The sequence below is a fragment of the Berghia stephanieae genome, chromosome 2, assembly GCF_034508935.2.
Source record: "Berghia stephanieae isolate SIO BIC M18660-M18661 chromosome 2, UCSD_Bste_1.3, whole genome shotgun sequence".
Taxonomy (NCBI): domain Eukaryota; kingdom Metazoa; phylum Mollusca; class Gastropoda; order Nudibranchia; family Aeolidiidae; genus Berghia; species Berghia stephanieae.
Window position 1 is genome coordinate 123158297 of NC_088361.1, and position 72089 is coordinate 123230385.

The 72089-nt window shown below is 34.2% G+C and overlaps 2 protein-coding genes and 1 long non-coding RNA gene across 6 annotated transcripts; 1 reads left to right on the plus strand and 2 right to left on the minus strand.

Moving 5' to 3' along the window:
- Window positions 1-2069: 2069 nt before the first annotated feature.
- LOC144966480 (nucleolar MIF4G domain-containing protein 1-like) lies at window positions 2070-22337 on the minus strand. Of its 3 annotated transcripts, none has more exons than XM_078903070.1 (15): window positions 22235-22337; window positions 21230-21363; window positions 20350-20472; window positions 19229-19409; window positions 17142-17258; window positions 14798-15341; window positions 13960-14159; window positions 13090-13211; window positions 12535-12628; window positions 9497-9730; window positions 7906-8034; window positions 6881-7011; window positions 3858-4022; window positions 3138-3269; window positions 2070-2427 (listed from the first exon to the last, which is right to left on the minus strand). In XM_078903070.1, exons 2-15 carry the CDS (start codon window positions 21356-21358, stop codon window positions 2152-2154), a joined length of 2577 nt encoding a protein of 858 aa, XP_078759196.1. In that variant the 5' UTR covers window positions 21359-21363; window positions 22235-22337; the 3' UTR covers window positions 2070-2151. The 3 variants fall into 3 exon arrangements, with proteins under 3 accessions (XP_078759196.1, XP_078759198.1, XP_078759199.1); XM_078903072.1 differs by having other exon boundaries at window positions 22193-22337; XM_078903073.1 differs by having other exon boundaries at window positions 22209-22271.
- Window positions 22338-22608: 271 nt separating this feature from the next.
- Window positions 22609-52736, plus strand: LOC144966481 (nucleolar protein 14-like). Of its 2 annotated transcripts, none has more exons than XM_078903074.1 (22): window positions 22609-22732; window positions 31849-32063; window positions 32495-32629; window positions 32872-33019; window positions 33151-33245; window positions 33579-33668; window positions 33929-34012; window positions 35057-35125; window positions 35524-35606; window positions 36676-36988; window positions 38091-38151; window positions 38736-38866; window positions 39689-39913; window positions 40864-40965; window positions 41800-41862; window positions 42293-42383; window positions 48174-48243; window positions 48829-48915; window positions 49914-50058; window positions 50433-50554; window positions 51061-51219; window positions 52583-52736. In XM_078903074.1, the coding sequence occupies exons 2-22, from the start codon at window positions 31878-31880 to the stop codon at window positions 52683-52685; spliced, it is 2562 nt and encodes an 853-aa protein (XP_078759200.1). In that variant the 5' UTR covers window positions 22609-22732; window positions 31849-31877; the 3' UTR covers window positions 52686-52736. The 2 variants fall into 2 exon arrangements, with proteins under 2 accessions (XP_078759200.1, XP_078759201.1); XM_078903075.1 differs by having other exon boundaries at window positions 22613-22739.
- A 25-nt stretch (window positions 52737-52761) lies between these two features.
- On the minus strand, window positions 52762-53376 carry LOC144966482 (uncharacterized). The gene is made up of 2 exons (XR_013644226.1): window positions 53243-53376; window positions 52762-52880 (listed from the first exon to the last, which is right to left on the minus strand). It is a non-coding gene; the product is annotated as an uncharacterized LOC144966482 (long non-coding RNA).
- Between the last annotated feature and the right edge of the window lie 18713 nt (window positions 53377-72089).

A 72089-nucleotide genomic window follows, 5' to 3' on the forward strand; every position in this document is an offset into this window, starting at 1 on the left:
AAGTATTATTATATTTATTTTGAATGTATAATGTAATTTTTTTCCTTGTAAATCATCTCTCTGTTATGTATTATTATATTTATTTTGAATGTATAATGTAAGCATTTGAGTGCATTCCTCTTTGTTGGATCTTCTGCTTGTGTCCGGATGGGACTTTTAGGTGATCTCAAACTAAGTACATTGGTGGTATGCTCTGGGACTCTACATCTGATCCCTATTTGTTCCTAGTTCCCCTTTGTCTTGCTTTCTCTTGGGTGCTTTAACTGTAATTCTAGAACTTTTTACTATCCCATTTTCTTCCTTTTACTGGCACTGATATAACCTAAATGTGTTGCAAGCACCGTAAACAAACATGTCTTCTTGGAATGAAAGGTTTTGTCCTGGTCCTTACCAGAGTCCTTAGCTGAGAGGGAAACAGTCAAATGTTTAGTAGTAGTTTTGAGAGATATTTATTTTCCTTGTCAATCATCTCTCTATGTTATGTATTCTGTTTTGGACATATTTTGTAAACATTTGAGTGTATTCCTCTTGGTGGAATCCTGTGTTGGAGTCTGGATGAGACTTATAGGTGATCTCAAACTAAGTACATTGATGGTCTGCTCTTGGAATCTACATCTATTCCCTATTTGAACCATTCCCCTTGGTCCTACTTTTTCTCATGTCCTTTTAATTGAATTCTAGAACTTTTTACTATCACAGGAAGAAACCCTTAAAAACAAACATAAATGTAGAGAATTGGATATTTTCAAACTTTGATATCCTCTCATAGCGGGCAGGGAGGTACATACTGTGTCTTCTATCCCCTTATATCTGTTTTCCAACATGCTTTCTGTCTTTGTCTTGGAATGAGATTACTTGGTTTTGTCCTGGCTCTGGCCGGAGTCCTAGCTGGGAGGGAAACAGTCAAATGCATAGTTATTGTTTTGGGAGATGATATTTTTTTCCTTGTAAATCATCTCTCTGTTATGTATTATTATTTTTATTTTGAATGTATAATGTAAGCATTTGAGTGTATTCCTCTTTGTTGGATTTTGTGCTTGTGTCTGGATGAGACTTGTAGGTGATTTCAAACTAAGTACATTGGTGGTATGCTCTTGGAATCTACATCTGATCCATATTTGTTCTCAGTTCCCCTTTGTCTTACTTTTTCTTGGTGCTTTAATTGTAATTCTAGAACTTTTAACTATCCCATTTTCTTCCTTTTTACTGGCGCTGATATAACCTAAATGTGTTGCAAGCGCCGTAAAACCCTTAAAAACAAAACAAACAAACAAACAAACTTTGATATACCCACTTTCTTTTAAAGTGACTAATTTAAACCATTGCCATTAGTGTTGATGCGCTATATTAAAAAAATATAATTAAGTGCTTAGCTGAATATTGATTAATAACTGAAAGTAGCCAGTTAGTTGTACAATGAATAGAAAGAGTCGTGTATTGGACTGAGGAGTGGCTCTCTTTGATGACAATCTGAAAAGGTGTGTATGATGTTATATATGTATTTTTTTTTTAATGTTGTTATTAATTTGATTATCATTTATGCATTTTATTGCAGTATGAAAAATGTAAATAAATTTTTATGATATCATAATTATTGTTCAGTCTGATTATTTTAAAAAACATTACTCCCAGCTTTATGTCATTTTATTGATATGGAAAATTAAAGCTGATTCCTTTTAACTTGATCTCCCTGTGTCTGACGATCCCTTGGATATAGAGGAAAGTTTACTCTCATGGGCTAATTTTTGTAAACTTTCTTTTTCATCTCGGTGTGGGAGACTTTTCTTGATCTGCAGTCCACAACTCTGGGTCTTGTGGAATTAGCTCAGGCACATTGAGATTAATGGGAGACCATTACCTCTTAGGCTTCTTCCCTTTCAAGTGACTCTCCGTCCATGTTCAAGAAAATTTGCCAACCGGTCATGATTTTGTATTTAAATGTTTCATTTTTTCCCCTAATAATAATATTAAACCTAAGACTTTTTGAAAAAGGGTGTTTTGCTTAGGCAAATATGTATTTATGTAAAATATATTAATTCAGAGGAGAAAAAAAAAAGACAAACACAGCCTAACAATTCATCTTTTATTTCATTGATTGTAAAATCATTTCAACATTTCTACACATATATATAACACAAAAGTCTCTTCCCATCACATCAATGTGGACTGATGACTAAACATTGCAGCCTCTGCTTTATCAACCTTTTCTTGTAACTCCGTACTGGACAAACCTTTGACAGTTATCCCATTTAAGTGGACTCTCATGAACACTTGCAGGCCTGTCCGTAATGACTTCAAGGTGGGATTTGGCGCAACTTTTTGGAATATTTCAGTCAAGGTTCCAATATTATGGGTACAGAGAATTTCACTCAATACTTGAACCAGGAAACGAATCATTTTCTTGCTTTCCATTCCAAATTCAACAGCCTGAGTAAAACAAAACAAACAACAACAAAAATAGAAACAATTAATAAATCAACAAAACAAAATTTATCAATAAAAAAGAAAACCAAGGTCAATGTTATTTGTTAACAACAGTGAATTAGTGAGCCAAATTAGCATAAATGAAAGTCTTGTTACTCACCCATTCTATATCACATGTATAGGACAGGAGGGATGTAAGTAATTACATATATCTGATTTCAATCTTTGCAGCCATTTTCCTCCCATAAGTGTCATTATTCGACTAAAAGTTACAATTTAAGTCATTTACCTTATCTGGCTTGACTTATGCTGACCACATTATAGAGAAGAGAGGTCCAAGATAATAACGTTTGTAAAGCTACCTTTTTTGTGACAACCATCCAGAAGGCAATATAACAATAATATCCTAGATGTGACTCCCACTCACCACAGTTTTCTATTTCTTTTTTTTCTGACATATTCGAAGTGGAGAAATGTTCTAAAAAATCATTGTATCTACCTATTGAGCTAGAACAAAATGCACAAATTAGCAGGTCTGATAACCAAATGCGATTATGAACTTGATTTAACACTGTTGTAATGGATGATATTTTGCGTCGGGTTTGAGAGTATTTCCATTACAACAATGAGACCATAACAATCTGGGTTATCAGACCTTCAAATAAGTACACACCGAGCTAGAGCAATCCAAATATTGAAATTTAATATCTTACCTTGAAGACAGACAATGAAAGCGCTTTACTGAGAAGAAGGTGGGAGAGTAAATGACCTAGCTTGGTCCTGCATTCTTTTGTCATGGAGTTCACTTCTTTGAATTTATCCCACATTGTGTGAAGGACAGTTATCTGGAAATTTGCATGATTATAAAATATAAATGTAATTTGAAAAGCAAATTTGTTAAATAATTTTCATTTTCACTTTGTCATTACCAACTCTCAACAACATTTGATGGGCTAATTGGCAACCTACAATCCACTTAGTGAGGGTGAAAAATTCTAGACTGACAATTGCTCTAATCTATGAATAAGTAAGCGATATCATCTATGGACAGGTTTATATCAATTAGTTCCACCAACAACATACACTAGGAGAGACAATTTACTGTCTTTATTTCAATGTGGCACCTGATTAAAAAATATACATCTCTAAAAATAATGTAAATATTTTTAAAGTATTTTTTTTGGTTAAAATCTGTTTTGAGAGTAAAATCAAACTGTTCACTTAGGATATCAATCTGTGAAAATTTCACAAAAGGTCACCCACGACTATGCCTATTGCAATCCTCCTTATCATTGGGGAGAAAATATGTGATAGATTTTTTTTATCACTTTCACACAATTAACTAAAAACTGTATGCCATCAACCAAATAAAACTTTACATAAAATACCAAAAAAACAAATTATCTCAACTCAATATTTTGTTCTATACTTACCATGAACCGACGATCAAATGAACAGAATTTTTCCATGAGAAAGGCGTAAAATGGATTGTAAGTTTTCTCATTGACACAACAATGGAATACAACATGGATGATATCCCTTTCCTGTGTTTTGTTCAGGCCAAGGCACAGCAGTCTGGAGAAGGCATCTTCAAAATCCTTGAGTGATGAAAAAAAGAGCACAAATTTTCTTATTTTTATAAGTCTTGATGTAAGAGACAAATATATTTTTACTAATATCAAATTGGGGTTCCAGTAACTCAATCTGTAGAGCATCCAACTACATGCAGACCAGGCTAGTGTTCTATCCATATGGTAGCAAGCAATGGTTACCTTCCAGTTTAACAATTAAAAAAAAAAGACTGTAGAAAGCAGGATAAAGCATACAAAGGGCTAAAATTTTATCTTTGGTAAAATCAAATCTCAGCTATTTTTGACTTGGTCATTTTGAATGAATCAGCACTGGTAACTATAAAAACTGATCCACTGTTTTATGTGCTAATAACAGCGAATATAACATCATTAAAAACAGACAATACCAAAGTGTAAATAAAATATCTTTGGAGATTATTATCAGACCTGCCAACCTTCCCAGGATGAAAAGTGTATTCCATGACCCTAAAAAGTGTATTTTTTAGCAAAAAAGTGTATTTTGTTCGCACATGTGGAAAAAAAGTGCGCACTATACACAAATTTATATAAAAGTTAACACCAAACCCAAATCAAAATAAACTCTGATCTTCATCATTCAAGCAATCTCTAGTGATTACAAAATTATCGATTTATCAAGAAACTAAAACTTAATGGCCATTTAAAATTAGCATAAGGCTCAGAAATTGTAATATCAAAGGAAATTGCTTTCGAAACACTCAAAGAAATGACCAAAAGACCCTTAACATGTTGGTAGTATTGATGCTAGTGTCAGTGGAAGAAGTGTTGGTTGTTGTAGCGATGGTGCTCTAGTGGTGGTGGTGGTGGTGATGATGATGAAGCTGTGGTGGTGGTGGTGGTAGAAGTGATGTGGTGGTGGTAGTGGCAGTGACAATGCTGTGATGGCAGTTGTAGAAGAGATGATGTCATGATGTTGATGGTAAGAGATGGTGATATCTGCTAGCCCAGTACATCAGTTATGAGAGAGTTTTGAGATAAAATATCTGGGAGAGTAGTCTTCAATTCAATAGATGACAATTTGCAACAGTAGCAAGATATTTTCCATATATGTTATCTAATGATCCATATCTCTCTCTCACTCTTTTTTTTTTTTTTGAGAATTCACTACTACTACTACTCCTACTACTACTACTACTATTACTTCTATATACTACTAATACTATTACTTTGGTCAAATGATGGGAAATTCGCAAAGTATGTAATATACAGAGACAAGTTAAATACTTCTAAAATGGTTCTAAAAAATTCATTTTGAACCAAATACCGTTCTTAAAGCTGCCCACTTTGTAATTCAAGACTCGTACAAAATAATAAAGAAAAAAAAAGATTATTATAAATTTTATAAATCAAAATATAGTAATTTAGTTATTATAAAGGGAAATAACCCATTTATGTTTAAGTTAATTAGCAATACAGTTTTTAATCTGTCCCTGCGGAAAGTTGCCATTTAAAACCCCAAAAGTTGCAAAAAGTTGCCATAAAAAAGGGCAAAAGTTGCCATAAAAAAGGGCAAAAGTTGCCATAAAAATTGCCAAAAGTTGCCAAATTTTGCGGAACATTAGCTGACAAGGGGGGGGGAGAGAAAAAATTGCGATTCGTAAACGCACAAACAAAGGCCAAAGTTTCAATTTAAACCACATCTGTTTATTACCTCAGCAGCAGTAATAATGATAATGATAATAATACAGTATACTGGCGTTATACTGGCACGGTCAGTCATCACCAAAAAGTGTGCTAGTATCCGATCGTGCCGGAATCCGATAAAGGCCTTTAAGGCCCTTGGACCAAGAGATTCTTTGTATCTCCTGATTTCTGTAGCAGGCACCTCTTTCATTCCAGGCAGAGATGAAAGATCAGTGTCATCAAACATAATAAGTCTGCTAGGATAAAAAAAAAGGCAACTGTTTAATAAATTGAATCCCTGGTTGGCCTTCTGTGGACATATACTTGTCCAACTTTTGACTGGCACCAGAAAAGGCCTGGCAGAACTTGTCCTGCATCTCCAGTTTTTCACGCTGGTCCATGCCTTCAGGGAAAAACCGCTCTGCCTCAGGCAATGACATGCCACACGCATCAATTTAACTTTCAAGTCCTCCAGTCTTGACCATGCCTACAAATACACACACATAGAGTTATCGAACTCAAAGCCCAGTCTCCAAGGGTTGTGCGGTCAAAAAAAAGCTCAGTATCCAGTTAGTTAAGGGAAAAGTCCACCAAAAAAAAAAATATTCAGGAAAATCGCAAAAATCGCGGACAGTTGCGGGTAACAGCTAAAATCGCGGCCGTGAAAAACGACGGGGACAGTTTAATTGAAGGCTTCATAGTCAAAGATGTTGGTTCAATTAAATTTTCACTTAGAATTTTCTATCTAATAAGTGGCAAAAGTTTAAATGGGGTCTGAGACTATTTAAAGTATAAAACAAGCTTATATGCATAATTCTATGCAAATCCTCAAAAATGTATGAGAAAAATATTGGTGAAAACCGGCATCATATAAGCAACTGAAATGATAACTATAGTATTGAATGTGATGCATCATTCATTCAGAAACACGGTCAACAGTTGGTGTACGACACGTGTGTATCAATGCATCAAATGTATCATCAATATCATTCACATCACACATCTTTTTAAAAAATCGTATTAAATCCCCTAAAATCGTAAATCGCGTATTCTGGGTCCAAATATCGTACTAAAATACGATTAATCGTACTGGTTGGCAGGTCTGTATTATTATTAAGTGAGCATGTCAAAGTTTTGACTCTAAATTCCATTTTCCGGGTCCAACTCATCCCAACAAAACCATCTTGAGACCATGGGACATAAATACGTTAAAAATATCTTACCTCACTAGTTCCTATCACACAGAAGATATGTCTTCGCACATCTGTGTTCATTCCTTGCTTTTTTGCCAATTTCAGTAACTTCTTGTTCATCCCTGTTAATTCTAAAGTTGCCGCAGTCTTTGCAGTAGCCTCTGTTCAAGTAAATAATAATAAGGATATAAAGGTATAACTTTATTACAATGTTTTTAGTGATGGGCCCTATATCAGAAGCTTTCCCTTTGAATAAGTATGAAGTACAGTCTGATAACTTGGTGTTTAGAGTACTTGACTAACTCTTTCAGCGCATTTCCATCACAAAATGGCTGACACCTGATTGAGGCAACATTAGAATGACAAGCAAAGACAAAGCAATATTCGAATTCAGCGCAAAATCTCAATTAAAATACCTCCCTAGGGCCAAATGATTGTTCTGATGAAAGAAATGATACCATTGGTTCAATTTATAGTACTTTTTGTAGAAAGTAGAATTGGATTACATTATTATTTTTGCCTTTCAAGACCGGCCGCACTGTGCGGCCATTGGCCAATAGAACAGATTCTTCTCTGGCCGCACAGTGCGGTCAATGGCACTGAACGAGCTAACAAAACAGACCTGTTCGATTATGCACAAGGTAAGGAATTTTCTCTAATTTTAATTTGCCACCCAGTAGTAATTGGGTAGTTGGGGCTAAATTAGATCTGGCAGAAAAGACTTTACAATAAAAGTATCCAATCCAAAGGATTACAAGCAACTATAAATATATATATACTGTTCAAAATATGCCTTTTGCTAAAATTTAAAAAAGTCTGAAATTTTTTTTTGTAAAGGGCATGTATGAAAATGTTTCGTACAAAGCTTCATCAAATGATATCATCCTTAATTCATAGAAAAGGATGAATATCCATCTAGCTTCCCCTTAACCACTGCCTTTAAACAACCAATAGTTTCATCTTTAAAAAATATTTCACCAACACTGACCAAGATCAAAAGGAAAATTTTTAAAAAGTCAGTCTTCCAACTTTAGATGATAGCAATCACAACTAACCTTTTTGACTGTCCGTCTTTGTTTTCCTGCCATCCCAGGCTGATCCCACTATCCACCACTTTCCACTGCTGTCTGCCTTCAGCAAGTCCTCGAGACTGATCGTCAACTTGTTATCACCAAGGGCTTGACCTGTATAAAGGAGATAAGCAGTACAGTAAATCACTCACTTTCGTTTTTTTTTCAATCAAATGCTTGTGGGTTTGAAGTCAAGAGGTAGCACTTTTATTTTCCTCAGGACTACTAGGTGTTCCTTATATTCCTAATTCAAAATTCAAAACAAAACTGCTGTTTTGCGATTTATCACAAACTGCAAATCCACATCAAACAAGCTCTAACTACCAACATTAGAACATAATGAAAAACTTTGATGGTCACAGTAATTTACAAAACAATCAATAGCCATAATACAACACTCACGATTCCTAAACTGTAGATCAAATCCACTTTGAACATAGATCAAACAGATAAACAAAAAGAAAAGTCCACACATTAAAATTCTTTAACTTTCACATTAGGACTGAAATTCATTAAAACAAGTTTCTTCCCGAGAACTATAAAAAAATGGAATTCATTGCCAGGAATTGTCATCAACAGCCATCACCATTATTTTGTTTTGTCTTGCTATTGTTACTACATATTTGCCCCCAGGCCTTTTCCATCTTTTGATTCAGATATACATTCATATTATACATTATAATTTCCTTTATATTAGAAGGCTTAAACTTGGCAACCTTTTCCCTTATATATAAGACTGTGATTAAAGTCTCCTTTAGGAAACTTGATGCATGATAACAAAAATATTTAAGACTATAGAAACAATCTATTTTTCATCGGTTTCCTAGTTTGAATATTGACAAACGATTAAGAAACTGAAAGATTGGCACAATAATAGTAGCAGGTAATCTGGACACACATACTTTTTGAATAACAAATATATATATATATATATAGAGAGAGAGATAGATATGAGAGAGAGAGAGAGAGAGAGAGAGAGAGAGAGAGAGAGAGAGAGAGATAGAAGAGAGAGAGAGAGAGAGAGAGAGAGAGAGAGAGATAGATAGATAGAGAGAGAGAGAGAGAGAGAGAGAAGAGAGAGAGAGATGAGAGAGATGAGAGAGAGAGAGAGAGTAGAGAGAGAGCAGAAAGAGGAGAGGAAAGAGAGGATAGGGGGAGAGAGGAGGTAAAGAGGAGAGAGACAGGAGAGAGAGAGAGAGAGTAGAGAGAGAGAGGGGAGAGAGAGAGAGAGAGAGAGGAGAGAGGGGAGAGAGAGAGAGAGAGAGAGGGAGAGAGAGATGAGGGGGGGGGGGGGGGAAGGTTGATTTCCTCTATGTAGCATTCATATGTATCAATTTATTGCTTTCTCTGGAAAGCTTCACTTAATTTGTGACCTTTATTGAAAAAAAGAGGTCAGTGAATTTTTTCTCAAGACCATATTTTGACAAACAAAAAGTCAACATATCTTCAAGCTTCGAACTGCATTTTACAACACAGTGTTTCATATAGCTGCCCTAGTGATTTACATTTCTATTTTGGGCTTCTCATTGGCTAATCTTAGTTCCATCTATCACAGTTTTATCAGATATTTACTTACCACGAAGAAACGACTTTGTTATCTTTCTCAAATGTGCCAGATGTGTGGGATCATACCCAGGAATCATTCGCATATTATTGTTACGAACTGCAGTTAAAATGTCAAGCATGAATTTGACTCGAGTGTCCATCCCTTCCTCAGAAGCGACTTCTGCCTCCCTAGCTTTAATCTGGATATCCAAAATGATGATTTTAAGTTGGGCTGGATCGTCTTTACGTAATGTAAAACCAAGAGCTGAAATATAGAGTAGATATGGAATCATTATTCAGACTTGCTGCCTTGAAATTTTAAAATTTGGTAGGAGTCAGGGGGAAAATGAATCAAAAGTTTTAGTCATTATAACTACTCATGTTGAGATTAACAATTTGCCCATGGCATAATTAAGTAATGCTTCAAAATTATAAACCAATCTCTCCACATTTAACAAGTTTAATTGAACCAAAGATGCTTATGTAGTTATTAAGTTAGAGAGAAGAAAAAAATCCCATTTAAACGAATTTAGTGTAGTAGAAGGAAGATGCGATAAATCAAGCACTGTCAACACTGAATCTGCTGTTCAATTATTTGGGAATATGAATGACTTGTTTTATAGCAATGATCATATATGCTTATTAATTAAATGCTTGAGAATTTGACTAAACCATTTACCATCATGCCAAAACATTAAATTTTATTTCATCATCAATTTTTGCTTTTAATTGAATGTTAGTTTTATCACGTTGAATAATTGATACTCGCTATATATTTCTTTAACTCAAAAAAATTTATGGAATTTGTTATCAAATTCACAATCTATCTTCAAGGTTAATTTTGTCTCTAATAAAGTAGTGACACACTACTGTAGCATTCAATCCCGCTCACTCTCGATTTTTCAACCTGCCACGATTTTTTCCATGATGAAATTAAATCACATTTTGTTAGACTGATTTCTTGAATTAATCAATTTTTGAGGGCAAAGATTGCTTGCGATTTGAAGTTTGTTGCAATTAACCAGTGACTTTTATATAGAACTAATTTTGTATCTTGGGAAATATTGCGATAGCCGATTTGCGATTATCTGGAGTGGACTGTATATATATATATAATATATATATATATATATATATATATATATATATATATATATATATTATATATATATATATTATATATATATAGTGATCAAAAGAAAGTATACACTTATTTTACCTACAGAATTGGTATGGAATATTGTTCTGGTTTATTTAAAACCTATGTGTAATCATAGTACTATCATTTATCTTTCATTTTGTTAGAATTTGTAACGTTTATGGTTGATCTTGTATGCAACATAGACTTTTAAAAACATGACCTTCAAAAAGGGAAGTATCAAGTCAAAACATACACTATGATTTTGACAAACAATGGCATTTTAATAAAATTACTTGCGTTCATTTCATTTGAAGTGAAGGTGAATCTAATTCAATCAATAACAAGTATGTCCCCCGTTCGCTCCAATCACAGCATTGCATTTCCTACGCATGGAATTGGTCAATGTGGTCAGCTGGTGTTGAGGAATGTTATCCAAAGTTGTTCTTATGGCGTGGAACAGTTGCTCATTTGGTGGGTCTAATGAACGAACTTGGCGGCCGATTATGTTCCACATATGTTCTATCGGATTTAGATCGGGGGATATTGCAGGCCACAGGCTGATAATGTTCACATTATTTTTATAATATATTTTAATTTTTAACATTTTAATATTTTAATATTATTTTTATATTATAAAATCCCTTGTTACAATAGCTCAGTGGGATGGTGCATTGTCGTGTTTAAGTGGAAATTTAGGATGTTCGTGTAAAAATGGAATAATATGGGGTTGTAAAGTGTGCAGGATGTACCTTGCACCGGTTAGGGATACATTTACTTGAACTAGAGGTGTCCTACAGTCTCTGCTTATTCCACCCCACACCATCACTTGTCCATATCCTCTGTTTGGGGATTCCAAGACACAAGAATGGTGAAATCACTCATGTGATCTTCGGTAACAATGTAATCTACCGTCATTTCTTCAAATCACAAAGCGTGATTCATCTGAGAAGAAAACAAATGACCACGCATGCATTGTCCAGCGCATATGAGCACGGGCCCTGGGAAGACGGACCAGCCAGAAGAAAACAAACGACCACGCATGCGCTGTCCAGCGCAGATGAGTATGGACCCACTGAAGACGGGCCAACAGGTGATGTGCTCTTAGAAGTTGTCGCATCAACGGACGTTTGCGATAATGTCATGCTCTCTAAGTCTGCAACGAACAGTGTGTCGACTAATTCGTGTACCTGGGAACTCTAGCGCAGTTTCAGTCGCTGTCCTAAAACAATCCCGTGCGTATAAAACGGTCCTCACCTTGTGTTGTTACTCGTCGTCTGCCAGTTCGATTTCGGTCCCTTACTGTTTGTGTTATTTCAAATCGATCCACTAAGGAATATACAGTTCTCCTTGTGATATTAAACATTCTTGCGACATTGGTCACAGACTATCCAGCTTGAAGATGACCAATGGCACGTGCACGTTGTTCTAAACTAAGACGTGGCATCGCATAGATTAATTGATGGTATTTGGTATTGTGTTTTCCTGACTTGAAAATAGTTCAAGAAGACACGGATGACAAAAAAATTAATCTACACACTTCCTGTCCATGGTAAGGGGCTAAAAGGTTATTTTAGCATGTGCGGCACGTGGTGAGCGAATTTCAGGTCAAAAACAAAAACATTGACTATCGGTACACAGAAAGGCTAGTGATAAACAACTCAGTGGAAAATCATTATCCTACATGAATGGATAAAAAAGTAACGACGATTTTAAATGTGTATACTTTCTTTTGATCGCAAGTATATATATATATATATATATATATATATATATATATATATATATATATATATATATATATATATATATATATATATATATATATATATATATATATATTTATAATAGGTTTCTTAACTTGAACATCGGACATGAAACATTCAAATGAATAATCAGATGAGATACAATTTTATTGATTTTAAACTTACTCTTAAAAAGCAGTAGTAAAAGTTCAATATCCCTAGCATTGAAACGACCAATAAGTTTGTGGATGATGTCTGTTATGAAGGCAGCACTGACAATCTGAATTAAAATTAAATGGTACAAGCACAAAAGATAAGAGAAAATATAATCTTCAAACATCGCAATGAATTAATCAAATTAAGAAATGTAAGACATGCATATTGGTTTATAAAGTTTTAAAATGTCAATTAACTTAGCAGCAGCCGAGCATTAGCCCTGACTTTTATCCAATAGAAATTTTAATGCAATGATAGCATGCAGAAAGAAGAAAAAGGAAAAAAATATCATTGCGAAAATTAAAAAAAAAAAATTAAAAAAAAATAACAAACCAAAAAACCTAGAAAGAAACGATTATCATCATCACTGAGAAGTAAAAAATATGACATGTTTCTCCTTCATTTCAGGAGTTGTTTTTCTCCGGCTATAGGAAAATTTCATAGATAAAATAACAATATTTATATTATCATGTCACAAATTCTGTTTTATTCTATGCAAATTAAATAAATTCTTTAAATCCTTGCCTGAAAATTGTACATGTTTGAAAGGAGCATTAATATATTGTCAGCTTGCTTTCCACTCCCATAATCTGGTACATCAAATAGTTCCTGAAATTTGACTGCCAACTTCTGAAGGAAAAAAGCTCCTGGAATTTAAAACATAATATATAAGTTTAAAATATGAGATAAAAACGCAATATTTGCCACACCATCCATGAAGTGCTATTATTATGTACAGAATCTTGATAGCTAAAACAAAATGATGAAAAAAAAAAAAAAAAAAAAAAAACAATAACAAGTTTGACATGTAAACATCCGTCTTTGAACAACCAAAGAATTATTTTTCAATCTTAAATTTTCATTAATTCATTCATCATTTATTTATAAATTCATTTGAGATGTAAAGTTAATAGAGAGTACTAATAAGTACAAAATAAGTACTAGTTCATATAAATGCACTGATCATAAACTGATTGTATACACTTCAGAAGAGGTCAGTATTGACACAGGATATTTCTTTTTAAAAAAGAGTTTAGGATTATTGACAAAGATAACAATCGTGCTAATGAATAATTCTGAACATTATAACTTTAAGCTGTATGCAAAGAAAATCGAGACAGATGCCAATATCAGGTAAGTTTTACGTATAAACTAAGTCTGGGTTATCAAAAGGAATAAAATAACAAAAGTTGGTCAAAACCAATATAATTTCAAATAAGTTACTAAATATCAACTTTCTTTTATAAAATTATTGTTAGCTAACCCTGAACTTATTTCGACTTATTATTTGTTTTTGTTTTTGACTACCAACAAATTAAAAAAGAATATAGAAAAATCAATGTTTCAAATTCAAATAATATGAAAAAGTTTTTAAAATATATATATATCACCTACCCACTTCAGATCCAACATTTCCATGAAGAATGGCAAGAAGCATGGCAATTTCAGCAACCAAACGTTCAGATGTCAATGCAGGCATGACCACAGCCTCTATGATAAGGGCACACAGGGTCTCATTGACAGCAGCTCGGCTGTTCTCCAAGTAAAACGATTCCACTTTGTTGCTGAGAAACTGCATGGTTGCTTCACTAATTCTATAAACAGTGGAAGAAAATGATGACTTATTGCATTCATTACTTTATAACATAAAGCTCTAGATAAATCAAAATTATCGTAAAATCAAATAACAATAAAACAAATGAAAAGAAATGAAGAAAATAATATATATTTTATCCCTATCATAGGAAGGAAAAAACTTGACCCTAGTCATTGCTCACTTTGTGGTCAATATTCGGTTATCTATTATGCTCTTTTGATCTTACCTCAAAATAGGCTCTAAAAATTACCGCCCCCCCCCCCCCTCCTCTCCCCAACATGACATTGATAAAGGAAATAGTTTTATAAGTCTAATTACATTTTTATATATTTGCCATACACCATTATGTAAATGACACCTTTGAACTGCCAGCGTTACACTTTTTTTTATGGTTTTAAAAAGATGACTTCTTAGATGTTTCTTTTTGAAAATGAACTAAATCATTGCTGTTTCATGATACACAAAATATGATATATTTGTCTTAAGAATTTCTTTAGCATTGTTTATCAATGACTAACTAATAACCACTGATTTTCAGCAACCATTATGCTAAAATTTAAAACATCCTTGTCTATTGCCAACAGGTTATCATCACATTATTAATCAAACAAAAACAACATCATAATCTTAACTTACTTATTGACCAATCCTTTCAGACTCTTCTGCAAGGCTTCATTTGGCTGCCCACCTGCCATCATGGCCCTTTTGGCAGGAGGCACATAGGCAGATGATACAATGTTACCGTCTTTGTCCCTCAAACGACCATAAATGTCTTCTTTCAATTCTACTTCCTCCTCTTCGAGCTTTCTCTTTTTAGAAGGAAGTTCACTGTCATTGTTTTCATCAGCACCCTCTCCATCATTTGATAATTGATCCTGATCCTCTTCATCATTATCATCAATTTCACCCAAATCCTCGTCTTCATAATCATCTTCGTCATCATCATCATCATTGCCACTATTCACATCTGAATCCTCATTCTGATCTTCTCCCTCGAAGAATTCATCAGATCTCATACTTTCATCATCATTAACAACATCATTATCATCTTGGGACAGAGAGAACTTGACACTTTTCTTTTCTTTCATGTTACTTTTCTTTTCTTTCTTGGCTTTCTTCTTTTTCAAAATAGATTTTCCTACTTGTGAGTCAGGGTCCCAATTTGATGTTGTCTCTGTGTCTATTCGAAAAAGAGAGAGATGGGAATGGGGTAGAGAGGGAGAGACATAGACAGATGGTGAGGGAAAATTTTTAATGAAATCCTAAAGATACGTGATATCAGTAGTACAAAATATATTAAAATTTGATAAGTATTATCTAAATCAGATTTAATACTTCACATTTTACAATAAAATAGTTCCTAATTCCTTATACACAACTACTGCAAAAGTATGGTAATTAAGCAGAATATGACAATATTTCTAATCACTTCATTAGAGACGAGGACAGAAATGAATTGCACATTAAGTAGTGTGAGACTACGGAGATGCATCTGGCTCATTTTGAGCCTCAGCCAAAGTTCAGGTCCTTTGGGAAAGACCTTCTCCATAAAATTCTCCTTGTCATATAAGTTTAATAATATTTGGAAGCCTCCCTGGTGCAAACTATTGTTGTCTTGATCTATAAGTATTGTCCAAGTAAATATGTGATGTCAATCAAAAGGAATAAATAGGATAAAGTGCTTGAGACATGACAATTCACTATAGTAAAAGCAACATTTATTTGTTTATGCATTACTATTATTATTATTATTACTACCATTATTATTGTTATTATTATTATTATTATTATTATTATTATTATTATTATTATTATTACCATTATTATTGTTATTATTATTATTATTATTATTATTATTATTATTATTATTATTATTATTATTATTATTATTATTATTATTATCATTATTATTATCATCATCATCATCATCATCATCATTATAATACAAATGATAACAATTATTACTATCATCATCATCATTTGGAGTGAAAACACCTTATTAAGTCATGAAGTCATGATGAATTTCTTTTTCAGCTCATTGTTTTGTTAGTAAATTGTCACATTTTTCAGTAAAAATACAGAATATCTCCTTGGTCATTCAATGGAAGTAAATATCATGCTGCTTAATAGCAGTTGCTTTAATCAAAAAGAAGGAAAGGGATATGAGTCTGAAGCATTCTTCACGATTCATTTCAATGTATCCACATATTAGTTAATCTTCTATTCTCTCACTTTCTTTCTTTTTTTTCTTTTCCTTGCAAAGGTGAAAGAGTTGGAGAAATTTATTTTTTTTCCGCAACACAAGAATAAACAGAATTATGATATTAGTTACTGTGGTTGTTTAGTTTCATGGTATCAATGATTGTACTTTTAAAGTTTTCTAGAATGTTGCATCACAGTGACAATGGCGTTTGATAAAAAATAGGCATCAAAATTATGAATTACAAAGTTATTAATCTTAAAAACATTTGATTTGCTTTTTAAAAAATGGGTACACATATACTGTATTCAAAACTGTACCCGCAAGCAATTTATTTATTTTTTTGATCAGCAGGAAAAACGTTTTTAATGCTGACATGATTCTTTATTTCATAAATTGTTCCTCAAACAAGAGAACGATTTCAGACAAAAAACAGACAACAAGGCAATGATAATTACTATGATTCTCATCTCGATCATGCCAGATCACCTAAAATAATCTTAATAATTATCTTGTCAAACATGCAATCTTTCACACAAATCACACTTGATTAGTTAAGTTGAAGGCACTTATCTGGTACTTGATAAATCAACATTAACATATTGGGAATGAAAGCTAACTGTATTTCATACAAGTAACTCACTTATCAAACCTTTAAAAAAAACAAAAAAACAATGGACAGTGTAAGATAATAGTGAAGAGAAACTTTACATGGAATAAGATGACTGATACAAAAAAAAAGTAATTATCTCAAAGTACATGGTGAAAATTACGAATTACCTGACCCAATACTGTCATCAAAATTCATTTCATCTGATTCAGACTCAGAATCCTCCATGTCTGGTCCTAAATCTTCAAAATCTTTTATTTTGTCAGATTCTGTTGCGTCTAGAATATCTTGAAAGAGCTAAGGAAATTATATGATACATCTAGGAAGATAATAAAATTAAATAGCAAATACTTTACGATACAACTGTTTTTCAGTATGTATAGTTTTTATAACAACAGTCAAAGTTGGTAATAGAACGCACTTTATTGGAACAGTTGCTTCATCGGAACGATTTTTGGGGCCTAATTTTTTATATATAATTTCTACAGGTTACTCCAAAATTTATGGTGGTACCAGAGTGAAGTGATTGCAGTATAATGTCATCAACATCAGAGTTGAAGAGAAAATTAAGATAATTAATAAAATCTCTCCAACTCTGATGTTGATCACAATAAACTGCAATCACCTCACTCTTGGTACCATATTTGGCAGTTCAGAAAAGCTGTCAACTTTATGAGTTGAAAAACAAGAGATAAAATGAAAACAATAAGAGCAGTAAATTATGTCTCTAAGCAAAAGCTAGCATATGTGAAACTGGCTGAGAAAACCCAGAAGGTTGCGACAAGCTTTGATTTGACTTATGAGCCAAAATCAAAGATAAAGTGCATTTCTAACATAATTTAATTTTTTTTTTGTACATTATCATTCTTAAACCTTTCAAGAATCGATTCATGATTGTTATAAAACTTGAAAATAAAAGTAAATGTGTTTATCTTTTGATTTTGTAAGACATGTCAATCACAAAATTCAGATTAAAAAGCTAGATTTTGTGGCTAAACATCTATCTGTTTCAGATTCTACCACCGCCACGCTTATACACCCAATCCGTTCATGTTATACGTCAGACAAAAAGATTTTCACACAGCTTTCCATTCACTACCAATGCGCATGTACACAACACAGCATAAACAAACAAGAGCGTCTGTGCATGTCTAGATTCCAGGAATTTGGACAGGCGGTTTAATCGTGTCTTGTTTTCATTGCAATTTCTAATTTCTACTTTCCTCACAATCCTACCTACCTATCTCAATGTCTTTACAATCTTATTGAAAATAACGTTTTTATATTGTTTACAGTATTCATTTATCACACCAGAAGATCTACATCTCTAAGGACAAGTTGTTTAAAATGGAGACTGATAAAGTTATGGCCCACCTCAATCGGCTTGGTTCATTCGATCTCGAGAATCTTGCTCATTCTATCACAATATAATTGAAATTATCTGCATTTGTCTCTTAAATGTAAGTCTTAATATTAAGCAATGCTTCAAATATTTTGGGGTTCCCGATAGCTCAATTGGTAAAGCACTCACTTCACACAAAAAAGGACCAAGATCGATCCCTGGTGCAGCCTAGATGTTCACCCAGCATGAAATGGGTAGCTGGGTCTGTTAGATCTGGCAGAAAGTATTTTGCAATAGACTAGCATCCTAACCAAAGGGAAGCAAGCAATTGCTATTTCCATTTCACATTAGAGAAACTGGGATAAACTCCGGCTCCTATGGGTCTAAAGGCTCTGGCGGACTACTTTTTCAAATATAATTTTAAATACTCTGACACAATGTTTTAATTACTTTGACAGGAGTCAATGATGGTCTATGTGTTCAATTGTTTTAGGTTGCCGTACTTTTCATTAATTTTTTGTCAAGGATTAATAACATAACTATGCTTATATCTGGGTAAACATGATATAAAAGAGTTGCTTATTAGCACATCACAATGTTATATCAGTAAGAAATAAAAATAAAAAAGTTTTAAACTCAATTTTCTCTGTTTTCAGTGTCTCCCATAACGTCAAATTTTATCCAGAAAAAAAATTGTAACTTGGGTTCGAATAAACATAGAAAGAAATTTTAAAGTGGTAAATGATCTGGAAGATGTGATCTACACTACTGCATACATAACTCTATTTATGAAATTTGGTCATCCTTCCAGGTTTTCGAGTCAGCCACATACATGTATAACTGAAAAAAATGTTTGACCATTTCTCTGAAATTGCCACGAAATATTATTTATTATTTAAATTTAATGAAGGATACAATCCCAGCCTTCATCTATAAAAGACTGCGGGAGTTTTGACTTGACTTTCCTCTTGTTGAGTTTCAACTTTTTCTCCCATTTCTTGATTTCAATGTCATCTTCATTTAGTTCTTCTTCTTCATGTAATTTCTCTTCCTCAATAGCTTTCTGTTGTAATTCTTGTGCTTTTTCTTGTGCGATCTGAAACAAAAGCATGTGAACAGAATGAAAATATCATTAGGGAGACACTTAGAATAAATATTATATTACTTCTATATCTGATATTTATTTATTTATTTGTTTGTCTGTTTATTCATTCTTTTAGATATTGAACTTATTGAAAATGTAAATTTAAAGTATTATTAAGGATGTTTTAGGTTGAATCTCAGTATTCAAGCTTGAGTTTTCACAGTTTCTCTTGTTAAAAAAATGATTTTTATCGTTAACTATTTTATTCCTTTGAGGGGAATTTTTAAAATTTTTTTATTTATTTTTTTTTTTTTGTGTGGTAAGAGCCACTCTTAATCACTGTAAGAACAATGATTCATGAGCTTGTGCCAGGTGACTTGTTCAAGGTCACACATCACAGTAGGTGAGTGTCAAAATAATTACATCAATCACAAGTAATTTTGGCAATGTAAAGCCTACATTGCACATGCAAAATATAAAATTTAACAACAAAACTTCTATTGTTTTACTAAGTTTATTGAAATGTCATGAACAGAAGAGATCTAGTAACCATTAGAAAAATATGATGGCAAAAGTCTATAAAACGACTTTAAAAGCCACGAGTCAAAATTAAAGCGTGACAAGTTTGTAACCTAAACAAAACACTTTAACTTATGAAATTGAAAAAAACAAACAACATATATATATTTTCCGACTGATGAAATGAAGGACATAGAAACGTTCGTTTTGGCTTAAAAATACGTGAGTGAATTCATTTATTTTTATATGCTCTAACCTAAATTATCGAGCACTCTCGTACCTACACCAACAAGTACCCACTAACACTCATAAATATATATATATATCAAACAGCAAGAAAATAGAAATTATACTATTTTTAAAAACATATTACACATCAAAGAAATGGTTTGAAAAACAGACAGGGTGAGCATAAACTCATCATCATACCAACCTGTGCTTTCTGTTTCTTCTCAGATTTTGTCTTTTTCTTGTTTTCTTTTGCTTTCTGTTTCATCTTTTCATCCCTTTGGATTTTGCGGTATGTATTTAAATCCTTCATTTGTTCTACCAAATCCTATTATAATAAACAAAGTAGTGTGAGCTGTTTAAAAACTATCAAAATCAAATGACAATTAATAGAAATATGCCAATATATAATCTGACCAACATAATCAAGTTGCCATTTGAAAAACACACATTACATGACAATGAAACAATGAAAGCTGTAGTTAAATTCACTCACCCAAAATAACAAACAAAAGCAAATAATAATATATCAGCCATTAAAAAAAACCAAAAAAAAACATGAGCATCGGGGTCCCAAGCCAACAGCAACACTTATAATTTTAGACATGACACTAGACCTGTAAGTAATGTGTTGGTAGAATTCTTTTTTTTTTTTAAAAGGAGACAACACTGTTCTGGCGAGGTACTCATTTTACACTGAGTGTGGAAAGAGTATGTGAGTAAAGAGCCTTTTCTAAGGACTAAACCTTGAACTTCCCAGAGCAGGACTTGAACAACGGACTTAACAGGTTGAAGATGAGAGTCATGTCACAAAACACCACTAATTATCCGTTAGTGTGTGACACTTTAGTCATGTTTTTAACATAAAACAAATGGATGCACTGTGCTCATCTCCACATTGATGTCCAAAATTTTTGTACCATTCTTCACATAAAAGCAGTGTGGAAATATATCAACAATGAATGCACTGTAACCTGGCCCTAATACATATCTTTTTCAATATATATGTGTAAATTAAGCCTGCTCATAACCCATATTTTGCAGATGTTCGTCATAAAATACATAAATATTATAGATATACTTACATATTTCCTTTCAGAAAATGCAAGCTTTCTTGCTTTCTTCAATTTTCTCTCAGCCTTCCTTTTTTCTTTACGACTCAAGGACTTAAGAGGGGGTCCCCGAACCCTGTGTTTAGCTTTGCTAGCTTTCATTGCACCTTAGTTGAAAAGATAGAATATAATATTTATTGATAGAAATAAAGGAAAGTTTTTATCATCTACGTCTGTTGGATATTTCAAAGATGGGAGGCAGCCTGATCCCTCCAACAAAGCAATAATATATATATATATATATATATATATATATATATATATATATATATATATATATATATATATATATATATATATATATTTTTTTTTTTTTTAATTAATTTATTTATTTATATATTTATTTATTATTATTATTAAAATCATTATTAATTTTTTTAATATTCATTTTAAAACAAATGTATACTGACAAAAAAAATACAACGTCTGGTGACTCAGTCAGATTTTTGTGAGGAAAAGAAGAAGAAGAAGAAGAAGAAGAAGAAGAAGAAGAAGAAGAAGAAGAAGAAGAAGAAGAAGAAGAAGAAGAGAAAGAAATAGAAAAATAAGAAAATGAAGTGTCATCAACGTCCTTTCTCAATTTTTGAAGGATTTCTGGACTTGTTCTGCTCTTGCAAACATTTTATTAATTTTATTATTGAACCTCCACGCATTTGGAAAAAATAAAAAATCAGTAAACAAAAGCGAAACATCTTCATTTATGAAAGATAGTTAATCTACTGTAAACAGATGGCACTAACTACTTAGAATACTTAGAAGTAAAGTTGCTTATTGCATCTAGTTCGCCAGCCTTGGCCTTAGCCTTATTCACTTATTAAGCCTTAGGCTTAGTAGGCAACCCTCTCCCACTATCTGCACATCCATGATTATATTAAGTATTACTACTACTAGGAAATTTAAGACATTAAATATGTGAAGAACTTGGGAAAAGCTTACAGCGTGAGGTTATTACCAATATAGTATTCTATACGCCTTTACCTTTGGACTTTAAAATAAAAAAAGTTATAAAAGTAAAAGCAACATTTTTATACGCGAGGAAAATGAAACCGAAAATGAAAGTAGGTGTCCACTTTCCCTTGTACCTATATGAAGTAAAAGAGTGAATGTGAGTAGGTCGAAGACCCGTATCTCTAATCGCAGACATAAGATCAAAGTATGTTTTTAAAATGTTATAGAAAGAAAAAGAAAATTCTTTATCTTATGCCATATCTATGAAGATTTTCATGATCTAAAGGTGTATGAATGGTTTAGCGAATGTCTTAAGACACAATTTAGATTAGATGATGAAGATAAATTCCTTTTTAACAGCAAAACGGTATTGATTATTTTCATATGCAAGGGAAGCAACTCGCAATCATAAACAAAATCAACACAATATCAAGACGACAAACTGCGGCATGCATGTCAAAATTTAGACAAATGTGTGGAGACCTTTTAACCTTTTTGGATAACCAGATCTAGAAAACACTGTTACGAGTTACGAGTAATTTAATTTTCCCAGATTCAGTCTTTACTTGATATTATTTTATCAGACCTTTGTTTAGGCACTTTCACCGATACGATTTTCACTGCCGTCGTTGACGCCGCTATCGCCTCGAGAAGCTGTGACCGGTTTTTACGGTCCTGCGGAGGGGGCCTACGGATATCTACGTATTTTTGTGTTTTTTGATAAAGGAACGGGGTCATGTTCGGCATCATTGTTTTCTGGAGATCGCGCATTTTTCAACAGTCTTTGTTTCATCGAGATCCATTCATTGGTTCAGAAGATACAGCAGAGTGAAGAAAGGCAAGTTTTTACTGATTTACAATTTTATTTGTTGAAAATATAATGTTTTCAAACTTTATTGCAGTTAAAGCTTAACATTTTAATGTGTTGTATTCCAAATTTCATCTCATTTCATCCACCGGCAATGTGTTTTTTAGAACCGTAAAGAAAGGCGGTCTGATACCACCAGACCCGAAGTCGAGCGGAAATCTATCGATAATAGGTTTTTTCTTCTTTGTGTCTATTAAGCTACTTTCGTTTTAAAATTTACCGTAGTAGACGGGGATCTTGTTCATTTTAAATGAAACTTGGTCTCGTTTTTATTTATGATTATTATATTTTTCCACTACGTTAATTTAATTTGACTTCTATTGAAGTGAAAACAATGTGTTTTTAGAATTTTAATTTTAGTTTAGAATGGGTCTTCGTCTACAACTTTTGTCTTTTTTTTTCATCATCTCTTCCAACTTTCCAACATCATAATCGTCCATCATTATTATCACCATCTTCATATCATCACCATTTATTACTTTGTTATTAATAATTGTTAATTAATGACAATATAATAGTTCTGGCTCTTGTCTCAATTATTTTTTGTGGTTGTATTTTCCCCCTTCCCTCTCAGATTCAGCATTCCAATACAGCTTTTGAAAACTTCAACCTGACAAAGAAATCAAAATGGACCCTGTGTCTACCTTAATTGATGTATTAAAAACATTTCAGTATCTCCCTTCAGATCCTGATAATATTTGTCATGGACATATTATTTTCATTTCCTACTTGAGAAAAAAAAAAAAACTTTAAAGACTGCTTTGACATGATTTCAAGTTCTATCAATAGTGCTGGTAAACAATTGGCTAATGTTAAGTCAAGCAGAGTATATATACAGATAACGTCATTAGAACCTTTAAGAAAAAGAGGAATTCAAATTTAAAACGGAATTTTAAAAATGTTGAATTTTTGAATATTAAGACTGTTTTGCCTGTTTAACCAATAAACAATGAGCCCCCACACATCAATACCTCACATACTGCATCAACACCTCTTCGCACCCATGATACTTCATCGCCTCGAAATACTCCATCACTCATTGACGACCACACTTATTCCGTAACCAACACCACTCACACTCATATTACTTCTCCAAATACCTCCAGTACCCAACCTTTAACTCCAAGCTCCCCCATTGTTAAAAGGACTCGTAATACTTGTGACAATTGTTCTGTTGTAAAAAAACGCATTGCTGGCTCTGCTATAGATGCACAAGATAAACTGAAAGTGATGCGATTGGAAAATAAGTTTTTGAAAAAGAAGTATGCCACAAAGCGTATAAACCAGGACAAACAAAGAAAATCCTCAAGGATTCTAGCTCTGAAAGCTGAAGTTAAGGCCCTAAGAAATGAGAACACAGCTCTCCAACAAAAAAATCTGTATCAGGATCATTCTATACAGATTCTTAAAGACACCAACTTGGCCTTGACCAATGAGAACAAACAGTTAGTAAAAGAAAATAAAAAATTACATCTGATCTGAATCAACTGTTTTCCTTGAACAGAGATTTAAAAACAGAGCTGAAGGATTGCCATATTCAAATTGATTATTATATCGCTCTATTAGAAGAGACTTCAGCGCCATCTTGCTCTATCATCCAAAATAAAACTGGCATCAGTTACTCCTGCTCCATAAGAAAGGTCATATACAAATGTCTGTCAAATGAGGTACCAGCAGCTACCACTGGCACAGTTGTAAAATATGCAGTTCAGTGTCTCACTGGTTCTTCCTTATTGTCAGTCCCAAACATATCGACAGCTACCAGAATGGCACGTGAGATGGGAGTAATTGCTGACATTCAGTCTGCTGAAACAATTCTGTCATCTGATGCAATGACCTTATCATGGGATGCCACAACGGTTGATGGACAACACATCAATGAAATACATATTTCAACAAAGTCATCAATACTCACCCTTAATGCAGCTCAATTGCCTGGTGGATGTGCAGAGGATTATGTACATCATATTTCAGACACTTTGGACAACATTGGGATGGTTTATGCTTCTTACAAAGGTATCCCACATATTGATGTGTGTGATGCCATAAAAGGAAAAATTTTATGTACTTTAACAGATCGGGCTGCTGCCGTGGTGCTGCTGGAGGAGAAATTGAACAAAAGCTTGTTGGATCTCAAGTGCAACCTCCACCCTTTGGATGGTCTGGCAAAGTCGGAGGATTTAAAACCAGGAACGTTCTTGAGGTATGTTGGGAATCGTCTCCATGTTCTTTTTCATCTGGCTGGAACTATTTATCGTTATCGCCACCAATTGGTCACCTATCTGAGGACACTGTGCAGTGCAACAACTCTTGCAAATTGCCTCGCCACTGATCTATCGAATCCGAAAATTCTCAATGACCTGCAACTTTTGGGGATGGTGGGTAAATCGATCACAGCACCATGGATGGCTCTTTGCTACACTTCGTCCTCTGTTAGGAACCATGCAAGAATAGCTCATTCTTTGATCAACATCATTCCTAAGATTCAGACACTCGCCCATGCCCCGGATCAACTGTACTCCGCAACCGAGGATGTGTTCGGTCGACACTTTATGGAGGAAGACACAGTTCTTCAGTCTTTAAAAATAGTTGATAGAGATGAGGCTGATTTGTATTTGTCTACAGAATGGAGTTTGTGTCTATTCTGACACAACAACTGAAAGAGTACATGCCTGAGGGTGCAAATTCTGCAGCTGTCATGGCTGGAAGAGTTGACACCGCCCCAGCACACAACATATAATAATAATAATAATAATAAATGGCATTTATATAGCGCTTTACCCCGTTGTCACAGGCTCTAAGCGCTTTACAGTGATATAAAACAAAACATATTACAGTGAGACAAGTGTGAAGGAAACGTGATACGAATTCAATTTAACAACAACAAAATATGAAAATAATATTGCAACATTATGACGTAAAAAGATAAAACTTTAAGCGAGATTTGAACGTTGTCAACGAATCCGAGCATCTCACGTGTGACGGGAGAGAGTTCCAAAAATGGGGGGCCGAAAATTGAAAAGACTGTTCACCTATTTTACGCAATGGCTTAGGTTTGACAAGGATTGATTGGTCATTGCTTGACCTCAAGTTTCTATTGGGGACATATATGTTTAGAAGGTCTTTAATATAGGAGGGACTGTTCGTGCTCAGGGATTTGTAGACAACAGTACAAATCTTATAGGCAACTCTTTTTTCAACAGGAAGCCAATGTAACTCACGGAGAAGAAGAGTTGCTGACGGGTAATTTTTGTTATTGCGTACAATGAGCCTGGCTGCGTTATTTTGAGCAACCTGAAGTTTGCTAATTTTGTCTTTAGTTAAATTCGCCCAAAGGGAGTTACAATAGTCCAATTTAGATAAAACCAAGGAATTAATTAAAAGTTCTGTTATATGCTTCGGTATTAAATTACGAATTTTGCTTATTTTTTTTTCATTTCTATGTACATAGATTGTATGGTGTTATTCACGTGGCTTGTCATGGAAAGATCTTTATCAATGATGACGCCAAGGTTTTTTGCTTTATTTGAAAATTCTATTGTGCTATTTCCGAGAGTAATTAGTGATTTATTTGCCTGTTTAAGGATACTCGGTCTTCCACACATTAAAATCTCAGTTTTACTATCATTTAATTTTAACTTATTGTGGTACATCCAAGATTTAATCTCATTAAAACAGCTCGTAATTCGTTGTATTAAGAACTGTAAATTACTAAGGGGTGCTGAATCATATATTTGCGTATCATCTGCATAAAAATGATAACTCAGATTGAATCTGGATATCACACTAGAAAGGGGTTGCATATATACAGTAAAAAGGACAGGGCCAAGAACAGAGCCTTGTGGCACTCCAAAATTTAGTAAAACTTGTTCTGACTGAACACCATTCACCACGACAGTCTGCCATCGATCCTGTAAATATGATGTAAACCATTTAAGGGCAATTCCTTTTATGCCGAACGTATTTTCTAGTCTTCTTAACAAAATGTCATGGTCAATGGTGTCAAAGGCAGCTGAAAGATCTAAAAGGCATAATACATTGATATTGTTAGCATCAGCATTACATAACAAGTCATTAAAGATTTTAAGAAGCGCCGTTTCAGTACTGTGTTGATGTTTGTAGGCTGACTGAAAGGGTTGTTCCAAACTGTTGTTCTTAAGATGAGATGTTAATTGTGTAAGAACTACCTTCTCCAAAAGTTTTGACAAAAAAGGTAAATTTGATACAGGACGATAATTGTTTAATATATTGTGGACTAGTGATGGTTTCTTCAGAAGTGGTTTGACAAGGGCACTTTTAAAGCACGATGGAACTTCGCCAGTCAGTATGGATGTATTTATGATTGATGTAATGGATGGTAATAATGTATCGATGGAGCTGGCCAAAAGCTGTGCTGGTAGGGGATCAAGGTCGCAGGATTTAATGGGGGCTTTTTTTATCAACTCGTTTATGAAACTAGGTGAAACTGGTTGGAACTTGTCTAAAGGGGTACCACAGAATGTATTTGTATCTATAAATGGTTCATGCCGATCTAGTTCTGAACGAATGTTATGGATTTTGTCTTTAAAAAAGTTGACAAATGTGTCTGGCAAGTCTCTTTGATTGGTTGTAGATGGTAATGAAGTGCATCTTTCACGTCCAAGTTGATCATTGCAGATGTTAAATAATTGTTTACAAGATTTAGAAGTTTCAAATTTTGAAAGAAAATACGTGGTCTTTGCCTTTTTTATTGTTGTCTTCCAGGCACGAAATGCGCTCTTGAATATTTCACGATGAATCATGAGGCCTGATGTTTTCAGCAGTCTTTCTGCTCTCCGACACTTCGTTTTAGCTTCTTTAACGTCCGACGTATACCACGGAGCATACTTGCGGTTGGTGACGGTCCTTGTTTGGAATGGCGCATGTTTGTCAAGCGTTTCAATGAGACAACTATTCCACTGGTCTGGAGAAATAATTGAATTTTTAGTAAGTTTTGTTTCTAAATCGCCTCTGAAATTGTCCAAATTAATGCCTTTAATGTTTCTGGTTGATGTGGTGGTGGTTTCTTGGCATGGTTTTGAAACGTCAAGATTGAAAGAAATGAGGGAGTGGTCCGAAAAGGGGAGATAATCAACGGTGGCGTTGGTTTTTTGGAACTCTGAATTTTCTACAATTACCCAATCTAAAATATGACCAGCAGAGTGGGTTGGCGTTGTTACGATCTGGCACATGTTGTTCTCTGATAATGACTCGTGCAATTTGGCGGTGTCTGTGACGTTGTCGAAGTGAAAATTAAAGTCGCCGAGTATAATTGAATGGCCAGGACGCGTGTGTTGCAAAGTTAGCATCTCGTTGATTTCCTTCCTAACATCAGGTAATTTTTAATATGGGCAGAGAGAACCCTGGGCATTCTTGACAAACAGATGAGGCGAGCCCCAAATGCTGCTCTAGATTATATCGATGCCAAAGTCAAGGTGAAGACCAACGGAACACTTGATTGGCTAGACAGCAAGTCCATTGAAGAGCAATCAAAAATCATCCTGTTTGCAAGGTGCCAGGGCATAAAGAATAAGTCCAGCTTTAATCTACGCCAGTCTGCATTGCAAATGGAGCTGGTGAAACGGCAAAGGGTAAAGCAACAAAAGAAGGACAGAGTGCGAAGAGCCAAAATTGCAAATGATGTCACCGGTGCGCTTCAGGACTCATCTGGATTGTCAAATCCTATCTTCAGAAATGTAAAAGGGCCTCTTCTTGGATATTTAACTCAAATTTTCGATCAGCCGAAAGAGGTCATCGGATGCTATATTATTCACACCTGGAATGTTGAGGGAGAAGATATTCTTTACAATGGTCGAATTGTCAAATTGTCCAAGAGGGATATTTTTACCATATCTTACTGGCGGGAGGATGAGTCTACAGAGTTCAGAGTAAAAGTTGTAGACATCATCACTGATATCGTGACAGAGGATCTTTACTTCCTTTGACTCTGATATTGTCTTCTTGAAGAATTGTTGCTGCCTTGCTGTGGATCCAGGTATGTTAATTTGCTGTCATTTTAATTTGGTTTACCTTTTGTTTCCTCAGTGACCCCGAACTTTAAAAAAATATCAGCCGATAATTTTGAAACAAAATATTTTTATAGACTTCGGTTACATGGTACAAAGGGAAATTAACTATTACCTTTTCATATTTCTGGATAGAGCTTGAAAAGACCTTTAAAATGATATATCATTTGTCAATATCTGTTAAATAGGACAGTTTTTATAGTCCGATTTGTAAATCGGGTTTTCGCATACGGTACAGCGCCATTGCTCAATCACACGTAATGTTACATAATCATTACATAACAATGTTGCGTGATTAATTTCTTGCATTATTTCCTTTGGTCTAGTACCTCTATTGATTATATTAGGTGAAACATGTAATAATATGCTCTTTTTTTAACATAGTTGCTCTCTAAAAGGGAGAAACCCTAAATTCATCAATTTTTCGGTCACAATTTTCAAGAATATTTTCTTATATAGCTATATAAGGAGAAATTGTCGATATAAAAATCCATAACTTTTGAACCAATTGAGCTACAGTGTTGTATCATATATCATTTTAAATGGTTTTTTTCAAGCTCTATCCAAATAACATGGTTTTATTTCCTTTAGTCCCCTTTGAAAAATTCATGAAAGTGCCTCCTTTGTTTATAGCGACAGCGAGACGGCATGCCGTGCAGCCGCAGCGTGTGTGAAGAATCCTGCCTGATACTGATGAAGAATGAGAATATGAATTGAGTTTGTTTCTCTCTCTCTCTCTCTCTCTCTCTCTCTCTCTCTCTCTCTCTCTCTCTCTCTCTCTCTCTCTCTCTCTCTCTCTCTCTCTCTCTCTTGCATCCCCCTTCCCGTCATTTTGCTTGCGGTGTTATTTCTCAAGAACACGGTGGCAACTCAGCAGTCTCTCTCTCTCTCTGGGTAAGCAAAGCAAGATGGCGGCAGGGACCTCGCTCCTTAACCAGTGCCCCCTCTCTCCCTCCCTTCCTCTCCCTGATTTCTGTTTTTGTCTCTTCTCTATTACTATTATTATAATTATTATAGAGTTATAAAAAAAAATAGAAGAGTAGCAAGTGACGTTTTGCGGCCTGCCATGGGCCATGGGTTTATGGATATAGGTATATAACCATGGTGAGGAGTATTCATATAACGACTGAGAGGCGTTGTCAACACAAGATAGCATAGCAACGGGTTTGAAAAATAACAACTCATGGTTGCCTATAGCTAATATCCCATTGAGACTTAAGCTCGTTCTACAGTAATGTGACAATTAGCATAGCCTTTATTTATATGTAGTGTTTTTATACACCTCCGTTGACGCAGTATCTTAACGGATCGTTTTTATACACCTCCGTCACGCATGCGCATCCCACCCAAATTCATCAGCAATATTGTGTTTCTGTATTTGGACATGGCGAAAGTTATATCGTGACATCTGTAGGATGTTTTTGTTAATAAATTTACAAAAAAATAATAATTTAAAAAGTCGAAATATGAAACCAGAAAATAGAAGTTGCATTGAAGGTAAAATAATGTTTTAGAAAGACATTATTAAATGTGATGAACAGTCAGGTGGCTCCGCAGCGCAGTGGACAAGCTGTCAGACTCTAACCTTGAAAGTAATGGGTTCAATTCCCATTGTAGACATATTTTTCTTTTTTTTTTTTGTTAATTTACTTTATTTTTGTTTGCTTTTTTTCTTTTTTTTTTTTTTCAAAAAACTTTTTATCATGTTCTTAAAAAACTTCGATTTCATTTTCTAAATTATTTATTTATTTGAGATCAGTATTTGTGTGCCATGTTTCTTTTTTACTTTTGAGTTTTTCATTATTGTTATTATTCTTTAATTTATTATCATTGTATAAACGTACATCGTAATCACTAAGCAGCGTGCTATACTACAATTAAAACTATTAAACTCATGACGTTTGCAGCAACATTTTCATTAATTTACCATCACCGCCAATGGAGGTGCATAAAACGGTGTTTTTGTACACCTCCAACGAGTGGCATAAATCGCCACCTTATTATATTATTAATTAGTATTCTCAGTCTGTCTAACCTTTATTACTTTAGTCCACCCTGTGTTCCTGTCTCCCTTTTAATTTATTCTTTTTACATTCCACTTCCTCCCTCATTTCCTGCCTTAATTTTTTTCTCTTTATAGCTCTCTTACCCCCCCCCCCCCCCCCCCTCAACCCCCATATTCTTTAATTTATTATCATTGTATAAACGTACATCGGTAATCACTAAGCAGCGTGCTATACTACAATCTAAAACTATTTAAACCTCATGGACGTTTGCAGCAACATTTTCATTAATTTACCATCACCGCCAACGGAGGTGCATAAAAACGGTGCGTTTTTGTACACCTCCAATGGAGGTGCATAAAAACGGTGCGTTTTTGTACACCTCCAACGGAGGTGCATAAAATCGCCACCTTATTTATATTATTAATTATTATTCTCAGTCTGTCTAACCTTTATTACTTTAGTCCACCCTGTGTTCCTGTCTCCCTTTTAATTTATTCTTTTTTTCATTCCACTTCCTCCCCTCATTTCCTGCCTTAATTTTTTTCTCTTTATAGCTCTCTTACCCCCCCTCAACCCCCATATTATTCTCTCTCTCTCTCTCTCTCTCTCTCTCTCTCTCTCTCTCTCTCTCTCGCTCTCTCTCTCTCTCTCTCTCACTCTCATGAACCGATAAGTTTTACTCCTTTTTGATGAATAGTCATCCTCACGGCTTTAATCTTTTTGCAGGTTGATGAAAAAAAAAGGGATATTTAACCATGGGGAAAAGCAAGAAAGGTCTGTCTGATATCGTTCGTAGCAAGCGCAACAGCAAAGCCAAATCTTCTTCAGTTAATCCCTTTGAAGTCCAGATCAACAGAGTAAAGCATGTTGTAGTAAATAAGAGAGTAGAGAGGTGGGAGAAGGGTCGGCCTGGTGTATCACGATCTAAAGCCATCCAAAAAGTAAGGACAACTTTGACACTCACTGATTAGTCTATGTAAACTGCATCATCCATTCTGAGAGCTAAAAATGCAGTGAAATTTATTTTAAATGATATTATAAAAACAAAATTCTTAGTGCTTTATATTTGATTTTTATGCTATTGTACTGAAAAGCAAGTGAAACGGAAGTTTTATTGATTGTTGTCCCATAAATTAAGGCCACGGTATAAATAGTTTTGATAGAAATCTCATATGATGGGTTGGAGGTGCCACATGGCATACATATGACTCTGTAGCCTCAGAATATTATTTGCATAAACTAGTTTTTCACAATCAAATTATTATTTTTGTGAAGGAAGAAATATAAAAGGACTTGTGAAGTAGAGCTCACCCATTACTTGATGTTGATTTAGAATAATTTCTAATCCATTTTGTACCTTTTTTTTTTTCAGAGAAAAGATACGATTCTGAATGAATTACGACAACTAAAGAAAACAAATGTCTTTCATGACAAAAGAATTGGTGAAAAAGACTCTAGTCTCACTGCTGAAGAGAAGATGGTCAAGCGGTATGCTATGGAGAGGAAGGTTTGAATCTTTTTCAATTATCAATGCTGTATTTTATAAATGTATTTCTTCTCCTCTATCTTGAATATTTGACAACTTGTGGTCATTTTATTTTAATATAAAGTAGATTTATCTGAACTAGATTGTAAATCATCCAGTTTTTACTTTAATTACATTTTTAAATTAATATTTCATTTGATCTTTTATTCTCCTGATAAATTCTGAAACTTTTTTATAAGTATTTATATAAATTTTTTTTTCAGGTTCAGTCAGACAAACATAGCATTTTCAACTTGAATGAGGATGAAGTAGAGCTCACCCATTATGGTCAATCTTTGGCTGAAAATCTTAAAGATAAACCTGGAAGTGATTCTGAAGATGATGACCTTTATGCTGACAAAGGAAATACAGGTGGGTTGTTAATAAATATATTTGTATCTGCTTTTTATGAACAAGTCTTACTTATTGATTAAAATATTTTTTGTGTTTGTAAATTATTGAATGTTTCAAGCTGTTTACATTATCTTTTTTTTTATTTTCAGGCAAATATCAATTTGGAGGTTTAAATTCGGAGGGTGATGAAGTGACATGGAAAGAAAAAATGCAAGAAGTCATCATTGATTCAAAGAAACATAAGGTTTGTGGACTATGTCATTGCTAGAGAATAAGCAAGTGTTTTTGTGAAGTTCAAGCCTCTTTCATTTTTATATATGCAAACTTTTGGGAGATACAAATGTAGCAAGATGAAGTTGTATGTTTAATGAAAGTCTTGGAATCCCTGATGCACTTATAATTACATTAATTTTTTTTTTTCTTGTGAAAGCTTTTGATGAGGATTGTTGTTTTGTATATTTGCTTTTTGGCCAAATGGTTATATCTTTCTTCGTTATTTTTATGGGCTTTGCATGTTTAAGTCTTAGTAAATTTTCTGATATGGCGCTTTTTTTTTTTTCTTCAATTTTTCCAATAGTATGAAAGACAAATGGAAAGGGAGAAAACACTTGAGACGACAAAAGAGTTAGATGACATTTGGAAGGCAATAAAAGACAAAATGAAACCGGTGAGTGTTTTGACTCAGTATCAACTTTATACTGATTTATTTAAAGCATTTCATTTTTACCTTCATTTCATGATTATGAATTATCCACCACATCATAAAAGCTATAAATAATGTAAACATTTCACATTTCTACATTGAAATAAGTTCTAGTCAATTAGACTTTCAAATTTGGTGATTAATTTGTTAATTCATAATTCAAATTCGTTTCATTTGTTCTTTCAATATTTTGAATAATGTATTGTCAATCGTCAAAATTTCAGCGAACAAATGACGGACCCAGCAAGAACACCAGCAGTTTTATGATGTTGTCAAAGTCGTTGATCCTGGAAAGAACAACAGGACAGGTAAGTATTAAACATGGAAATCTTTTATCAATTGGTTGGTTTATATTTTAATATTTCCAGAGTGTATTTTACAGCAACTTATGTGTTAAGAAATTGCATATTATGACAAATTTGTTGGAAATATAGAGACTCGTAATACTTTGGAGGCCTTTGTTTATATATTTTTTCTGAATAAAAACCTAATTTCATCACCATGCAAGATATAACACTTTTATATTCACACTCTATACTGTTTAAATGAATCGAAAACATTATAAGAGATATTATTAAATATTAATTGGTACAAGATTTATGGAGTTTGTATTGCCATGTTGTGAGTGTATTTATTTCTTCTGATGGGTTATGCAGATTTAGTATATACCACAATACACTCAACCTTTTGTGTGATTTCTCAATATTTTTGGACAAAATCATTATTGTATGACGAAAATTATGTGTAAAAAAACACCTTTTGTTTATTTATTTATATATTTTAATTATTATTATTATTTTATTTTTTTTTGTCTTCTTTATTTTATCCTTTCACAAAATATACAAAGGGCTTAGGTGCTGAGACAAGGGTTCAATCTTTGGGGACTTTGTATCATGTTAATGTGACCCGGAGAGGTTGTCATTGTTAAAGAAATTAATAATTATTACTATTATTATTATTATTATTATTATTATTATTATTATTGCTGTTATTATTACTGTTATTATCATTGTTTGCCTTGCTTTATTATTGATTTTACTTATTTGATTTGTTGATGAAAATATATTCTTGCATGAGTTACATTGGCAATTGCCTAAAATAAACGTTTTTTAATCTTTATCTTTATCTGTAATAAAGTTTATTTATAAAGGGCCCTATTTCTGTCATATGGCAGTCCACTGGGCACTTCATGCAAACTCAACTTTTGTAGGATAGAATTTTATACAGCTCATGTTTGTATGACGTGAATTATTAATTGAAATCTTAAGAGGGATTGCCTGTATGCTGATTTTTTATTTTTTTTTAATCCCTCCCTGATGTATGAATTCCTGAAAACCTATATTTTCTCTCAGGCTTCAGATAAGTTAAAAACAGAAGAGGAGGCTGCAAGAGAGGCATCAGAAAGACTTAAAAAGTTGGAGGTAAGGTCTTATTTTTCATAAATACTTATTTCGGTTGTCAATTTTAATTTTTGTGGAGTATTGTACAATAAATCACATTGTCAAGTTTGTCTTTTTAAAATTTTTAAATTATTCTATTTTTTCTCATGCTGTCCCGTATAACCTTCATTTGTTCCTTGTCTTATAATCACCTTATTTAGCCAGTAAGATTTAATGTTTGATAAGCTGATCTTTATCAATTCAAAAATGTTAATTCATTTTATAAATTGTTCAAAATAAATTGTCTGTCCTGTATCAACTTAATCAATGCTCAATGCAGCAGAACTTGAGCATTTATATAATGCAATGCCCCCCTCCCCTCTCTCTTCTCCCTCCCCCCCTTCCTACACCACTTTCATCATTTTTTTTTCATCCCTCAGGCCCAACGTTTAGAGAGAATGAGAGGAGTGGTGGGGAAGAAAAAGATGGCTGACCACGTATCTGCTGATAGTCTGTCGAGTGGGTAAGTTTACTTATGGCTTTTAGAAATGAGATTTAATCAAGCTGTATTGAGTCCAGTGTGTTCATTACCTTTATTACTATATACGACATCACACGTGATAAATAATGAATTTATATAGCGGCTAACCATCCTCATTAATCATGCTCTGCGGCGCTTTACTTTTTTTTGTTTTTGAAAGAAAAAGAGAAAAAAATCACGACACTACATAATAAGCATGAATACAGAAACTAAATCTAAGCAACATCTATTTCATTTATAAAAATTAGCCTTACAATAAAACTCAGTCTTCAGACATTTCCTGAAAGATGATAAATTTTCACAGGACTTTGTCCAGGGACTGAGTGTGTTCCATAGGCGTGGAGCAATGGATGAAAAGGCTTTTTTACCAAAGTGGATTTTGAGGTGGTCACCTTTAAAAGTTGGGACTGAGGTGATCTTCAATTTCGAATGGGTTCATAATTAGTTCCTGCAAATATTCAGGTGCCAATCCATCCAGACATAAAAAAACATAGCACAATATCTAAAATTCTATCCCCAAATTCACAGGAAGCCAGTGCAATTCCTGGAGAACTGGTGTTATGTGATCTCTTTTTTTTTGGTTAATTTTATAAGTCTAACCGTAATATCGTCATCAATATAATGTCTGATTCTTCCACTTTAAATAAAAGTAACGTGTCATAATCTTGAAATTATGTATGTTTCATTTGACTGAAATACTACTATTGTTTGATTTGATCGTTGAACTTTTTTTTATTTATTTTTTTTTCACTTATATGGCCTTCCCATCACTCCCCCCCCTCCCCTCTCATCTGATGTGGCTTTCTGTGGCGATTTATTAGGAATTGTTGCATTAGTGTGCTGTCTTTTTTTGAGACAGCAATCATTAATCAATTTCAAATGGCAGATAGTTGAGTAGTCTTGAACCTCGTGGGCTTCAAGGCTCATTGTATTGATTGAAATAACAGTTCATTGGACACTATGTATTGACAATTTACTATGATTTGATGAATAGTCTTTATTTACATTTAATCATTTGAATCTGTTCAAAGTTACAACTTTATCTTTACAGGAATGCCTATGACAGAAAGGGTAAAATGAAAGTGTCTTTTGCGGATTCTGATGAAGAGGACGAGGATGCTGATGATGACACAAAGGATGTTGCTGATGATGAAATACAAGATGATGAAGATGGAGATGAAAGCGATGATGGTGACGATGAGGATAGTGATAATGATTCTGGATCTGATGAAGACAACTACTCAGATTTGGATGATGACGAAGACGATGATGATGACAGTAGTGAGGAGAGTGATAATGAAAATGCTCTAAATACAGAGAAAACGCCTGAAAAAAAAACCAAATCTATTTTGAAGAAATCAAAGGTTTGTGTCATGATTTTGTAAATTTAACAATCTTATAATCCATTTGATATTTTTTTTTTTTCAAATTGTGTTCTATTCACTGTAGCTAGTCTGTTCACAGAAGAGAGAGTCATTGCCTCTCTGTTTTGCACACTGTTGGAGGAATGAGAGAATAAATATATGGGCAGAGAAAAGCTATTAAACAAAATTGAATACAACTTGAAGACAGCTAAAATAATGGAGTAATTAGAAATAGATTTTGTAAAAAGGAATGATTCAAGGCCATCTCTTCAAAAAATTTTTTTTTAAAATTGAGCTTTTATATAGCGTAATATCCGCTAAATGTGCTCAAAGCGCTTTACAAGGGGTCCCTGGTCAACAGCAACATTTAACATGTAGGACGGGACATAACGCCTATTAGGCGATATTACCTTTTTTCAGACAAAGACAATGCTGTTAACAGCCAGGTACTCATTTTACACCTGAGTACAGTGAGAGAATGTGAGTAAAGAGTCTTATCCAAGGACTAAACTATTCGCCGAGCCTGAGGCTCGAACCCAGGACCTTCCGATCCGAAAGCGAGTGTCATACCACTAGACCATATAGCCGTCTTCAGTCAACAACTAAAGCTCAAAAACCATATTAATTGCCTGTCACAATGGACGAGATTAGGCACATGTTTTTTTTTCTTCATTGAACAAGAGATTTAGTTCCAATTGGTCACTTAGCGTTGCTGTATAGAGGCTGAAGAAAAACATTCCCTGAGGATAAGTGAAGGAAATTTTTATTATATAATTTATTTTTTTTTCACTAGTGAATTAGTCGGTCATAAAATAAAAGTGGGTGAAAAATATATATTGTTTATTCTTAATATCTGAATTTTAAAAACCTTTACTTCTTGTTAAGGTATATGACTTTTGGTGGAGAAATTTTTTTTCATCCTTTCTTTAATATTTGTTTTTTAAGAAGCAATTATAAAATTTGTCATGTGATTTGATGCTAGAGTCTTACATGGACGGAATCAAATTTCTTTCTTTTTTTTTCTTTTTTTATTCCTTGAATATCTGTGTTTTCAGTTTCAGCCTTACACATAGCAATCGTCTGTTTTTATTACCCCTTTCAGGTTTTGCCTCCAGAAAGAAATGGGAACTCGGTTGAGACAGAACTCCCTTATGTTTTTGAAGGTCAGATGAATTTTTTTTTTTTTTGTTAAGTAATATAATTTAAATACATTTTTCAATAGACTATATTGTTTAAAATAAGGTGTTTAAGTTTAAACTTAAGATACTCCAGTAAGTAAATAGATGTATTGACAGACCATCCATATATTCGGAATATACTTTTTTCAAAGGAAGGCTTGGATGGGTTTGGGTTTTTTTTTCCCTTTTGGGCCAAATTTGATCCAATTGATTGGGGCTGTTTCCTTCAAATTTTAAATAATATATAAAAAATTATTTATTATATTAAACCTGAGTGTTCTCGAAATGAGGTACAATTCATTTGAATGACAAACATGATGGCCTTTGTGTAAAAGGGGTAAAAATCTGTCATTTTAAAGTCACTTCAGATTTTTATCTTGAAATTCAGATTTTTCAAAAGTAAAAGATACGAATTTCATGATTGTAGCAAAGGTTAGGTTTTGTTGAAACAAATCAACGAAAGAATCATTTAAAGATATTTGTCAACAATTGAAATTGAAGTTCAACTCCACTTATTTTTTTTTTTGTGATATACCTTTGTTTGCTTACTGCAATTTTTTCTTTTTCAGCCCCAGAAACTTATGAAGAATTACGACTTTTGTTGCATGGGCATAGTCCATCTGATCAAATCACCATTTTATCCAGACTTAGAAAGTGTCATCACATCAGCCTTGCAGCAGAGAACAAGGTCAAGCTGCAGGTAATATTTCTCTTTTTTTTTTTTGTTTAATGTTTTTGTTGGAGCTGCCTCAGAATATTTAAAAGTCCCACCTGATCCATCAAGAGTACTGAGATTGTTGGATCTAAAATTCCGGATAATCCCTTTATCAAAATTAAAATATTTTGGTAAATAGTGTTTGGCCAAATTGGCCCAGCTGCCGGGAACTGGCTATTTTCTTTAGCATGGTTTTCAAATAAAAATCTAAAGCGGTGGTTGGATGGGAGCATCACCCTTGAATCATATCTTTGATGTTCGCATGGGTGTACGATCCGATAGTGATGTCGTTTCTTCTTCTCTTTACTAGCCTATCCCGCTTCTTTGGTTTGTGATTGTATTTTTGACAGGGGATTTTTTTTTTTCCTGTAAATCCTCTGCCTGTTTGTCTTGGTTATTTATAATTTAGCTTATGATATCTTTAGGTTATGATTTTGATTGACATTTGTACTATTTTTGTTAGATTGCTTGTTTTTTTGTTTCAGCGGTCTCTCATATAACCTCAATTGTGTTGAAGAGACCTAAAGCAACAAACAAAAGACATTAAATATATATATTTATGCATATTACAGTTATAAACTTTTATTTTAATGTGTCTATATTTACTAATCTTGTGGAATATGCTGGTGATATATAAGAATTATTTAGCATCATAATTATTGTCATACACATTCACATTTTTTTTCTATTCGTCATCCAATTGATATTTATGCTTTTTCAAAAATATTGCATACATTTTTGAAAATTTTAATTTTTCGTCATTGTTACATAGAATAAAATACCTTTATTTACTATTTTATATTGCAGAAAATCCACCTTCTTTTACTTCAATACATTGGAGATAAAGCAAAAGAGGATGCACTGGATGGCAAACTAGTGGATGGTTTGTTCTGTCATGTCTGGGAGTTGACTCAAACCTTCTCCAGATCGGCAGCAAAATTTTTACAGAACATTGTCTTAGAAAAGCAAAAGGAATATGCAGCTCTTGCAGAGCGAAGAGGAGGAAGGGGGTTATTCCCATCTTTAGACACAGTAAGTGGAATGAACAATTTAGCGTCGTTTCTTTAATGTTGTATCACAGCAGGGACTAAAATAAAGAATATATATTATGAGGGCTAAGAACATTCCGCCTAAAGGCAGATTTTTGCTTAAACGATGGCAAATCTCCACCTGTAACTATCACCATCCCGCCTTTTTCAAATTCTTCTATGAATAAAAAAAGACTCACCACAAACACTACATCAAAATCTCTACCACCACTAGCATCACAACCACCACCGCATCATCTTCCCTACTACTACCACTACTTCTCCACCAAATCATTATCTTAACTTTACCATTGCTACAACCGACACCACATCATCAATCCTACTACCTCCACAAAATCATAACAACCAGTGCTACAACCACCACCACATTATCATCCCTACTACCACCACTATTACCACTACCTCCACCAAATCATTATCACAACCACTGCTACAACCACCACCACATCCCCACCACTACCACTGCAGCCCTCACAGAAGAAAGGAGAGAACATGTTAAGTGTTATTTTTAACTTGAGACCACATATAAAGTTCTTTTAGTGCATGTTGTGCTATATAACAGCTCTATGCGGTCTTGTGGTCTGACACTCGCTTTCGGATCGGGAGGTCCTGGGTTCAAGCTTCGCTTGGCGCATAGTTGAGTCCTTGGAAAAGGCTCTTTACTCACATTCTCTCACCATACTCAAGTTTAAAATGAGTACCTGGCTGTTAACAGCGTTGTCTCTGTCCGAAAAAAAATTGTAATATCGCATAACAGGCGTCATGTCTTGTTCTACTTGTTATGTGTTGTTGGTCAGGGACCCTTTGTAAAGCGCTCTGAGCACGTTTAATGTATATTGCGCTAAAAAAAAGCTCATTTTTTTTACAGCTCACTTTTTTTTTTTCAATGGTTCCATATATATGTGATAAGATTTCTTTTCTTTTCTTTTTCAGTTGCTGTATTTAAGACTAGTAGAAATTTTATTTCCAACATCAGATTTTGTACATGAAGTTACTACACCAGCCATCCACTTCATAACACAAATGCTGGCTGAAGTAAGGAATTGTTATCTTGTCATTAGCTGGTGTTAAGGACAAGAGGGTTATCCCATTTGTTCATTTCTCGCACTTTTTTATTTAATGTCCAAGCCACATTGTCAATGTTTCATTTTAACCCTTTTTATCCTAAAACTTGAATAGTCTTAAATAAAAGCGGTCTTATTTGATAAAGATTTAACAAAAAATGTTATATAATCGGGGATAGCCCACTTGATTTAAAAACTAATTCAGTTGTAATTAGTGTCGTTTTTAAAATAAACATTTTAATATTTTTATTTCATATGTCTAGTCCGTTTGTGTGTGTGTGTGTGTTAATATTTTTATTTTATTTGTCTAGTGTGTGTGGGAAAGGGGGGGGGGGGGGTAATTAATATAAGCTATCTTGACATTTTCGCAGACTAGTTTTCGTGTTGGGGGGTGGGAGGGGTGTCAAAGCTGAAAACCACCTTATTTGATCTAGATTTGATGAATTTATATTTGAATTGTTTGACTCATTTATCTTGGCCCCACTGTTTTGTGTTTAAGTTTAAATAAAGATTTATTTTTTTAAAAATTGTAATCAATTATATTAATTAAATTTAGTTCTCATTTCTTTTGTTGTCCTACTGATTTGTTTGGGTCTTGCAATTATGTTTGTTGTCAGTTGGGAAAATTATCGTGCATTTTGGAATACAAACTGGACATTTTGAGGTGCACCTTGTTAAATTCTTTATTATTATTATTATTATTATTATTATTATTATTATTATTATTATTATTATTATTATTAGTATAATTACTATTATCATCATTGTTATTGTTGTTATTATTATTATTATTATTATTTTGCAGAGTTCCGTGAGATCACAGAAGGATGTAACATGTGGAATGTATCTCTCAGCCCTTTGTTTAAAGGTGTGTATTAAATTGATGTCTTTTTCATGAAAGTTGGAATATATTGATTTTCATTCAACAAGATTCTTTTTTTCCAGGCCTCGTAATTAGTCAGTCTCTGGGCTCAGTTAAGCCTGTGTAATATTATTATTCAGATTCATGTATGGTCATCACTTTTATATTAACCTTAGGGTTTTGTTCTCACTACCCTGAAGAATGAAATTAGATGAATTACGCTTGTCTTCCGGAAATGAACCCCAAAAAAGTGGGGTTTTTTTCATTTCATTGAGCTATAGTTACAAGTCACATTTCATTTTGATTTATTAGGCTCATCCTTTTATTTTGCCGTGTTTTAGTGCAGTCACAAATCATTACATAGACACGTGTTTGGATTTACACGTGTTTGGATTTTTTATAACTAATTGAGCTCCCTTTCATGTTATTTCTACAGTTTGTTCATTCGTCACAACGATATGTACCTGAAATTATAACTTATTTGCATGGGGTGTTATACCTTGCTTCCTGTGAGTCTAAAGCTGAAAGTGAGTTTCTGTTTTATTATATTCTATTTCACATATTTTCTTTGTTGATGTATTTTTTTTTTTTGATTTGTAGAAATTCGATTTTCTTTTTCTTAAAGCCCCGTTTAATAGATATGATCTGTAATGCATTAAACATATACTTGACTTTAAAGAATAGTGAGTATAATAACATATTGGTAATGAAGGAGCTGACAAGAATTTAATGCAATGAAAAAGTGGTATTGAATATTGTTAGAAAAAGACCAAGGATAGTAATGGAGTCAAACTTCCATCATTAGACTAATGGCCCTATTACACACATCAATTTTTACTCTGGCCAACCGTAGTCAACCGTGATATTATAGGAGACAACAAAAATGATGCTCTATAAATAATCCGCCGATGTGTTTGCTATTACACATTACAATTTTGGCAAGCATTGCCTAGAGTCTAGACAACAGAAAGGAAGGAAATGTTGGATGAGTCACTCCATGACTTATCTCTGTATGTTGTGGTGAAGAAACCTGTTAAAGAAAACTCAGATGGATCGATGGATGATTTGCTGGATAGATGAATAAATTTATAGAAGAGAATGGAAAAATAAATTTTGAATTACCTGCAATATTTGTGGGGAAATAATGGCTGTTAAGAGCAGTCGCTTATCTATTTTAATTATTATCAGGGAATCTTCCGCCTCCGCCTAAATTGTGATTCATCTCCGCCCATCACCACCACAATTCAAATTTTTCTATGAATAAAAATCACCACTACTACGACAACAACCATTACATTATCTTCCCTACAACCATGACTACTACTACCTCCACCAAATCACTATCCTAACGACTACCTGTGCTACAACCACCACTACATCATCATTTCTACTACCACTGCTACAACTACCACCACATCACCAACCTTCTCACCATCACTACTACTTCAGCCACCACCACATCATCAAATGACCACCACTACTACAACAGTCACCACATCATCATCATTCCTACCAGCACTACTGCTACAACCACCCAGGGACGGCTGGTAATAATGGGCAGGGTGGGCAAATACCAGCCTGTTTTTTCAAGTTATATGCTGTATTACCAGGTCCGAAATAATCAAATCTAAATTAGATAATTTCAAAAGTTACTACTTAAAATTGATTACTTGTACTGAAATCAATTTTGGTTTATTTTTGATTGATTGGAAACCCCCCGGCCCCCCGTAAAACAAAAACCAGGATACGCTCCTGTTCTTTTTATCCCCCCCCCCCCCCCCCAACCACTCCACTCCACTCCGCCCACATCGTCATCTCATCGTCACGTCGCCTGACGGTGATTTTGCTGTCTGGCCTCTCTAGTACTAGGTCGGGCTAATTCAAATGAGCCCACCTTATTAACCAGTGTACACTAAATAGAGATTTTGGCAAACGAACTTTTTCTTATTTATTGCCTTACTTGTGCTGGGAAGGTTCCAGTATTGAATTAAATTTATTAATTTACTAATATTATATCAATTTAGTATTAGTTTGTGTTGTTTTAATATATTTGTTTATCCATTTAAATTATTTCTTTTTTTTCCCCTCGTTTTCTTTAGTGTTTCTCAAAACTCATTTATTTAAATTGTTTTCTTATTTGTTTGTTGTTGTTGTTGTTGTTTTTTGTTTTGTTTTTTAACAAATTAATTTGTTAATTCTTTTTTTTTTTTTATTATTCTTAAAGTAATTACCGCTGTATTTTTATTGCCAGACTAAATATTTTTGCAAAACAATGTAATTTTCTATTGTATTCCCTCTAATAAAACAAAACACTTTTATTCAAAAGTCACGACTAAATAAATATATAAAATACAACCACCATTTTGGTTTTCTCAACAATTGAATTAGTATACGAGAAATACTCTTCTGAGTAAGGAGATAGTTGAATTCTAAGTTATAGAGGAAATACGGAAGGGTGGGCAGATTCCGTACTTGCCCGTCCTGAAGCTAATACATACATAAGATGGTTCGCGATGAAGAGGCGGGAAGCAAGGGATTGGTTGGGTAAGGAGCAAAGATAACACGGTAATTATTGTGACGATAGTCAAACGAATACATGAGGAGAGATTGGTAACATTATTTTGTCTTAATTATATTGTATGAAGTATTGGCGAAAGCCTAATATTAAATAAACGTTGTTTTTGTTTGTCTTATTTTGACTATGGAACTGATACTGATACTTGTCATAGCAGACCTGCCTACTTTAGATAGGAAAATAAAAATCGTAGTTTTCAGGGCTAATAAAATCGTAGATATTTTAACTACCCTTTAAAAAAATCACCGGAATTTTCGTCTGTTTTGATAGATATCAAATTTTAAAAAACGAGAAAAAATAATTGGAAACGTAATAATGATGGTGATGGTGGTATAGTGGTAGCGGTGGTGGTAGTAGTAATGATGATGGTAATATTATTATTATTATTATTATTATTATTATTATTATTATTATTATTATTATTATTATTATTATATATTATTATTATTATTATTATTATTATTATTATTATTATTATTATTATTATTATTATTATTATTATTATTATTATTATTATTATTATCATTGTTATTATTATTGTACGTATTGGTGGTATTACTATTGTTGTTTTTTTTTTTGGTGGTTATTAATGGTATCAGTTTATTGTTTGGTCCCATTTGCCATTATTTTCCACTTTCATGTATGTGGTCATCAAATTGTATGATTAATTGGCGAAAGCCTAAGATTGAATAAATTTTGTAATATCGTATGGTAACCATCATTGTCGACGACATCGTCGTTGTCATCATAATCATCATCATCATCATCATCATCATCATCATCATCATCATCATCATCATCATCATCATCATCATTAACAACAACAACAACAATATTAACAACAAGTACAACAATAGAAATAAAAACAATATCAACATCACCATACAATTTCCGTCATCGTCTCCACAACTATCATTCTAACCAACAGCACCACCAAAACCACTACCATAATTACCCCTCACCGCCTCGTCTTCCTCCTCCTCCTCCACCACCACCACCACCGCTACCACTATTCCAACCACTACCACCACCGGCACAATCATTCTGACCACCAAGACAGCAGTAAAAATTATGCAATTTGAGCTCTGAATGAAACTCGAGTCATATCGCTGTTGTTGCTTCTCCATGAAAACTTTAAGGTTACTACGTACTACTGAAAACCAGAAATATGTAAAAGCAATATTAATATCGCCGTTGAGGGATTAAAGCATCTCTTTAATTTTTCGAGTGAAGGAAATGGACTTGTATTGTCAAGGTGTTGTCGCATTATGTCTCGTCGCTTTATTTTTTAGTTGTATTCTCTTTCGTGATTCATTTTTGATTACGTTTGGAAGAATTAAAATCTACTGGTATTGTCATTTCATTGTGAATGTGATTATTGGTGGTTGAAATATTTTTTGTTTAAAGGCGAAAAAAAAAATCAAAAAAATTTTTATTAAAAAAAAAATAAATAAATAAAAAATAAAAAATATATATCATATATATATATATATATATATATATATATATATATATATATATATATATATATATATATATATATATATATATATATATATATATATATATATATGACCGAATCCTCTTTGCCCAACCACTGTAAATAGGCTAGAACCGCCACTGCAACCACCACATCATCCCTACCACCAACACTACTACTACCACCACCACCACCACATTATATAACCACCTCTACTACTACATCATAATCCCTACCACCACTACGCTCTACAACTACCACTACATCATAATCCCTACCACCACTAGACACTACAAACTACCGCCACATCATAATCCCTACCACCACTACACACAACAACTACCGCTACATCATAATCCCTACCACCACTACGCTCTACAACTACCACTACATCATAATCCCTACCACCACTAGTGCAACAACAACCACCACCACATCATAATCCCTACCACCACTAGTGCCACAACAACCACCACCACATTGTCATCATCCCTACCACCACATCTACTACAACTACTACCACACCATCATCATCCCTACCACCACTACTACTACAACCACCACCATATTATTATCCCTACCACCATTACTACTACAACCACCACAGCATCCTACCAGTTATGAATACTACAACTACAACTACTACCACACCATCATCTCTACCACCAGTACTACTATAACCACCACCACATCACACCAACAAATCATATGAGTATATTTTAAAGTGAACCTTGGGGGTGGTTGGTAGCTGTTGACATTGTATGATCTACCATTCTCTAAGTAGATAAGATTTTATATGTTGTAATTACTCTTCCAACTTTTGAAATTCCTCTGAATGGTGTCAGAAAAAGCTGTGAGATACATTGTGGATTGCACCTCAGTAAATTTTAATGAAATTGAAATTTATAGGTTATAATTGCATGGATGGCTCATGATCTTAGATCATCTACATGCTGAAAAATTTCCTCCTTTTTAGTGGCCAGTCATTCTCACCCCTGTATTATACTTTTGTAAAATGGAAATTGACATCGATCGAGACGAATCTTTTGAGCCATCATTGATCAAAATCAGTCCTTTAATAAAGTTTGGTGGTGCATGAATTGAATCTGGCAACAAGGCGGCCAGGTGGCTATTCCCAACATCAAATGACTGATTATTATGACCTATCAGATTTTATTAATATTCAATTTAGTCAATGGGTATAGAACGGTCAGGTTTGAAATTTACTTATATATCAATCTGTAAAAATTATTTATAGTAATTATGCATTTTTCGCTGAATCCAATGGTGGCATTGAAAATGTTTGAAAAAAAAAAATTATTTTAAAGATGTAAATGAGTTGTGGCCAGTGACTTGTGCTAAAACATGTGACAATGACACTATGACACATTCGCAGAAACGGCCCACTGAATACATATTCATGAAAATGGCAGTATTGGCTTCATAATACGGCAGAAAGATACTGATAGGTGCATTAAAATTGAAAGGTTGATCCATGGGTCTTGAAATTAAATATAATTTGAAAACTGCCTTTCACCTCCAGATAATCTGCAGACTTTTAAAAAATGTGTTATTACACAGATTATGTCAAGATTGTCCTCACAATAAAAAAAAAAATTATTCATTAGCAGGCTGTATTGAAGCGATTTGTCATTTCATTTAGCATAAATCATTTGTAAGGTACTCTTTCCACAATTCTTACAATCTTTATCACAGACCATACTCATTTGCAAGTGTTAATTTTTTCACCAAGGACACAATACCAAAGTTTTCCAATCATGGTCCACAATTCTCATCGATGACTATTCTTTCAATGAGAAGAAAACTATAACTCCAACCCGAAAAGTTTTAACCTAATCAACACTAAAATGGTTTTGTTGTGTAGTGAGTGGTATAAAACCAGCTTGTGACCTTTAGATGGAATCATGTTGTAAACGTAGCTAATTATAGTTACTCACATTTTCTCTCCATAATCAGGTTTAAAAAGAGTACTTAGCATTAGAGTGTGTCTCTATCAGAAAAAAAAAAATGTTGTAATGCCCTAACAGGCATTATGTATCTTCTTTCATCTTAATTCTTGCTATTTACTTTGGACCCCTTGTGAAGTGGATATTGTGCAATATAAAAGTTCAGTATCCAATTGGCCTGTTTGGATACAAGTTTTACTGCATTGGAATATTTCCATTTATATATTTATGTAATGAGTCGGGTGACACTGAAGCACTCCCGGTGACTAAAGGCACACTTTTTATCTCGTTCCAGCATCTTGCACATTTCAGCCATTTAGGAAAGCTTGTAGAGAATCTTGTCAATTGGAAATAAAAGAGAAATGGTAAGCTTTACTACATTTATGGAAAAGATATGTATGTATGTATTCTTAGAACCTATTAAAACTTTGAAGTAAGATGAAGCAAAATTCTGTTTCTAATATTATTGGATGATTATTATTCATTTAAATCGGCTTAATAAATGATTTTGTGTACAGTGAAATAGTTTGTTTGCTTTTTTTCATTCTTGTAAAAGTAATGTATTGCCAACAGCAATATTTGATTTTAAAACATGAATCCAAAATAAGATCAATGCTTTTGAATTGAAATGGTATAGAAAAATTTAGAGAATACCCGAAGCAGAGAAAGCAACAAATAAAAGTGCAGTGGTATATAAATCATCAAATCAGCAACTCTTTTGTAACATATCAAAAGACAAAAATAGAAATACTTTGGGAACATCAAAGGTCATGAAACTAGTGAGAAACATATTTGAAGCAAATGTGGGGAGCAGAAGAGGAAGACCAGCAAGGAGGTGAAAAGAGACAGAAGACTGACTGAGAATAAGCAAGGGCCTGAGAGTTAATTGAGTGTTGTTTTCCTTGTATTCTATGTATGCTCTTGAAACTTTTTCACTTTCTATTTTTCAGTGACAATGTCAACATTTCCCTTTCACCTTTAAGTCTGTCACAGCTGATTAATTCCTCCACTGAAGAAGCAATTTCAAACCAATTAAGGTATGGAAAATTTGATACTATTACATTTAATTATTCACTTGATTTGTTTTTTTTTATTCATCATGACTTTAAGTGTCGAGCTGCCTTTATATGACGGTGCAGATAGCCATTATTTTCTGTAAATCATTGAAAGGAAGATACTCGATTAATTTGTTTTTTTCTCGAGGTTGGGATGTTACCTTAAAAATGGGGAAAATTTCACAATTATTTTGTATCCAACATGCCTGGTTTATTTATTAATTTTTAGGAATTTGTTTTTCTCTTGTTTGATCTACAGCCAAAGGGTCGATTGTTTTTGGGAGAGATGGGGATGTGTAAAAGTATTAAGTGACCTATGGGAAAAACTTAGGTTGAATTCAAACTTTGCACTGGAGGATGCAATCCAAGTGGTTGTTGTGCGTGGCCATTGAATAAAAGATATCTGTGCTAGTCGTTGATTGGTAGAAGGTATATCCAGTGGCAATAAACAGATGCAGACAATTAATTGCTTTTTTCAGAATTGTTTTGTAAGTTGTAATTATCTGTCTGGAAGGGGTGATGCGATAGTTTGTTAGTAATGAATGTCATGCCATTGTTGTCAGGCTAGAAGGGGTAGTGTTTCTTTAATTAAGAAAAGGGTATGATGATAATAATATGGAGTTGTTCATATGAGCCTAAGGAGAGAGTGGAAGGGTACTTAGTGGTTACTCTGACTAAAAATTTCTTGTTATTACAGAGGCTTTGATTTTGAATGGAATGTTATTATGGTAATGAATAATACGTCTAAAAGAGAATAAAAATCTGGGATTTTAGAAACTCTTGTTATGTCTGGGTCTCAATGTTGTTTATTTTTTATGTTGTTTTTTTTTTTTGGGGGGGGGGGGATTCCATGTTGTTAAACTCTAGATGTTTTGCTGTATCAAGTAGGTTGTTTTCCAATGAATTACTGTCAAGGAATGAAGCAGTGAGGAAGGAAAAAATAATTTACTCTTTTCTTTTTTCTTCTTTCCTTTCCTAAGATGTGATTTGATAAGTACGTGCATTGATCTTCTCCATGAGTGTGTCACTGTATGGAGTGGGCTCCCTTGTTTGTCCTTAGTTTTTAAACCTATTGATGAACAATTTAAATCTCTACCAACCCATCTTTATCCTACGATGTTAAAGGTAAGTTGTACAGTTAGCGGAGATTCCAGTAGCTCATATGGTAGAGTACTGGATTTATATGCATGAGTCTCAAATTTCCCCTATTTAACAAATTTTCTGCTATGTCAAGTCCTCCTTAATGAAAATTATTAAAATTGGATTGGGGGGGGGGGGAGAATATTTTAAAATCTTAATTTTGCTGTAGAGAACCATTTAAAAATGGTAATACTTTGACTAAATCAGAGAAAAAAAAAGTAGGTCTGAGAAAGTAAAAAAATCAGCATCTTTTCCCACGAGTGTCAATAAATTTATATTCTTTCGTGAGAAAAATAGTTAACCTTGTTATTTATTTTTAATGATTTTTTTCTCTTGTCATTTTTTTTTCATGCAAACAGGACAAAGTAGAAAAGCTTACAGCTTGTATTGTGGATTCAAGCAAGGCCAAATTTATAGCCATGCAACTCCAGTCAAAGAAACCAGAGCCTTTGAAACTGTTTGAACCTATGATCGAAGAGAAGTAATATTATAATTCAATAGTTGTGTTGGACATGTATATAAAAGTGAGCTGACACTCATGTAAAACAAAATGTGTTCTAGGACCCAGAAATAAATTAAGCTAATTGTAATAACAACTAAATTTTTAAAAAATCAACCTTGCCACAGCAAGAGATCAAAATATATCATTCTCTTTTAGAGGTAGATGTGCAATATGCTTTAGTTATCTGATTCTGTTGATCTGTAAACAGTATATGTCAAGAAAAAAAATAAGTTTAGGTTGAACCTCCATGGTTTTATCTATTTCTTTATCCTTCCAATAGCATATCTTGTTTTATTTATTTATTTTTCCATCATTTTATACGGTTTCCAGTAATTTTATTTCGGATTTTCTTTTCTGAAATTATCTTCGGTTTATTATTGATTTTAACTTTTTTGATTTGTTGATTTAAAATGTATGATGTTGGCTATTGCCTAAAAATAAACCCTTGAATCTTGAATCTATTTTACATTTATTTTACTTTCTAGTTGGTCTGGTAAAAAAAAGAAAGGCGGTCCTGATAGAGAAGCAGCCAATCGTCAGAGAATGATCCATGTCTATAAACGTGATATGAGATCAGCTGTACGGGAAATTAGACGAGACCATGCAGTCATTGCAAAACACAAGCTAGATGTCATCATGCAGAAGTAAGCTTTCAGAAAATATACTACAACTGGATTTTGTGGTCCCATATGTCTAAAATAGGGAGTTCTGGTAGCTCAGTAGTAGAGCACTCACCTATGAGACAGGGACTTTGGATGGGGTTCCTGACCTCCCATAGTGGGCAGGGAGGTCACTTACTCTGTCCTTTATCCCCCTATATCTGTTTTTCGAGTTGCTTTCTGTCTTTGTCTTGGAATGGGATTACTTTGTTTTGTTTTGGCCTTTGCAGGAGTCCTTGGCTGAGAGGGAAACAGTCAAATGTATAGTTTTGGGAGGTGATATTGTTTTTCATTGTGAATCATCTCTCTGTCTCTATATTTTTGTATTGAACATATATTGTAAACATTTGAGTGTGTTCCTCTTAGTGCGATCCTGTGCTGGTATCTGGTTGAGACTTTTAAGTGATCTCAGACTATGTGCATTGATGGTATGCTCTTGGAATCTACATCTGTTCCCTGTTTGAATCAAAAGAGCCATAAAACCCTGAAAAGCAAACAACAACAGACAGAAGGACCAGTCTCTGTTTTGTGTGTAGTTGACTTTTTTTTTTCTGATCCTCCCGTTCACACAATAGTGATCGGGTAGCTGGATCCCTTAGATTGGGTGAAAAGCACTGCAATAGACCAGCATCCTATCCAAAGGGTAAAAGAAATCCATTACTACTTCCACTGAAACTAGGATAAACTCCAGCTCCAAAATAGGTCATAGATTTTAACTTCATAACACTAAAGAATGTATTGCATAAATATTTTACAACAGATAACTCGTGATCTAATACAAAGTTTTACATTTATGTTCTAAAATAATTTCCTGATTTCTTCTATTGTTTACATCAATTCTCTATGAAATCAAATTAACACATTTCTGTCATATATTTACTTTTGAAATAACTCATACAAAATTTCAAAATTCATCAATGAGGGTGGTAGTTTAAAAGATCCATCTTGATTAGAAAAGTCATTTTCTATATTATATGATAATGATATGGTACTTGTTTTTTTTTGTTTTGTTTTGTTTTTTGTTGTTTTTTTTTTTGGGGGGGGGGGGGTTAAAATAACTTTTCAATGGACTTTTGATATCAATTTTATTTCATTTATCATGCTATTTCTGTTTTTTGTTTTTTGTTGTTTTTTTTGTTTTTTTTTTCGGGGGGGGGGGGTTCAACTCTTTTACGGGAACAAGAGTACAAATTCATGATTTGTACAAAGTTTGTTCGAGCAAGATCGTTCAAAGAGCTCCTGTAAAGCTAAATGTTTTGTTTGTTTGTATTTTGTTTTTTTTTCGTGTGTGGTTTTATTACTTTGAATAATTTTTCACATTTTCATCCTTCTACTTTATTCTAATCAGGGATGCTGAGAGGAAGAGAAAAGTCAAAGAAATCATGTCTGGCCTTGCCTCCCAGGAGGGAGATTTCAACGCTCTCAAGAAACAGAAGAAAAGTTTTAAATGAAATGTTACATTGAAAATAAATTGCAACAGAATATGTTTTTGTACATTAAAAGACTTTGTTAATTATTTTATTTATATTATATTATATATGACTGTGTATTATTTAAAGTCTTCGGTTTCAGTTTAAGATTTTTTGACAAGTCTAGTTCATCTTGATCAGTCAATATATACACTTGAGTAGTTTCCTTGAACACGCCTTCCTTGAACATGCCTTCCTTGAACGCGGGTGGTTGGATGGGAGCATCACCCTTGAATCGTATACCTATGATGTTCGCATGGGTGTACGATCCGATAGTGATGTCGCTTCTTCTTCTCTTTACTAGCCTATCCTGCTTCTTTGGTTTGTGATTGTATTTTTGACAGGGAATATTTTTTTTTCAGTAAATCTTCTGCCTGTTTGTTCTTGGTTATTTATAATTTAGCTTATATCTTTAGGTTATGATTTTGATTTACATTTGTACTATTTTTGTTAGATTGCTTGTTTTTTTGTTTCAGCGGTCTCTCATATAACCTCAATTGTGTTGGAAGAGACCTAAAGCAACAAACAAACAAAAAAACCTTCCTTGAACTCATTCAAATATCCTGAATTTTTTCCTTATTATTCTTTGTTATCATTCCATTTCTTCCTCGAACTTATTTTTACCTCAAACACTAATTTCACTCAACCAGTGTAAAAATATTAAATTAAATTACCATAATTGAAGGATTTTAAAAAACGTGCCTGGTGATTTCGACCAATGATGGTACAGTAAATAAATGTTACGATACTACAACACACACACATACACTCACACCAACCCCTTGGAACATGTCATCTCCCTCAACATATCAATAAAGTAAATAAATAAACAAAGTACCCTTCATTCCTATTCATCCTCTAGTGGAAATTTGTCTTAGGATCTATTCCAAGAGAAGATTGGAATAACCAAAGTTTCAGTCGCAATACAGCACTGCAAATTGAGTTAGGGAGAGGTGGCATGCTGAAGGCCACATAATGCAATGGATATATGAACTAGGTATCTCTCGGGTGCGAAGCAAAGATCCCCCAAAAAACCTCTGAACCACACTGCCCCTCCCTTCCCCCAATCAAGTTGTTATGGCATGGCACAGTTTCCTCAAACTTTTTTACATGTTCAACGAGTTTGAGGAAATTGTGCTGGAGTGTAGATAAATATTTGTTTATCTGTCTATTCTTGTCAATAAGCCATATTCAGTTAAGGTTTGTTTCCATATAACTCATTGAGACTGTAATTTCAGTTCAGTTCACACTCCTGATTTAATCTGTAATGTGGTGTGTGAATGAGCAACTCCATTATCTTTTGAGTTAAACTCTTTTCAAAGATGTTTCAATTTTGTGTTTCCATTGCATTTTTCAATTATATCCCAGTGCTCAAATAATGTAACTATAAGCCAACTATTTGTTACAGTTTCGCTTCATTCTTTACAGTTATATTTTCCAAACAATTGATTTATTTTATTTTTTTTCTTTTTAAAAAATTCAATAAGCACACTTTGAAATGGAAACATAGATAGTTCATTGTTATATGATACCCATATCTAACAGAACTGATTTCATTTCCAAATAATAATAAACAAACACTATGTTTTGTTTGTTTTTAAGGGTTTTACAGCGCTTGCAACACATTTAGCTTATATCAGCGCCAGCAAAAAGGAAGAAAATGGGATAGTAAAAAGTTCTAGAATTACAATTAAAGCACCCAAGAGAAAGTAAGACAAAGGGGAACTGGGAACAAAGATCAGATGTAGATTCCAAGAGCATATCATCAATGTACTTAGTTTGAGATCACATATGTCTCATCCGGACAAAATCCAACAAAGAGGAACACACTCAAATGCTTGTTTGTTTGTTTTTAAGGGTTTTACGGCGCTTGCAACACATTTAGGTTATATCAGCGCCAGTAAAAGGAAGAAAATGGGATAGTTAAAAGTTCTAGAATTACAATTAAAGCACCCAAGAAAAAGTAAGACAAAGGGGAACTGGGAACAAATAGGGATCAGATGTAAATTCCAAGAGCATACCACCAATGTACTCAGTTTGAAATCACCTACAAGTCTCATCCGGACACAAGCACAAAATCCAACATAGAGGAACACACTCAAATGCTTACATTATACATTCAAAATAATAATAATAATACATAACAGAGAGATGATTTACAAGGAAAAAAATATCATCTCCAAAACAATAACTATGCATTTGACTGTTTCCCTCCCAGCTAGGACTCCAGCCAGCGCCAGGACAAAACCAAGTACAGTAGAATCACTTTAAACCGAAATTTTGGGGACCTTCTAAACCATTTCGGTTTAAAGACATTTTGGTTTAAAGCAAGTTCCCGTTTTGCAATGTTTTTCAAGGGTAGTAACTAGCCTATTTAAGGAATTTGTTCATTTAATCATATCATGGGTTTCCCGTTAAATGGAGTTGTTGAATAAATGCTGTCTTCGTAACCATTAATTTTTTTTTTTTTGTTTTTTTTTTTGTGTGTGTTTTAAAAATATTTTTGGGGGCTTTCGTTTTCAATTCAAAATTGTTGAAAGAGTTGAGTTCGGGATGTCGTGTATTTTACATATCTCCGTCTTGATCAACTTTTTTTTTTCATAGACTTCACATAGTATTTTGATTTTAAACTCAAACGTGTAAGCACAGTGCTTTCTTTTAGACATCTTTTAGTAAAATGCAAAGCTTAAATAAGATCGAAAGTTCTTGTGCGATAATTGATAATGAATGATGTGCAGCTACTCAGAGGTGAAGTGAAATGGAAATGTCAATGCTAAGCTGTCTACTACACATCTCTCTTTTGTTGAAAAGCCATTAGGTTCAAAGGCCTAATTACATAGAACCTCCCCCCCTCACACACCCATTTAAACAAAGTGGAAATGAAATGGCATGTCAATGGTAAGTTGTCTACCACCCCCCCCCCCCCCCCTCCTTATCGTCGTGTTGAAAATCCAGTCAGTTCCAAAGCATCAACACACGAGCGAGAACATCTCGCTTGCGTGATTCTACACCCCAACTCCCCCTCTTTCCTCATTTTTTGCCTGCCAGTCAATCACTGTCTTCCTTTGTCTGTGCGATTGTGGTGTGAATGCCCTGGGTGTTGGCCAAGCCCAAGTGCAGTGATTGAAGTGTTTGCCTCCCCCCCCCCCCACCCCACCCATCACCCTCATCTTATACTTACGCTCTGTTTAATATCGCCGGGCATTATTACGTGTGGCCACCTTCCCAAATTTTTTAAGACAAATAGAGAGAGAAAAAGGGAAGGTGCTCTCAGGTTGTTTCGGTTTAAAGAAAGTCCTGCTTAGAAGTATTTCGGTTCATCGTAAGAATTAATACAAAGATAATGAAGAAACTCGTACAATTTATTAAATTCTTTGCGGTTAAAGGTATTTTTCGGTTAAGCTTCTTTCGGTTTAAAGTAATTTTACTGTAATCTCATTCCAAGACAAAGACAGAAAGCAAGTTGGAAAACAGATATAAGGGGATAGAAGACACAGTATGTACCTCCCTGCCCGCTATGGGAGGTAAGGATCCCCACCCAGTCAAATGCTTACATTATACATTCAAAATAACAAATATAATAATACATGACAAAACCAAGTAATCTCATTCCGAGACAAAGACAGAAAGCATGTTGGAAAACAGATAAAAGGGGATAGAAGACATAGTATGTACCTCCCTGCCCGCTATGGGAGGTCAGGAACACCATCCAGAAACAAACACTAAATAACCAAAGTAAAACCATGTTTTGGCGAAGAAAGTTTATATTTATATTATTTTATTTTCAAATCAAAAGCAAAGTACAGTCCACTCCGGATAATCGCACCTTTCGGTTAATCGCAACATTTACCAAGTAACGGAATTAATGCTATATGAAAGTCACTGGTTAAAGCACCCAAGAAAAAGTAAGACATAGGGGAACTGAGAACAAATAGGGATCAGATGTAGATTCCAAGATCATACCACCAATGTACTTAGTTTGAGATCACCTATAAGTCTCATCCGGACACAAGCACAAGATCCAACAAAGAGGAATACACTCAAATGCTTACATTATACATTAGAAATAACAAATATAATAATACATAACAGAGAGATGATTTACAAGGAAAATAATATCATCTCCCAAAACAATAAGTATGCGTTTGACTGTTTCCCTCCCAGCTAGGATTCCGACTAGGGCCAGGACAAAACCAAGTAATCTCATTCCAAGACAAAGACAGTTAGACAAAGCATGTTGGAAAACAGATATAAGGGGATAGAAGATGCAGTATGTCCCCCCTGCCCACTATGGGAGGTCAGGAACCCCACCCAGAAAGCATGTTGGAAAACAGATAATTATAAGGGGATAGAAGACACAGTATGTACCCCCTTGCCCACTATGGGAGGTAAGCAACCCCAACCAGATATGTATTACAGAATTAATTCCTAAGCATTACATTGATATTAATATCGAGTTGGAATTTTCAGGACGATTTATATTTAGATTCAAAGAGGTACATGATTGGTACAGTGGTAATTACATAAATGCCGGGAGGTTGGCAAGCAGAAAAAATGGGAAATTAGGTAGAATGAGCATTTAAATGAATATCACCATGAGCAATATATATATGAACATTTATATTATGCATTTCAATTGATTCACAATGATCATTGCACTCCACAATGTTTCATTTACACAAGCAGACCATGTTTAACCAAATTTCCATTTCAAATAGTACAAGTTGTCTGTTAGGTGTCTTTTTTGTCACCGCGCTTAAAATATCTGTCCCTGTCTAAAGCTAGGTTACTATGCATTCACATCTCCTGTGATAGATGTTAATGTGTTAAATGCTATGTCTAAGGTCATAAATCAAGGGCCAGAGTTTTTCGATCATTGTTATCCACCCAATCATTGACCGTGCTGAAGATTGCTTGACTGTGTTACAAGACAAAATTATTAATCGCTCGGTGCGGTCAGATCAAGAATGAAGACGTTTGCAATATACAAGTACACACAGACATGCACATGCACTCTGCCCTCTTAACAAGAAAGACTGTATATGCAAAAAAAAAATGCGAAATTCACTATTTTTCCATAAGATTAACAATTAAGACATGGGCTTTCTTTTACACTGGGTTTAATACTCCTCAGTATGATAGTTTCTGAAATAGTGTGCTGTATATGCATGCATTTTTTTATTTTCTTCTTTATTTTTACAGAAAAAGGTCGTATGAGTTATTACGGTCTTTTTTCTATAAACGGTGTTGTATACAGCCTTTTTCCGTAAACATTACTGGAAACCCTACCTATAAGCATCTAGGTCATTCCTTCGTGAGCAGTTGTAGAATTAATCATGGAACGAGTTGATTAAGACAATTCTTATTTGTCTTGACAGTGTGCCTCTTCTCTTTGCACCAAAAGAAAAGGAAGCACACTTTATTTTGCGTCAAAAAACGAGGAATAGAACCGTAAATCCACCATAAGCTTAAAAACTAGCGACTATTTTACTCAATTCTTTATGCTTTCATTGTTTTAAATGTTAGATATTTGCATCCCATTGCATTATTGAAAACGCAATGGAATCTTCAGATGAGGTTAGTAATTTATTTATTTTTTTAAAAATCAATGTCATTTTTATTTTCATAATATTTATGTTCTACTTATTTTTTATTTAAAAAATTTGACATATCTTTTAATTTGGCAAATTATAAACTTTTCTTTTAAGGTACAAAATTCATTATATTATTATTATAGACAGTATATTATGGTATCAAAGTGTTTTATTCCTAAACCTTTGCCTCTTATTTAATTTTTTTTCAGTTTATGTAATCATATTTTGTAATGTTTATTTTTAAAGAACCTCATTCCTAACTTAATGAAAATTTCATAACACCAATACAATTAATAAGATAAGGTTTCATAATTATTTATCCTTATTATTATTATTATTATTATTATTATTATTATTATTATTATTATTATTATTATTAATATTATTATTATTATTATTCTTATTATTATTATTATTATTATTATTATTATTATTATTATTATTATTATTATTATTATTATTATTATTTCCAATTCTTTTTACTTCATGAAAAAGTAACTTTTTATTTCTAAACATCTTTCTACAGGATAATGTTGACATTTCATGCCTTCGAGGTCAAGTCAAGAAACTAAGACAGGAGCGGAAGAGTCTTAAGTCTTAAGCTATCAAATGAGAGCCTATCTCGTGTTATGACGTCTTTCAAGCTTCCTAGGGAATCCGATGGTGACTGGAGTGGTGATGAGTGGACAATGCCCCTTGCAAACCAGACCGATCAAAAACGTTTTCTGACACAAAAGATCATAAAACATCAGCCAAAAAGGATAGACAAAACTGCAAGTCATGCTTCTCGAAAGAAGGGCACATAATATAAGTTCACATTGAGGAAATGTTCTCGCCAATATGTCTTGGTGTGTAAACTGTTCTATTGGACAACCCTTGGTTACAAAAAGAACAACACAGTGATCAAAAAAGCTTTTGCTAAGATATCCGAAAACGAACAAAGCATGGTTCATCCTTTAAGTGAAAGACACGGAAAAGCACCTAACCCACATGCTTGTGATCACAGTCTTATCTCCTCGTCGACAGTGGTGCATCAATGCAAATGATCAACGACAAAACAAAAATTTGTCAATTCTTCGTTCTTTCCACAAAATCACGTAATAGAGCTTGCTGATGGAAGAAGGATTAACAACATAGCTGAAGGTCAAGGAGACGCCGCTATCTCGCTTTGTGACACCCTCGGAGCTAGACACGCAGTCACACTAAAAAACGCTCTATACATACCTTCTTTCTCCCAAACATTTTTTTCTGTTGCAGCTGCTACAGAAAATAGAGTAATAGTTACCTTTGATAAAGATCATCCCCATATGTCCAAATCAGGGACCAATTTCGACATCAAAAAGAAGGGAAAGTTATATTTCATTGGCAGTCTTAGAAGTCAAAGTGCAGAACGTTTGTTAAAAGGGAAAGACTGGCATGACATTTTAGGCCACTGTAATGCAAAAGATATTGTGTCATTAGAAAGCAATGTTAAAGGGATGAACATCATTGACTAGGGTGACCCAGATCCAAAAATCGATTGTGAAATTTGTGCTCTTGGCAAAATGACACATTTTAGAAATCGTTGTTTTTATTGTTTTTTAGGTGTTTAACGGCGCTTTCGACACTATTTAGGTCATTTAAGCGCCCGTTTCTGTCTTTCATCAATCTTTTATCGGCCCCGAGGGGCCACAGCTGATCAAAACGTGTACTGTTGTAATAAAATCTTTAGAAATCGAAAACCCGATCCAAGGGCTAAACGAATTTTGGATCTGGTACATTTGGATCTTGCAGGTCCAGTAGACCCAGTCGCAAATGGCGGCTATAGATATGTCCTATGCTGTATTGATGATTTTTCTAATCTTTCAATGGTGTATTTTCTCAAACAAAAATGTGATGCCCCTGAGGCCACAAAACAATTTCTTGCTGACATGCAACCACATGGTCAAGTAAAGTGCTTTAGAAGTAATCAAGGGGGAGAATTTATATCAAATAACTTTCAGGCCCTGTTAAAAGAAAACCATATTAAACACGAAAAATCTGCCCCTTATTCGCCTCACCAAAATGGCACAGCTGAACACGCCTGGCGCACATTATTCTAAATGGCCCGATGCTTGTTAATCCTATCTGGATTACCAAAATATTTGTGGAATTATGCCTTGATGGCATCAGCTTATATTCGTAACCGGTGTTATGTTTTGTTTTTATTGTTTTTAAGGGTTTTACAGCACTTGCAATACATTAGCGCCAGTAAAAAGGAAGAAAATGGGATAGTAAAAAGTTCTAGAATTACAACAATTAAAGCACCCAAGAAAAGGTAAGACAAAGGGGAATTGGTTCAAATAACAGGAGTAGATTCCAAGAGCACACTATCAAAGTACTTAGTTTGAGATCACTAAAAGTCTCATCCAAACACAAGCACAGGTCCCCACTAAGAGGAATACACTCAATGTTTTACAAATCAGAACAAATTTAATAATAACAATACATAACAGAGATGATTTACAAAGGAACAAAATATCATCTCCCAAAACAACTATACATTTGACTGTTTCCCTCTCAGCCAGGGTATCCGGCTAGGGCCAGGACAAAGCCAAGTAATCTCATTCCAAGACAAAGACAGACAGCAAGTTGGAAAACAGATATATGGGGATAGAAGACTGTCACAGTAAAAGTTGTTCACAATTATCTTATTAAATTTTATTTTATTAAGAACTGAATTCATCTCACTCCAGTTATATTTCGGTAGGCTTAGATAAACTTTACCTTCTAATATTAGATCGTCTTTCCTTTTATAGCCTTCCCTCGAATTAATTTCTAATTAGTGATACTTTTCATTCTACATTCTGTCACGTAGCCACTTATTATAAAAGCTGATAGGTCTAACATTCTACACTCACTTCTCTCTACAATCTATGCCGGACGGCCAGTCGCTCCATTCCTCATATATATTTGAAGATTTTTATCTTTTGATACTTTGTGGATATTTTATCTCCACCATCAAGACCCCGGAGCTTTTACCTTTGACGGTGTAACCCTCAATATTTTAAGGATCAAACCTGAGCCCGCTGTCGAAGAAACATCTGAATAACCCCTTCCCAATTGCCTGGAAGTGGAACTTTACGAGCCTGAGCCCGTTATCGGAGGAATATAGAACCCACGCCTTTCAACTGCCTGGAAACGTAACTTAACGAACCTGACATTATATCATCATAAGTTACGTAATATATTCACGTTTCTATTTGTATCTACCACAATCACTATTTACCTCTTTTAATTAAATTTCATCTTTCTTTTTATTTCATCTTAAACAAATCGTTAATTGTTTTTCATTTATAGTAACTAGTAAATTCTGGGGCCTCATTCTACATATCTTTATGCATAGTCGAGTAGCTCTTGACTCACTTGAGACCATGACAAAGACACAGTAAGTACCTCCCTGCCCACTATGGGAGTAACTGGTGTTACAACCGCAGAATCCAATGTACCCCATATGAGAAAATTGCAGGAAGAAAGCCAAACATAAGCAAAATGCAAAGGTTTGGAAGTGTTTGTTATGCTCTGGTCCATGATCCTAAGAAGTTGGACAATAGAAGTGAGAAGGGAATTTTCATTGGCTATGACAAAGACAGTCCAGCCTATCTATATATCTGTCATCTGCATTTTTTGCCAAATTGGGACCTAAAATTTGCCAAAATTTGCCAAAAAAAACCCCCCAAAATTTCCAAAAAAGACAAATTTGCCAAAAAATTTGCGGAGGAGAACTAAGCGTTTCAGTAAAAATTAACATGCGATACAGAAAAATATATATATGAAAGACAATTTATTACATTTAAGGAGGCTACATTTATTAATTTAATGAAATGACTGTGAATAGCGTTGTTACAAAGATTTTAAAGGATCATTATCCATAAAGAGTAGCTTCCCTTGGTTTGGGCCCAGGCAAAGCTGCAACATTTCTCAAGTTTCGCACTTTTCTTTTCGTAATTTTGTTTTCGCTTCTTTTTTCCCCCAAAATTTGCCACGCGATTTGCCAATTTTGCCAATTTTGGGAAATTTGCCCAAATTTGCCCAAATTTGCGGATCGCCCTGATATTTGCGGCCGCAAAAAATGCAGATGACAGATATATTTCCCGGAAACACAAACTGTGAAAAAGAACAGAATGGTCAAATTCCCTACTATAAATCCAAAATATCATGTAAATGTTGAAAATGATACTGATTATGATTTGAATTTCAGAAAACCAAATGGTGCCATCTCTGCAACAGCAGATGATGAAGAATACAAACCACCGACAGGTGACTATAATGTTGGATTTGAACCCATTGACACACTGAGAATATGATCGAACCCGACAATACCAAGGCGCAGAGCCCTGATGATACTAATGACAATGACTCTACCTCGTACCCCAATTCCGAATTGGGTTACAAATGAAGAATCGTGTCTTGACTGTCAGTTCACGTTCGACTGTCAAGAGAGAGAAAAAGAGGGGTAAAAATGGAGAATGTAAAAATTACAGTAGAATATATCATAAAAGGAAATTAGAATCCAAAACCAAAACAATTGGAGATGAGGTAGTTAATCAGGGGCCATCACATTTAGTGAGCAAGGAAACCCACTCTAAAACCCACGCCTCAAATTCGGAATTGGGACAGTTAATTGTAGAAAGTTCAAGTCACTAACGCATCTGTTAATGACCAATCATGACTACAGCAAAGAAACGAAAGCCAAATGGGAGTGAGAAGGGGGGAGAAGGCACTCACAATATGACCCCAACCAGTGACCTCGACGAGTTAGTAGAGATTCTCGAAAAGTAAAATACAAAAGAAACAGGTCAAAACCCAAATACCTAAATGATTACTTTGATGAAAAAGAAATTGACGATCATTGACGATCACACTGTTCATTTATGTTATAATCTAGCACATGTTCCTTCATCTTATGCTAAGGCCATCTCTTGTGAGGCATCACAAAAATGGCAAGAGGCTATGAAAACAGAAATGAGTGCTCTGGAGGAATATGGTACTTTTGACGTTGTCGCTTTACCCCCTGGTAGAAATGCAGTTGGTGGTCGTTGGGTCTATACCATAAAAGTGGGACTTAAAAATTATGAAGAATATAAAGCCAGGTTTGTGGCAAAGGGGTACTCACAAATACCAGGTGTTGATTATCAGGAAACATTTTCCCCCACAGCATGCATAACTTCTGTAAGGACTCTTATGCAATTAGTAGTCCAAAATAATCTAATGGTGCATGGCTGTAAAATATGCATATATAAACGCACCAATAGATTGTCAACTATATGTTGAACAGCCAGAAGGTTTTGAAATGCAAAGCAAATCTGATAAAAATGAAAAACTTGTTCTCAAACTCAAAAAGTCACTTTATGGTCTAAAACAAAGTGGTAGAAATTGGAACCACACTTTACACTCATACTTTCTAGAACAAGGTTTTTCACAGTCATTGGTTGATCCCTGCTTGTATACAAGCTTCTTCTGACAAAGAGCCAAACGAACTCATCATTATTCTTGTATGGGTTGATGATTTGTTGCTTTCAAAAAAGTATGAATGTACAATGAATAATATCAAAGAGAATCTCAAACAGACTTTCCGCCAAATTTCATGGTTTTTAAGTATTGAGTTTATCCTTGGGCAAGATTCAATCACAATGAGTCAATCTAAATACATTGAAAAACTTTTGAAAAAGTTCAATATACAAGAATGCAAACCTAAATTCACTTCATGTAAATGTGTAACGAACATACAAAAACTATGTGCCGGTAATATAGATGTTGAAGAAACAGATGAGAAACTATACAGAAGCATTATTTGTGGCTTGATCTATATCATGACATCCACAAGGCCAGATTTGTGCTACATAGTGACTAAACTTTCACAATATATAGCAAAACCAAATTCTAACCACATGATTCTTGCCAAGCATTTTTTAAGGTATCTAAAAGGTACCATTAACCAGAAACTGACTTATAAAAGGTCAAATGAACCGCTAAACCTGATGGGTTTTGCGATGCTGACTGGGCCAATTCAGAGGATAGAAGCATCACAGGATATGGATTCGAACTGTCCTGTGAGGGCCCATTAATTTCTTGGAAGTCAAGAAAACAAACAACCATTGCTTTATCCACTTGTGAAGCAGAGTATATGTCATTAACAGCAGCTTCAGAGGAAGGAAAGATCTTGATCGCATTGATCAATGACATGACACTCAATTCAGAATTGAGCAAATTTATACTTCATTGCGACAATCAAGGTGCAATGGCACTTGCCAAAAATCCAGTACAGCACCAACGGTCCAAACACATTGATATTAAGTATCATTGAATATCATTTTGTTAGATGTGAAATACAAATTCAAATGGTTCATTGGAATTGATGTATGTCCCCTCAGAACAGAACACAGCAGATATTTTCACTGAACCTGTTCCAAGGGTTAAAAATGAAACATTCAAAGCTTTGCTAATGGGATAGAAATCATTATATGTTTGTACATACATGCATTTAATTATGTTATTATACATTAATGAGGCTATACTTTTTATTATTGTTGATCTCAGATCAGTCAATATTTTTCGCTTTTAATTTTTACAATTCTTTGTTGATTATTCTGAATGTTTCTTGAAAGCTAAGAATAGCTACCCTTTTTGTTCAATTTAATTTCAAAATGTTAGCTTTGATTACAAACCATATTATTATTGGTTAATTTTTATTCATTGATTAATATTATTAATCAAAACTAATGTTGACATTTTTCTTAATCCTTGTATTGTTTATTTTTCATTATAACCATAAGTGACTTATGTAATTCTAATTTTGACTCTGATCTTATCCCCTAAAATTTAAAATTTAAAATAACTAAAATTAAAACCTAACTGCTAAATATCTTCAATTGAATTTTTCCTGTCTTTTGAAAGTAGCTATGATTTGTTCCTCAATATTCTATAATGACATATAATAAATACCAAGCTGAGTTTAAGGGGAAGTATTGAGTATGTTAACTCACCTGACACAGCCGTTTATTACACTAGAAATCTTTCACTTTAGTTTACTACCGCCTCACCCCCAATGGGAACGGGAAAATACCAAAAGAGCGGAGATAGTCATTTTGCCAGCATACCAAAAGCGCGGAGGGTTACTGTAAACTCTTTAAAAAAACCAGTGGGGTTTGAAAAGTTCGTAGCTGTTTCAGGATCATTGCTTAGTACTTACGATCTTTCTTAATTGTCGGGGAGTGTGCTTGAAAAATATGTAGTGATTTAGAAGCATGTGAGTTTATAAGTGTGTGAGTTTAGTGTGTTTCTCGTCCGTGTGCTTGAAAAACATGTACCGAGTAAGAAACGTGTGAGTTGATTTAGTGTGTGTTTTTATTTTGATAATTTCGGGATTCTTGTCCGTGCTTATTGTAGGCATAACATAGCCTATCATTGTTAGAGACACCGCGAGGTTATTTAGTGTGTGTGTGTGTAGTTTGATTTCCAAACTCTATATTATAAGATAATTTCGGGCTTCCATTCTTTCTTCAACTCATCTGTATGGACACGTTAAAAATATCAAAGACCCAAAAAGGAGCTGACTGCGTTGTCCTAAATAACTACACTTATCGGTTGGACTATGCTACAAGTCATGGGGACAAGTACTGGCGATGCACAGTTAAAGGCTGCAAATCAAGAGTAAAGACAGACGGACAAGTAACCACAACGCTGACAGCTGTAACAAATCACAATCATGACAGAGACTACAGAACTACAGAAAAGACGATACTTCGAGCTGCTGTAAAACGTCGGGCCGAAGCTGATGTGTCAGAAAGACCAGCAAAAATCATGAAATCAGAACTTCTCCAAATGGAAGAGGCGAACCTGGTTCATAAAGACATCATCAACGTAAGAAGATCTATCTACAGGCAGAGACGAAAACAATTGCCAAAACTGCCGAAAACACGAGAGGACGTCCACAGAATACTGAACAACGACTTTCATCCAACCACATCAAAAGGTGAAAAGTTTGTCCTGCATAATGATGATGGCACCGGAATAATCATTTTCTCAACAGACAGCAACTTGAAAGAGCTGTGTTCAGCACATGTGGAAGAGCTATTTGTTGACGGAACTTTCAAGTCTTGTCCTCCCCAGTTCAGTCAGATCTACTCCATCCACTGTCTGAGTAATGGCATCTACTGCCCACTTGTATTTTGCTTGCTACCATCAAAAACTCAAGAAACCTACAAAAACATGTGGAAAGCAATCCTATCCCTGTGCCGTGAGAGATCACTTTCTCTCCAGTGTAGACAGTTTTCCATGGACTTTGAGAAAGCAGCCATGACCGCGCTTAAAACGTTGATTCCAGACGTCATTGTAAAAGCGTGCAACTTCCATCTGGGACAGGCTCTTCACAGGAAAATCCAGCAGCTGGGACTCGGAAATGAGTTTCAAACAAAAAATGAGGTTGGCAAGTGGCTGACCTACACTTTTGGACTTTCGTCTTTGGATCCGTCGGAGGTTGAGGACAGTTTCGCCATGGACCTCATGAGTTGCCAACCAGACGACACCAAGTTGATCCACTACTCCGATTATCTGCTACAAACATACATACTACCTTCAAGTCCTTTTCCACCTCCACTGTGGGCCTCTGTTCCCAAAGGCCAGAAAAGAACGAACAACGCAGCAGAGTCTTTCCACTCGATGCTGAACAAGGAGTTCTATGCCCCCCACCCGAACGTGTTCTTGCTCACTGACGCCCTAATCAAATTCCAGGCCACGACATATATCAAGATGAGATCAAAAGCAGAATCGAAAAAACAGCCCAAAGACCAGAAAGTTGCACAGCTCGTTAGTGAGAAAAAAACAGGCCAAAGATCCAGATTTGAGTTTGTGAAGGCAATGAGTTTTATCAACAGACCCTTGTAAATAGTTTCCCTTGCAAGATTTTACCAATTTTTAACCTACACTCAGCTCAAATAAAAATCCTAATGCAGCCTCACAGCGGTAAAAGATATCGTTGTGTGTTGGTCCCAAGCCCATAAAATGCAGAGGGGGATTTTTCCACACACTAGGCAAACAAATAACAATAAATAAAAATAAGGTTTACAGTAATCTTGTACATTTCTTTGATATCGGGCGCCGCACCTGTGCCCACTCCCTCCGCTCTTTTGGTACGTGTTTTTCCGCTCTTATGGTATGCCTCTCCGCTCTTTTGGTAGACACCCATGGGAACGACCCACCGTCGATGACGGGGAGACCACCGTGTGGTTACGTCATAACAGATGTCCAGAACGTGAGAACTATATTTTATCCCTGCAGGTAGAATGCACCGCTTGGATTTCATTGTCAGTCAGGCTATAAGACAGATTTCGTAAAATCGTTCATTTTTACACTGCAATTGCTGACCATACACTTCTTCTATATTTTTCTATTTTATATGGATATAACGGCCACATTTTCATCTTCAAGACGCAATTATTTTCATTGATATCAAGAAATGGTGAGTATACTTTATTCTTTCTTGAAAAATGTATATTTTTCTATTTAAAATTAACCTGAAAAATATTTTTAATTGTTTAAAAAATTCAAATTAATGTTATCTGAGTTTTGTTACCCTAACACATGATAGTAAATATAAGAGTAATAATCTACTTTTAATATAGCATTTATTTCACCGATTTGTAATGACAGGTTTCTGCACAATGAATGTGTAAACACACCTTGTCTAATTCTTTGTTGGCTAACAAAATAGTCCCGTATTCAGACAAACTCCAGAGACATAAGAACACGTCCAAGTGTGATGATAACGTTGTTGTTGTTGTTGTTGTTTTATGGTGATGATGATGATGATGATGATGTTGATGATGATAGCGCAGTAATAGTAGTAATCGTAGTAGTAGTAGTAGTAGTAGTAGTAGTAGTAGTAGTAGTAGTAGTAGTAGTAGTAGTAGTAGTAGTAGTACACACACACACTCGAGAGTGAGTGAGAGAGAGAGAGAGAGAGAGAGAGAGAGAGAGAGAGAGAGAGAGTATAAAACGCATGTACGCACATGTTTAGCACGGAACGATTTTTATTGCATTGAACTTTGAACCTATAACTTTCACACCGATTTGCCATTCCGTCTTCACGATTCGCACCTACCCTCGATATTCTTCTACATCGCCCGTTGATACAGTCAACGGGCGTGAGAAAAGAGGGTAGATAGATATATTATGACATCATCAAAAAGCGATGTGATCAAAGGTGGCGGATGATTGTGTAACATCAAAAGGCCGGTGGACTGCGCTACAAGGCCGAACATTCGAGGGGATATGTGATTTGAGTGGGAGGGGCTTATTTGACTTTGCCGATGACCGACTGATGGACGATTGAAATTATAAATGTCCTTTTTCAGCAGCCAATTGGAAATTGGTAATTGTAAACATCTGATTGGCGCTCCATGGAGAGAAATCAGTTTGGATGTCATGGGATGAAATTGCTGGAGAGATGGAGTAAATTTGAAATGAATTGAAAGTAATTTGGGGCGTTGTCTAGGTGTCAAGTAAGACTCTCGCAGACCGGTGATAAATCTATTTTTTGGCCGCAAATGCTACAGTAAACTTCTTTCTCTATCTTATTTTTGCTAAAAATATTTCAGAGTGGGTATATAGGCGGATTCCATTTTGAATAACGGGCATTTAGAACTATATTTTAAAGGAAAATATTACGTTATTATTATTAGCAGGCATCTAGGCGATCACTATCGTATTACTAACAATCAATAATATTATTATAACTCTCTTATTATTACCATTACAATTCTTCTTCTTCTTCTTCTTCTTCTTCTTCTTCTTCTTCTTCTTCTTCTTCTTCTTATTATTATTATTATTATCATCATCATCATCACAATCATCATCATCATCATCAATAATAACTAATGATTTTTTTTTCTTTACTCAGATGAATGGTCATACTGAAAACAAGCATTGTCTCAATGCAAATGGCAAATGGACTCTGCCGAATAAGCTGTGAAAGGGCTCAAATGAGATATGTGGTTAAAAAACATTTCATGCAAACTGCTCCAGAATTAGCAAGTGAAGTTCCACCGGTGAAAAAAAAAGAAAACAGAACGTTGGTTGATTAATTAGATGCTGTTTCTGTGACATGTAACAATTAGCTGTTCCTTAAAATAATCGTGAGGTTTTAAGTATGTTAATAAAAAGTATAAAAATATGTTAAGATCTACACAAAGTTCAGAGGAATACTTATAACTTATTTTTACCTATGATTGTCAATTTATTTTAAAATAACAGTTCATTTTGATTATCTGATCATTAATCCTCTCCCACCCCCTCCCTTCCCGTCCTCTTCAATGCGTTTATCACGATTTTTTATTGTCAAAAATGGATATTTATTATTATTATTATTATTATTATTATTATTATTATTATTATCATATAATAATAATAATAATAATAATAATAATAATATAATAATAATAATAATATATAATAATATAATAATAATAGTTTTATTATTACAGTGGTGATCAAGAGTAAGATAAATACATGATATTATATGATTATTACTAGTATAGTATTACATCGATATCACGTGTTTCAACTGATTACAATGATCATTTCTGTTATCCACGATTCTTCGGTTGTTCAATAACGACCATTTCACAAATTTCATTTTAAACAGTATTAGCTATCGGTCGGCGTCCTTTTTCTTTGTGCAGCACTGGAGAGAAGATGAGTTTAGAGAGAAGAGATAGATGAGTGAGAGGAGAGAGAGAGAGAGAGAGAGAGAGAGAGAGAGAGGGAGAGAGAGAGAGAGAGAGAGAGAGAGAGAGAGAGAGAGAGAGAGAGAGAGAGAGAGAGAGAGAGAGAGTAAGTGTGTGTGTGTGTTGGTGTACATAAAACTTAATTTATGCAACATTTTATCACGAAATCATTTTTATTTTACCACCTCAGTTTGATCTCTCATCAGTTCTCTCTGACAATTGAACTTTGAACCTATAACTTTAACACAGCTACGTCATTCCATCTTCACGATTCGCACCTCACCGCGATATTCTTTTATGTTGACTCGTGGTACAGTCAACGGGGTTGAGAGAAGAAGATATATATCAAAAGCGATGTGATCAAAGCTGGCGGATGGTTGTGTAACATCAAAGACCAGTGACTGGTCTACAAGGCCTATCATATTCGTGGGTATGTGTGATTTGAGTAGGAGGAGCTTTCTTGGCTTTGCTGATGACAGACTGGTGGACAATTGAAATTAGAATTGTCCTTATTCAGCAGCCAATTGGAAATGGGCAATTGTAAAAAGCTGATTGGACGCTCCATGGAAAGAAAGCAGTTTGAGGGACATGGAAGGAAAGTGCCGGAGAGCGTGGAGTGGGGAGGAGTAAATTATATTGAATGAATTGAAAGTAATTTGGGGCGTTGGGAAGTTAAATAAAACTCTCGGAGGAGATGAGTCAATTCTTTGGCCGCAAATGATTCAGTACAATTCTTTATTCTTTCTTTCTTTCTATTTTTAATTCCTTTCTGTCAGGGGGACATATAGGCGAATTCCATTTTTTTTAACGGGCATTTCGAAAGCTATTTTAAAGAGAAATTATTGCGTTTTTCCCAAATTAGCAGGCGTTTACGTGATAGCCACTATATTATTTTCATGAAAATGATCATCATCATCATCATCATCATCATATTATTATATTATTATTATTATTATTTATTATTATTATTATTATTATTATTATTATTATTATTATTATTATTATTATTATTATTATATAGTTTAGATCTATACAAACGTCAAAGGAATGCATATTACATATCTTTTCCTAAGAATTGTCAATTGCCATTACTAAAACCAGTTTGTTTTGATCATTTGATCAACAAACCCCTACAAATCGGTGATTACGCATTTTTTTATTGCTGTCAAAAAAGGATATTGCTGTACAGGTGAGCGGATATCTCAACAATGCTTCATTACAAAACGACTTTGATTATATATTTCTACTCTGTAAATATTGATGATTATTGCAGTATTTCTCATTTATTTGTATAAACTCAGATAACTATGTAATTTTTGATTATATCGTTTGAAGTAATTAAAATTTCTGACCCATTTTTATGGTTATTTCCTATAAAATCTAATCCCAAATGATCTACTAAAACTATATCAAATAAAAGTGTGTAAATCACTAGTTATGACTCTAAAATATCTTAGTGCAACATCTAATAGCATCTTTACTACGCCACGTTGAACTTGAGAAAAAAAATCATCAAAATAGGAAAAATTGCTCAGTCACCCTTTCGGCACAGGCCGTGACTCACCATCTGTTATGAACTAGCGTCCGGCAAAATTTACCTGTCGAACTAAAGTGAAAGCAGTAAACGGCTGTGCTGATAATCATTTTATATGAAATTAATATGCTACGAATTAATGTAACTCTTTTCTCCACAGAAATCATACTCTGTACCTTTACTAATAAATAAATCCCTTCTGGCATCTATCAAAACAATAACAAACCACGTCCTCTGCTGTATATTATTTTTATCTCCTAATACAAATGATGTTACTTCACCAGCTGATGCTTTTCTACTCTTTGTTGATGACAACATAATAAAGAGAATAGTGGACAACACAAACATTGAGGGTGCAAAGGCAAAAGGTTCTAGGTGGAAATACACAGACAGTGACGAAATCAAGGCATTCATTGGTTGTCTACTTCATTGTGGTGCTCTACGTCAACACGACATGTCAGTAGAGATGCTGTTCAATCCAGTAGATGGAAATTCGCTTGTGAGAGCAGCTTTT

Bases quoted from the DNA above. Each gene is read 5' to 3' on its own strand.
- LOC144966480 (XM_078903070.1), bottom strand. From the start codon at position 21,358: ATGAAAGCTAGCAAAGCTAAACACAGGGTTCGGGGACCCCCTCTTAAG. The intron at 19,410-20,349 runs GTTGGTATGATG...CTTTTGTTTCAG, and splicing joins AGAAGAAACAGAAAGCACAG to ATCGCACAAGAAAAAGCACA. The intron at 14,160-14,797 runs GTAAGTTAAGAT...CACTGTTTATAG, and splicing joins CTGAAAGGATTGGTCAATAA to AATTAGTGAAGCAACCATGC.
- LOC144966481 (XM_078903074.1), top strand. From the start codon at position 31,878: ATGGGGAAAAGCAAGAAAGGTCTGTCTGATATCGTTCGTAGCAAGCGC. The intron at 39,914-40,863 runs GTAAGTGGAATG...TTTCTTTTTCAG, and splicing joins TATTCCCATCTTTAGACACA to TTGCTGTATTTAAGACTAGT. The intron at 51,220-52,582 runs GTAAGCTTTCAG...TATTCTAATCAG, and splicing joins CTAGATGTCATCATGCAGAA to GGATGCTGAGAGGAAGAGAA.